Source organism: Coregonus clupeaformis, chromosome 4 (genome assembly GCF_020615455.1).
Source record: "Coregonus clupeaformis isolate EN_2021a chromosome 4, ASM2061545v1, whole genome shotgun sequence".
Taxonomy (NCBI): domain Eukaryota; kingdom Metazoa; phylum Chordata; class Actinopteri; order Salmoniformes; family Salmonidae; genus Coregonus; species Coregonus clupeaformis.
The window spans coordinates 687,225-741,769 of record NC_059195.1 but is presented as its reverse complement, the minus strand read 5'-3'; the positions used below and the strand labels follow the sequence as shown (position 1 = coordinate 741,769).

At 42.0% G+C, this 54,545-nt stretch overlaps 1 protein-coding gene across 2 annotated transcripts; it reads right to left on the bottom strand.

The window, feature by feature from the left end:
• Nucleotides 1-3,551: 3,551 nt before the first annotated feature.
• Nucleotides 3,552-53,982, bottom strand: LOC121549112 (pleiotrophin-A-like). 2 transcript variants are annotated; one of them, XM_041860968.2, is made up of 5 exons: nt 53,696-53,982; nt 12,496-12,590; nt 11,994-12,167; nt 9,707-9,868; nt 3,552-4,342 (listed from the first exon to the last, which is right to left on the bottom strand). In XM_041860968.2, the coding sequence occupies exons 2-5, from the start codon at nt 12,587-12,589 to the stop codon at nt 4,287-4,289; spliced, it is 486 nt and encodes a 161-aa protein (XP_041716902.1). In that variant the 5' UTR covers nt 12,590; nt 53,696-53,982; the 3' UTR covers nt 3,552-4,286. The 2 variants fall into 2 exon arrangements, with proteins under 2 accessions (XP_041716902.1, XP_041716893.1); XM_041860959.2 differs by lacking the exon at nt 53,696-53,982 and adding an exon at nt 45,439-45,740.
• Nucleotides 53,983-54,545: the final 563 nt, after the last annotated feature.

The following is a 54,545-nucleotide window of genomic DNA, read 5'->3' as shown; positions in this document are numbered from 1 at the left end:
CAAAGGTTTCCACAAAATAAATGACCCATCCTTCAGGAATCACACACTACTGTATAGTCTAGAGAATGATGGAAACAAAATGATGGAGAACAGTAACTCTCAGATGGATTTTGGCTAGACTTTTTATTACCATAATGTAACAACAGGACATAGCTCTCTGTCCATGTGGTGGGGTGTATTTTTCATCGAGTGGATTCACTTGTCGACGTACAATGACGCCTCATTCCACTGTTATAATTCCCTCTCATCACATAAACATTGTCTCGATGGCGTCAACAGATCATCATGTGCCGTCTGAGCTAGATGGGCTCCTCTTCACACGGCTTGTTTCAAAGGGCTACACCTTTTTAGGGAGATTTATTTCTCCCTAAATGTATGACTGTGGTTGATGTTTTGGATTTTTTGGTTTAGTAGTTAGTTAGTTAGTTAGTTAGTTAGCTATAATTGTGTTGTTTTGATAGTGTACTTGACAAAAGTGTGAAAGAGTATTTATTTACATTGTTTCTGTGTTGTTTGGTCTGTTCTTGAGCAGAGGGTAGTTGCCCATTGAGATGGGAGCATCCTGAGTCTCTGTTTCCAGTTGAGATAGTTGGGCTACTTCTGCCACTTATAGCCATGTTTCCAAGGCGATGTGGTATGTGAAGTGTATCTGAAACAGACAATATATCGGCACATTGTATACTGAGCAATTTCAAGTGCCTTATTACCCATTCTTATAATTGCTCATTGATATTTAAATTGATGTCTTATATTTTCAGTTGATGAAATCTTTGAAAGATGGTGGTGCAATTTAAGGTGACAGTCATGGATGTAGAAAAGCACAAGATCTTCTAAAGCCTAATAGATTTATCTTCTCCTTCTTCATTGTGGTCGTGGAAGGCACAGGTTCAGTAAAAGGGGGAAAACATGTATCTATTTCATCCCTGGAGGTTTGGAGGGTTCTTTAGCGTGTGTGTGTGTGTGTGTAGAATCTGAGGGGGCACAAAGTATGTCAGGTTGGCAGGGGGGTGGTCATGAGGGGGGCTATGCCTCCTGTCCGGAAGTTAGAGAATTTGGCATTTTTCAAACACCTGAAACAGCTTTTTTCTGCAATCTAGAGCCATAATCAGTATGCTTAATTCTATGTCAAAATGTTTCTATTTTTCTGCATATCTAAACATACCTCTTGAGCTGTCTGTATCCATATATCCTATATGTGTGTGTGTGTGTGTGTGTGTGTGTGTGTGTGTGTGTGTGTGTGTGTGTGTGTGTGTGTGTGTGGATGTGTTTAACTACTTTTGGGGACCAGAACTCCCCACAAGAATAGTAAACCAAGAAACATTTGACCAACTGGGGACATTTTGTTGGTCCCCACAAGGTCAAATGCTATTTCTAGGGGGTTTAGGGTTAAGGTTAGAATTAGTGTTAGGGTTAGAATTAGGTTTAGGGTTAGGGTTAGGAGCTAGGGTTAGGTTTAGGGTTAGGGTTAGTTTTTTGGGTTAAGGTTAGGGTTAGGGTTATGTTTGGGGTTAGGGGTTAGGGAAAATAGGATTTTGAATGGGACTGAATTGTATGTCCCACAAGGTTAGCTGTGCAAGACTGTGTGTGTGTGTGTGTGTGTGTGTGTGTGTGTGTGTGTGTGTGTGTGTGTGTGTGTGTGTGTGTGTGTGTGTGTGTGTGTGTGTGTGTGTGTGTGTGTGTGTGTGTGTGTGTGTGTGTGTGTGTGTGTGTGTGCGTCTGTCTGTCTGTCTGCATGTGTCAGTGTACAATAGAATGTGTGGGTGGGTACATGCTTTGATTTATAAGAGAACCTTAGCATGTCAAAGCACCAAGTGGCATCTGTAAATAAAGACAACCCCATAGAAACACAAGCCACACATTGCATTCAGGGGGGCAGGAAACACTAAAGGATTCAACAAACGATGTTGTTTCTGTCCTCACATTCCCCGTATGAAAAGTGTCTCAAAAGCAAGTGGCTTCTGAAGACACTCTGAAAGATAAAGATACAAGACAAACATTTATTTTTGCCTAAACACATATGATCATCATACTGTACATTTTGTATCACATTTTATAAAGCTATATCTATTATATTGTTGTACAAAATATAGAATTGAACAGTGTAACAGTATGTGTTAGGTGAGTACTGCATCCAGACTGAACATGTGTTTATTGGAGTGACAATAATATGGTGGGAAAGAAGTGGATGAGAAAAACAAACGCAATTCTGAGAAAATGATTTCTAGAGAACGGACCACTGCCTTTTGACATTTGAAACTGAACTAAAGTAGACTCAACTGTCCCGCTTGTTTTTTTCTAACTCTGTCCCATGTTTGGGCTTTGTGAGACTGCCGATCAGTCGAAGAGGAGAATCAATTGGTAACCTGCTGTATCTGTAGAGAAAAAAATCTATTACTGACAAACAATGAAGTGCTGATGATCAGCCAAGAGGGATTTGTGTTCGGCATCCATTTTGTCTCAACTTGTAAATGAGTGATGAGCGAAAAGGGACACAGACTGACCGTAGGGAGAAACTGTGAGACCAGCTGCTACAACTTGCAGTGTAGTATTGGAAACGTCTGGACGTCTTCCAGATATCTGGGGGAATTGTTATTGAAACATATTCAAAGTCTTGTCTCGAGGGAATTAACCATTTTGAACCATTGTAGGTGTGACTTCACTGGAATGTCTCTTCAAACGGACAAATGGAATACAAATGATAACAACCTGCAGTGTGGGAAATGTATATAAATTGTACTCTCTTCCAAAAGGGTTATTCAGCTGTCCCCATAGGAGAACCCTTTTTAGTTCCAGGGAGAACCTTTTTTGGTTCCACGTAGAACCCTCTGTGGAAAGGGACCTACATGAAACCCAAAAGGGTTCTACCTGGAACCAAAAATAGTTCTTAAAATTGTTATCCTATGGGGACAGCCGAAGAACCCTTTTAGGTTCTAGATAGCTCCTTTATTTTCTTCGAGTTTACTGGGTGTTCATTTTTCAGTTGCGTCAGTATGTAAATCGTATTATTGTGCGCTCATCCACTGTGGCTCATGGCTCCTAATACGGTTGATATATTGTCTGTTAAAATCGTATTGTTTGAATTGTATATATCTCTATAGTATACATTATATGTAATTTGGATGAGGTACAGTTGAAATGTATATAGGTCTACACGTGTTTAATAGCTATCTGAATGTTCCCTTCTCACCCTCCCTCATCCTAATATGATACTCCCTCACCCCTAATGTACAGTAATAATGTTAATGATTTCCTTTGCGCCATTAGTTGATTGTTTAATTGTTCTGGACAATGAACCTGAGTGTTAATATCACTGGCCACTTATGAAGCTGTAAAATATTAACCATATTCAGTGGATTTATTGTGCCATATTGATTTTTTAAATCAATTCAAATAAAATGTATGAAAAGTGTTTCATGGCATTTTGTGTCCAGATTATGGAAATGATAGTGGTGTGGAGAAATGTATCACTTGTTAGGTCGAAATTGTTAAGCTTCCATCATTTCATATAAACATGCAATTATTTCAATCAGGGTGAGTAAACATCACACATATTTGGACATAATTTCAAACTTTATTTTTTTAAATGTAAACGATAATTAGGACAGGTCAACTCCAGTTGGAAACTACAATAACAGTTTTACTCAGAGTTCAACTGGAGAGCAAGGGAACTACAAAGTGAGGTATAATAACAGGAATAACTAATACTGGACACAATATCTTACACACTAACACGTGTACAGTACAGTAGCTAATTTATACAGTCATCTGACAATAGTTTACATCTTTCACTGTAGATAACTTTTGAAAGGAATTTCCTTTACATCAATGAGTACTTATGTTTCATGTTAATAATGTATGCCCTCAAAAATGGTTACAAAGGTTTTTAGCAATTTTGCTGTTGAGGGTACCAACAAAATAACCTTTAAAACCCCAGTAAAGGCATGAGGTTTTAACTTTAAGCCGCTTTAAATCAAGCCATGCAAGAAAGGATTTTTAATTTGAGTGAGAATAATTTTGTTAACTCAAACAAAAATTATGTTATGTAATATGGAAAAAAATCCAATTGATTTTGTTTTTCTAAAATGTTATTAGGTAAGCATTTTAGTAAGAAATGCTTAATTTGCATTATTCACAAAGAGTATTAAATCCCCTACAATATTTTCCTATGAGAAATTAGGAAAGAAATACATTTTATCACTACTATCCTACAGGACAAACAAATAGGACATGTTGAGATAGGGCAGTATAAGCATCACCTTTCACTTCCTGCTTCCCATGATGCACCACTAGTCCATCAGAGTACGCTCCCTCTTCTTCCCCTCCCGCTTCGGCTTCTTGGCGTCTGCAAGAACAAGTGAGCATCAGGTTAGAATCTACATCCATACTGTCAGTTACCCTGCATTCAGAAGATTTTTGAAGATCATAATCTGCCTTTCAGACAGTCTTCCATGAAAAGTGAATTTGCCAGTTTTTCAGGTATCATCAACCATTTGGGTTTTAGTGAAACTTGTTATTGGTCTTCAAACAGGGAATATATTTTGATAATTGTTTAAGTATGGGCCTTAACTGGCACTCCACTTCAAGCTCCTGTCTCTCTCACTCATTCCCTGGGTGTGTTGTTAATGGCCTGAGGAGTGCAGGTTTACTGTGCATGTGGACAAATATGAAAAGTGGTTTATCATCGTCCCACAAGAGCGGCTTTGGTACCTTGCAGCCGTGACAGGAACCACAGTCCAGACCACCCCTCTCTCTGGTCTGATGAGGAGGAGCAACATATAACTTCCCCCTCTACATATTCTGCTGTCTGTCTATCTATCTACATTATCTATCTATCTGTCTGTCTGCTTGTCTGCCTGTCTGCTTGTCTGCTTGTCTGCTTGTCTGCCTGTCTGCTTGTCTGCCTGTCTGCCTGTCTGCCTGTCTGCTTGTCTGCCTGTCTGTCTGCCTGTCTGCCTGTCTGCCTGTCTGCCTGCCTGCCTGCCTGCCTGCCTGCCTGCCTGCCTGCCTGCCTGTCTGTCTGTCTGTCTGTCTGTCTGTCTGCCTGCCTGCCTGCCTGCCTGCCTGCCTGCCTGCCTGCCTGCCTGCCTGCCTGCCTGTCTGCCTGCCTGCCTGCCTGCCTGCCTGCCTGCCTGCCTGCCTGCCTGTCTGTCTGTCTGTCTGTGTCTGTCTGCCTGTCTGTCTATCTGTGTCTGTCTGCCTGTCTGTGTTTAGAAGAGAGTGAGGGGGGAAGTAAACAACCAGGAAAAGTCACGACTCATCTCCTAAAGTCTCTTTCCCCCCGGAGCTCCTATCATTATAGATTACAGGGTGGGATGTTGTTGGTGGGCGGGAACAGATGAGGATGTCAACTGGCTAATCAACACCTGTTTGTTTCGTCTCTGTACCTGATCTAAAGCAAGTTCCCACTTGCCACTAGTTTAAGATCCTCCCACATCACTTTGTTGATGAAAGCCTTTCCAGCTAATCAGAAAAAACTTCCTCAACATAAAACATTTAAAAAATACTACTATTAGAATGATTCAAACTGGATTTGAATTTACAGCACATTAATTGATCTATTCACCGCCAATGCAGCGTTAGCCAATATACAGTACCAACACAACCCATATACAATAAGCCATTTATGACAGCATTAAACATTAACAAAGTCATGTAAACATTGAGTAATCATTTGCTTATCCTTTACATGCCCTTTAATAATCTATGTGAAACATCCGATCAGCAATGGAGCATTAATGTGAAGGATGTGATGATAATCATCATCTAAAGTATTGTAAATCATCCAGATGCTAATCTTTTGTCCCTGATAAAACATAAACATGCAATCCATCGGTAAATACATAATTAAGGATTACTTGCTTGTATAGAATTGACAAATCATTAATAAGTGGGCATAAATGAACCTGTTGTAAGGGCCGATATGCATCAGGCCAATGCACAGACCTAGAGATGACTCATGAATTGCAAGTGTCTAACTGATTGATGATGGCCTACCAGATGTTGCATGTGCCATTAACATGCATAATGAGTGTGCAATCACTAGAATCCTCCTCAAATATAATGCTGACGTCAATGCCCCAGGGACCTGGTATCTAATCTATACATTTCTCATAAGCACACGTATTGCAATCATATTGTGGAAAAGCCAAGAGAGTTCTGTAAATTTGGAGATTGGGATGTGGGTGTTCATTCAAATACACAGGAAACTGCTCCTCTCTCCATTTGTTTAACTGTGTTTTTGCCTGTGTCTTTGTCAGCAGATTTGGTTCCCTAGGGAGACAGAGAGAAACACATTCTCTCTGAGAGCCCCGTCTGTGAGATTGGAGCTCTCACCATGCCGGAGTGCTTTCTGCTGCATAGGCACATTACTGTGTACTCTCGCCATTCTCATTTCTGCCACTGCACTTTTGACACAGACTCATAATAATCAGAGCGGCTCGGAGAGAATGTGTTTTGAACCGGGATGCCGTGAAACAGGCCCAGTGCAATAAGACTGAATTCAGTGTCTGAATGGGCTGTCTCGTACACAGAGACACAACAACACAGCCCTTCTCAGGGCAATGATAAACCATCGCCGGCCCCAAAACAACTATAAAGCCCCCCAAATCATCTCTGACTTTCTCCGCTCCCCACTGTGGCTCTCCTGTTCATTCTTTTGAGTAAGGAGGGAGGAGAATAGGAGAATTCTACAGGTATTCATAATGTTTCATTTCTGCTTCATTTCTGTCACTCTCTGTTCTCCGGCCTTTCCGTTTCATTCCGTTGGGCCCGTCTCTACCTGATGTCAGACAAGGGAGAAGCTGACACTGAATCTCAGATCACTCCCTCGCTGCCTCGCTGCATTGTCTCCTCAAGACTATGGGCCTGACAGATGTTTTCTCCATTGCTCCTGGCAGCAGCAGACAAGGTGGCTGTTTAGAATTGCAAATATGACTGGGCGGATATGGTGGCCCCAGCCGGAAGTGAGATAGTCCCTCACTCTGTAGCCGGGGTTCATTACAAGTCCTCTGATCCCTCCTCTGCGACTCTGCCTGGCCTGTAATCCCCTTCCAACACACACACAGAGGCAAGCACATACACGCACTCACTGACACACTCACACACACACACACACATCGTCAGCCTCTCTGTTTCCCAGTAACCCCTTAGCTTACCAGGGCTTATCTGTCAACTGGCAGACATGGGAAATCATACACTCAGATAGCAGGTCTCTCTTTTCAACGCTCGCCATTCTTCTCCTCCACTGTCATCCCTCCCTCCTCCTTTCAAACTGTGGTTCTCACCCTCCCCAGGGCAGCAGGCCTGACGTAAAACAGGACTGGCCTTCATCACACAGGATTCATTTGGGAGTATATGATAATTCTACAGTGCTATAGAGTCCTGCTCATGTGCTTGTGCACGCACGCACGCGCGCACACACACACACACACACACATATACACACACTGTATAGAGATTATGATGAAATGTTAGTCACTGTAGAAATAATGTTATTTCTGTGTGTCACCTCGCTATTTCTGTCACTGAAATACATGTGCGCCAAAGAAATACCCCAGCACAAATATTATTTTAATTTGGATCAGATTCCTTACGTGACATCCTAAATAGGCTTTGCTCGGCTTATGTGTAAAGATATTGTCGTTTTTTCGAGAACCATTACCCAAACCAGGGGTTCCACTCCACTGTCAATCTGACATGTTTTTTTCCCCTCACAGTGAGATTTGTCTTACCAGCTTTTTACCCTTTTGATTTCCCTAACTCCCAGGTTATTAGGATGCGAAGGAAACTTGAATTGAACCCAAAATCCCAATCAGATTGGCAGGAGTGCATGTTTTTCTCTGTGCTCGAGCAGGAAAACTGTCTTAACTGTTAGCCGCCTGCCTAAAACACAATGAGGTGCTTGTCCCGTCACTCCTGGAGATTCTGTCCTGTTCTGGCACACCCTCTCATATAACAGATTACTGTCAGGGCTGCTGCCAAACCCAGTTCCAGGTTCACACTCTCCACATATCACCACAGTAGCCTACTTCTCACAACGCAGTCAGATTGGACATAATGTACACACTAGCCTCATGAGTCCTTTATTGGCAACATCATGGAGCATTCATTCGATTTTTAAACAACTTCTGCTCTCACTTGATTGGTTTTAACAGTTGGAGTCATCAGCTAAATAACGGACAAGTGGGAGCTGTTTATAAAGCCTTTATGTGGGGAAAATAGATCATCTGTGTGTTGGCCTCCACATTTTGGTACCATTCTGCCATTGTATTAATGATGGAGTATTGAACTAAAGTATCAATCTGATTTACTTTTGGAACATTTTATCAAGTTTGGACATGAGGTATACATCTTATAACAAACTGAATAGCAAAAAATGCATTTCTTATGTTAAACACTGTTTGAAGAATAATGAATGCCAGTGTTCATCAGCGCATTGAATGAAGTAGTTAGACAAACAGGACTAACTGTGACTCACCTAAATATTGAAAATGCAATTTAATTTATATCAAAATGTCATTATTCTATTAAGAAACTCATCTAGTTCATTGTATCATAAAGGTGAAATGAACCGAGACTAAATACATTAGAAATCTATAATGACAGTTGGGCGAATTGCCAACTAAAACCACAATCTGCAATCTTCCATGTCATGTTCTGTGATAAGTAGATCTATTTGGACTATCTCATATGACCATCTCAGTCTCACTGCTTTACATAATTGAAAGAGACTCAAATTGTCTTCTTTAAATGGACGAGTACAGATGTCTTTCTGAGAGAATGCAGAATTACATTTTGATACTTGTACTGCTCAATACTTAGTTCGCCCTAGTTGGAGACTTATAGAAATCACTCCCACTGAACTTTTTAGGCTCAGTGAAGGGGCTAATTCCACCATAGTGAAGATGGATTAAATATGAATATCTGACAAGTCTAGCACTATCGCAGCATGAATCATTCAGAGGATTTAGAATCTTCAGCAGGATGTAATCGGTGTGAGCTGTGAAAGTACTGCCAAATAATATGCTAATTACTATACGTTAGCAAGGTTATAGGGTGAAAAAAGTTTACTGAAAGTGGCAACGTGCTTTAAATATAAAGCACAAAGGGAGCAGGTGAAAATGGTCTTTTTCTGATGGTTTAATTAACCGGGAGTAATATCCGTTTCCAACGCTTCCACACATTTATGGAGATTCATTTACATTTACGTCATTTAGCGCATACATAATTTATAATTTACTGAGCTACATCCCTGCCGGCCATTCCCTCCCCTACCCTGGACAACTGTGCGCCACCCCATGGGTCTCCCGGTCGCGGCCGGCTACGACAGAGCCTGGATTTGAACCAGGATCTCTAGTGGCACAGCTAGCACTGCGATGCAGTGCCTTAGACCACTGCGCCACTCAGGAGACTGATTCACTCTCCAATGTATTGACTATTGTGCTTAAAATGGATCCTTCGACTACGTTTTGTGTCCTCTCCAACCATGTACTGTATATAGATTTTTTGCCCAGTGATATATTGACTGGTATCTACACCATTTCCGGGTATTGTAAGTTAAACATTCACTAAACATGTGTTCCCGTTGCAGTGGTTTAGATTACCATTCAAATCCTTCAGGATATACAGTACTGGTAGAGACATGTGTACTATATATGTAAATCTATGGCTCTGCTGGTATAATGTCCCACACTCCCACTCAGCCTACCTTGCAGCTTAGTCTTGGGGATCTTGCCGCAGGGCTTGGTGGCGCTCACTGTGTTAGGACAGGTGGCATCCATGAGAGCGCGTTTCAGCACCCCTGTCCGGTTCTTCTTCCCCGTCGCCATGTCACACTCTCCCCAGGCCTGGAAGTCATACTTGCATTCACCTACAGAGGGATGGTTACAACGGACACACATGTACAATACAAAACATTTGACAGGATTGTTACAGCCACAGACATACATGTATAGGTTAAGATACAAAAACTCACATTTACTGGCACTCTGCTTCTGTCACCCATTAGTGCTAACGCAAGCTCCCCTTTAGCAGGCTGGTCTCATAGACTAGGCGTAACATAATATACATTTGGTATTGTTACATAAGACAGAAGGTTACTTAAGGCAAAAAACGAATGGAGGGTGGTTGGTCGGAATGATGGGTAGGCGTATAACGCAAACATCTAAGATCCCAAAGGTTGCATGTTCAAATCTCATCATAGACTATTTCAGCTAATTAGCAGCTTTGCAACTACTTACTACTTTGTAACTACTTTACAACTACTTCACATGTTAGAAAACCCTTCCTCTAACCCTAACCTTAACCCTTTCACCTAACCCCTAACCCTAACCCCTAGCCTCGCTAATGTTAGCCACATAGCTAATGTTAGCATTAGCCACCTAGCTAACATTACTCACAATAAATTGGAATTCGTAACATATCATGAGTATTGCCAATTCGTAATATATTGTATAAATTGCAGTACATAACATATCATACTAATTTGAGCGTCCCAGATTTTTATTTACTATGTTATGTCTACTCCTGAGTCCAGGTTGCCTGTATTATGGTGATTGTAGCACCCAGAAGACATGCGATAGGTTGACTACAACTGATCAAGCAGCAAATTAAATTAAATTACATATTTTGGCCTAGAATAAGCAATTAAGATCTGGATCCACAAGCTCAGAGAGCTGCTGTTGTGGAACATCCTTTCTTTTAGTAGGAAAGGCATTTTTTTCATAAAATGTCTGCTTTATTATAGCTTTATCCATTAAATAATCTGATCTTCTCCTCGAAAACACCAGGACCAACTATTCTCACCCCCAGGACTTTCTTTATCAACCACCAACTGGTGCATCGTGTTATTAGCCAGTGTATGGATTGTCTCCTTTATTCTCCACTCTGAAGATTCCATCTGTCTTTCCCATACACAGACTGTCTGGCATTCTCTGCCTTTCAAAGAGGGCCTCCATTCTATCTCTTTATCTTTGCTTCTCTTTATGTAAGGAAAACTTTTAAGTAGTCTACAGATTGGATTTCATTAAGGATCTTATTTTACATTATATTCAGAGTCCTCCTTAAACTCCTCCCCCGAGGATGCAGGGCTGTTCCAGGAAAGGACAGCCATGCCCCGTTCTTGTGTATAAGAATGTGTGTGTCCGCATTCGTGCGGGTGTGTGTGTGTGTGTGTGTGTGTATGTGTGTTTGTCTTCCCTCAATCCCTCTCTCTCTCCCTTCCTTTTGTTGGGCTCTGGCGTAGCTCCCTCTTGGCTGTGACACTTGTTTCCCCAGTCCTCTCAGATAAAAGCTCGGCCCGCTGTCACCTGGCTCTGAAATCCCAGGGCACTCGGCTGAGGGGAGCGGAGGGGGGAAGAGTGGGATGAGGAGGGGTTGACAGGACCATTGTTCTGGGAATCCTACAGGGATCTTCAAAACAGTGGGCTCTAAAAGCGTGTGCCTCTGTACCTATAATGTGGCTGTGAACACGTGTAGCACATAGGGATGTGTGAAACATACTCCTCAGCTTGAAGTGTCCCCACTTGCGCCAGCAAATAGCTAGCTTTTCACGTGGCACTGACTGGTAAGACAATTCAGAGGGGCGGTCACGTGTGCTAGCAAAGCAGAGATCCTGGGTTCAGGAGGAAGTGATACTCACTAAGCAAGCAGCGTGATGTCCTTTACACATGGGAAAGTGGCAGGTAGCTCATGCTCTGTTTAGAGATGACACACATACTGTATCTCTACTGTATATACCCAGGCTGTTCCTGAACCAGGCCATCATTCTCTGGGGATGTCCATACATTAACACTGAATTGGAAGCAAAACTGAAAAATCCTACTCCATTGAATGGCAGAATGTTTTCCCCTTTAATGGACATGGATACACAACAAAAAATATGACAAAATTTGCATTGTGTGTGATGACATAAAATCACTAGACCAGTCATATTCGTGCTGTATTGTAAATGTGTTTTGAGTCCGCTCCCCAAGACCACACACACACACACACACCTCCAAACTGCTTCTTCCAATTACAAGGGATCTTGCAGCGCTGGGTCTTGATGGTCTGCTTGCAGTCGGTGCCAGTGCGTGTGCCCTCCCTGGTGCCCAGGCCGCAGTCGCCCTCGTTGGCCACGCACACACTCCACTGCCACTCCCCACAGTCCGACTTACGCTCCTTCTTCCCTGCAGGATCACACACACACACACCAACCTTATACTACAGTCATGTCTGGGACATAATTATGTGGGCTGCATTTAGGCCAAGCGACAGCTAAACTACCACAGTGAAAGGTCAAAGTATTCAAATATATAAGCACTGAGATATGCATCTGTCATTGTGAGTCTACAGTGAGCCCCCATGCTTAAAGTGTATTTATGCACAAATCTGACCTGATTTGAGATTTACATCAAATTACCATTCACACCTTGTAGCAGGTACTGTAATAGGAGATCCCCCTCCATCCATATATCAGCTGTCTGTCTGACTGCTACCAATCTGTCAGTTTCTCACCTTGTTTCTCAGCTTTCCCCCCCTCGCCTGCTGTCACTGTGAGGACCAGGAGGGCCATGACGGCCAGAAGCGTCCACTGCTGTTGTCCTGACATGCTAGGAGAGAGGGAGAACAGACACCGGTGAGCATTGGAGGAATAACAAGTACAGCAACATATGTAACTCTGTGGGAGACATTCCATCGAAGACCTCCCCTTCACCACCTTCTCATTTCTTCAGATGAAGGGGAAGACCTGACAAAGAACCACAGCATTCCCCTACTTATGGTTCACAGTTACAGGTGAAGGCTAGTTCAGGCTATTTGTGGAATAAACGGCTGTTATTTGCTACAATGGCCTGCTGTGTGCTGCACTGTGCTCGTGTCTACAGACGTGTATGATGACATGGGTAAATGATAGGCTGTCAGACAATGATACAGATGATTTGAAAATAGAAATAAACCTTGTTTTGCATGTACTGTATAAATAGACTAATTGTTTCCCCTCCAGTCGCTCTCCGACCTCCCAGCAGCCCAATAAGGAGAAGCACCTTTCTAATGGCAGGTGCTGCTGTGCTAGGGAACTCTGGGTGGTGGAATTAGCACGCCATCCCCGTTTCTCCTTCATTCCCTCTTTTCACTTTCCCCCTGTTTATTTTGGAGATATCCTAAAACCCACAGAAGGGGAATCAGCGTGAGGTTTAAGCAATTACAGAGCGTCTCGATGCCAAAACGCTCCACTGTGCCCAAATTACTGTAAAAGGTACAGCCTGGCGGGGTAATCATTTACATTCGTCAATTTTAATTAATAATGAGCTGACTTGGCTCTTACCCCCGCCCTGACGCACTGGGCCCCGTATTTTTAGTCCTCTCCAGTTTGAGACTTTGCATAAGTTGATGACATCACCTCCATTAGCGATGTAGGCAATGTGGTAATACATTTAAAGAGGTCATTCAAACTCTCTCCTTTATTTTGTTATTAGCCATTATTAATATAGCGTTCACTGGTTGAAATCACTTCTGCTCTCATTAATGCATGTATATATAATGAGTCTATTCAGAGTTTTAACTCATCTGAACCCTTACAATACAGGGCTTCATGCCCACTTTAAATGGGAGGCAGAACCCCTTTAGACAGGCTATTTTCTTGCCAGAAGCAGTTTTGTGTCAGTCCAGCTGAGCAGGCAGTGTTCCATTCCTCTCTCTATTCCAAGAAAAATCTTGTTAGTCCAACAGCTTTGATCGTTTCTAAAAATAGACAACCTGCAAAGTCTAAAGTGTTTTCTGAGAAATTCCCCAAATAGTACAACCAACCCATTTTGGAAGCTACGGCATTGTGACTTCTCAAAGGAGAAGTCTTTCCCCTCAATTATTCATAAGCAGTCGACAGATTAGTTACAGTCCAGAACCAGGTGTAGTTGAGGAGGACTACAGGTTAAAGGGGGATGTCAACCTCCTGCAGGGTATGTTCAGACAGCATAGTATGCTGAGGGGTAGACTACGGGGTTTCCCTCATTGCAAAGGAATCAAGTGTTCCTCCTTTCACTCACTGGTGCTGTGCATCAAATATTTAAACCAAATCCCTTTCTGTCTCTCAGAGCATGACAACACTTTCCATAATGGATGAATGGATGGATTCAGTGCACTTGACTTTTAGATGTGGGTTTCCATTTTAACCTTTTACAAATAAAATATGTTTTATTGTCACATACACCAGATAGGTGCAGTGAAATGTGTTGTTTTACAGGCTCAGCCATAGTAGTACAGCACCCCTGGACCAAATTAGGCTTAAGAGCCTTGCTCAAGGGCACATTGATTTTCCACCTTGTCGGCTCGGGTATTCAAACCAGCGACCTTTCGGTTACTGGCCCAATGGTCTAACTGCTACGCTACCTGCCGTCCCACTACTATAGAGTCAATCTATAATACTGAGTCCTCATACCCAGGTTATCGTATGATATTTAATCTGTATTTGGGAGTAAAGTTACGATTTTCTTAGGCCCAGTACCCCGTGAAAAGTAATGTTGGTTTGACTTCCCAAGGTGCTACTTCACCCGCATCGGCCCATAGTGAGATCCAAACTGATGTAAATAACCTGACTGAGTAACGGTCAGGAAACATTGAGCCAGAAGAAAACAAATATCAATGCACCGTTGATTCCTGAATCAATCCCGGTTCTGTCCACTGCTCAGGGACAATTTTTTCTCACTATCCCTCCCACCGCCCATATCCCTCCCACCGCCCATATCCCTCCCACCGCCCATATCCCTCCCACCGCCCATATCCCTCCCACCGCTCATATCCCTCCCACCGCCCATATCCCTCCCACCGCCCATATCCCTCCCACCGCCCATATCCCTCCCACCGCTCATATCCCTCCCACCGCCCATATCCCTCCCACCGCCCATATCCCTCCCACCGCCCATATCCCTCCCACCGCTCATATCCTCCCACCGCCCATATCCCTCCCACCGCCCATATCCCTCCCTCCGCCCATATCCCTCCCACCGCTCATATCCCTCCCACCGCCCATATCCCTCCCACCGCCCATATCCCTCCCACCGCCCATATCCCTCCCACCGCTCATAGATAATTTAAAGTAGTGGGATTTATATCTTCTCATATCACAACCAGAGACAACAAGTCAACCTATAACAGTGGGATTCAAAGTTGGGGTCGTGAACCTGCAGTTGGGTCGCCAAAATTGTAAATTTTTATAGATTATACAGATTATTGTATGGGACAATATACAAACGTTTTTGAGAAAGATAATTTGAAAAATACAATTTTATTGAGTAAATGTATTCATGACTATTGTCCAATGTCCTCTGTCACATAAGCTAAAGTATTGCCTGATTATGTATGTCCATAACATTTGTACAGTGAGGGAAAAAAGTATATGATCCCCTGCTGATTTTGTACGTTTTCCCACTGACAAAGAAATGATCAGTCTATAATTTTAATGGTAGGTTTATTTGAACAGTGAGAGACAGAATAACAACAACAAAAATCCAGAAAAACACATGTCAAAAATGTTATAAATTGATTTGCATTTTAATGAGGGAAATAAGTATTTGACCCCCTCTCAATCAGAAAGATTTCTGGCTCCCAGGTGTCTTTTATACAGGTAACGAGCTGAGATTAAGAGCACACTCTTAAAGGGAGTGCTCCTAATCTCAGCTTGTTACCTGTATAAAAGACACCTGTCCACAGAATAAATCAATCAATCAGATTCCAAACTCTCCACCATGGCCAAGACCAAAGAGCTCTCCAAGGATGTCAGGGACAAGATTGTAGACCTACACAAGGCTGGAATGGGCTACAAGACCATCGCCAAGCAGCTTGGTGAGAAGGTGACAACAGTTGGTGCAATTATTCGCAAATGGAAGAAACACAAAAGAACTGTCAATCTCCCTCGACCTGGGGCTCCATGCAAGATCTCACCTCGTGGAGTTGCAATGATCATGAGAACGGTGAGGAATAAGCCCAGAACTACACGGGAGGACCTTGTCAATGATCTCAAGGCAGCTGGGACCATAGTCACCAAGAAAACAATTGGTAACACACTACGCCGTGAAGGACTGAAATCCTGCAGCGCCCGCAAGTTCCCCCTGCTCAAGAAAGCACATATACAGGCCCGTCTGAAGTTTGCCAATGAACATCTGAATGATTCAGAGGAGAACTGGGTGAAAGTGTTGTGGTCAGATGAGACCAAAATCGAGCTCTTTGGCATCAACTCAACTCGCCGTGTTTGGAGGAGGAGGAATGCTGCCTATGACCCCAAGAACACCACCCCCACCGTCAAACATGGAGGTGGAAACATAATGCTTTGGGGGTGTTTTTCTGCTAAGGGGACAGGACAACTTCACCGCATCAAAGGGACGATGGACGGGGCCATGTACCGTCAAATCTTGGGTGAGAACCTCCTTCCATCAGCCAGGGCATTGAAAATGGGTCGTGGATGGATATTCCAGCATGACAATGACCCAAAACACACAGCCAAGGCAACAAAGGAGTGGCTCAAGAAGAGGCACATTAAGGTCCTGGAGTGGCCTAGCCAGTCTCCAGACCTTAATCCCATATAAAATCTGTGGAGGGAGCTGAAGGTTCGAGTTACCAAACGTCAGCCTCGAAACCTTAATGACTTGGAGAAGATCTGCAAAGAGGAGTGGGACAAAATCCCTCCTGAGATGTGTGCAAACCTGGTGGCCAACTAGTGGCGCAGTGGTCTAAGGCACTGCATCGCAGTGCTAGCTGTGCCACTAGAGATCCTGGTTTGAGTCCAGGCTCTGTCGCAGCCAGCCGCAACCGGGAGACCCATGGGCGGTGCACAATTGGTCCAGCGTCGTCCAAGGTAGGGGAGGGTTTGGCCGGCAGGGATGTGGGTTCGTTTCCCACAGGGGGCCAGTATGATTTTTTTTTAAATAAAATATATGCATTCACTAACTGTAAGTCGCTCTGGATAAGAGCGTCTGCTAAATGACGTAAATGTAACTACAAGAAACGTCTGACCTCTGTGACTGCCAACAAGGGTTTTGCCACCAAGTACTAAGTCATGTTTTGCAGAGGGGTCAAATACTTATTTCCCTCATTAAAATGCAAATCAATTTATAACATTTTTGACATGCGTTTTTCTGGATTTTTTTGTTGTTATTCTGTCTCTCACTGTTCAAATAAACCTACCATTAAAATTATAGACTGATCATGTCTTTGTCAGTGGGCAAACGTACAAAATCAGCAGGGGATCAAATACTTTTTTCCCTCACTGTATGTTATGAGCAGCATATTTATTGACTGTTATTGATGGGGGGATATTTATCATGTGGAATATATTACCTGAATGTGTTTGTACCTTTTTTATACCTTTATTGAAGTTGATTGTCAATTAAGTAATTGCTAGGGTTTGTGATACATTCTGGGTAATAGGTATTGCTACAAGAAGCGTATAATTTATTTGCTTGTTAGACAAGACATACAGGTAACAGGTCGGCTTGCTGCCGGTTAGTGCTGAGCGATTAACCAAGATTTCTGTTATTTTCAATTTTTTAAACAACTAATTGACCAACATCAGTTCAATTATTTAAATTCCATTTCATTCTGTTTTTTTCTGTGCGCTCAATAGGCAAATTGCACAGTATCTCCATAGATTAATCAGATCCAGCCTGAACCGTACGATATAGTAGGGAGTTGTAGTTTCCAGCAGGCCAATATTCTACATAGTTTAGCGCATAAAACATGGTAATTAACTACAATGACCATAATCTAATTGTCCAGTCTGTGTTTCCAAAGACTGTACAGTATGAAACGATGTATGTTTCTTTACGCCTGCTACGGAAGAGACAAGAATGCGTGATCGTGAGGTCATATGGAGATCAGCTGTTGCTTCGCGAGGTATCTCTACCTGAAAATACATGATGGATTGTTGGTATTCAGCAGTCATAAAAGTATGCCTTATTTACTTTGAAGAACTACAAAATAGTGATTTTGTTAGACAGCATAGGCAGCAGCTCTACAGAGATTAGATTATGACTTGGAATGAAATAATAAAGTCATCAAATAAAACAAATATAGTATATTACATACACAACAATTGAAATATTTTATTAAAGTAAAGTCATGTGAATAAATGATGGTTGATAAGTGATAAGCAGTAATGGGCAGTCACTACCATCATGGGACTTGTATTAATTGTTTTATTCTGTGTTTTTACAGCATTCAACACAAATAATCAAAACCGAAATCAAAAACCTTGATTATTTTTTAATAATCTAACCGAAACCGAATCGACCTCAAAAAGCACTGATGGTTCAGCACTACTGCCAGGTTTACAGGCATGATTGAAGCCTGGGTTTATTTGGTTAGAGATTTATTTGATTCCAGTCTGTAGATCTGCATTGTCGCAAACATAAAATCCAAACGCATGGTCAACTTCACAGTATTTATTATTTTATTTTTATTTTGATAAGAATTGAAGGTTATTTGTTGATGTACCGCTTTTAAGGTTGTCATTAGATTTGGGGTGGGGTGGGGTCACAAAGAATTGTGTAAATAAAAATAGGGTCCACTCTGAAAAAGTTTGAATACATTTACATTTTAGTCATTTAGCAGACGCTCTTATCCAGAGCGACTTATAGTTAGTGAGTGCATACATTATTTTTTTTATTTTTCATACCCCCCATGGGAATCGAACCCACAACCCTGGCGTTGCAAACGCCATGCTCTACCAACTGAGCTACATCCCTGCTGGCCATTCCCTCCCCTACCCTGGATGACGCTGGGACAATTGTGCGCCGCCCCATGGGTCTCCCGGTCGCGGCCGGCTACGACAGAGCCTGGATTCGAACCTGGATCTCTAGTGGCACAGACCACTGCGCCACTCGGGAGGCCGAATACCACTGGAGTGAGTCAAGTGAGTAGGCCTAATACGATGAGTCATCTTTCCTATCTGTCACAATGAGGTGGGATTCTTTCCTGCGGAGCAGCAGGGAAGATCACAGTGTGGAGTGCTGTGTAGGAGTGTGAGGACCAACCCCAACTGCTCCAATAGAGGAGGATGAAATGGCTTAGGGACCACAGGAGAACCTGCATTCACCGGCTGCCAAGCAGGCGGGTGCACCTCAGTCCTTCTCAGTCCTCGACAGAAACACTGTGGCAGACACAGTCCATGAGCCAGGCAGAATTAGTCCTATCAAAACACTCCATTTCCCCATTGATCTGTGAACAGCGGTGGCGGCGCTCAGTGAGGGAAGCAATGGAGGATAGCTAGCTAGACGCTGGGCCTGAAATCGATGTGCCCTCAATGACTCTCCAAGCGCTCCAGGGCTATCCACAAAAGGCTGTGCCACTCAGAGGCCAAGACGGCCCTGGAGCTCACCACAAACTCCTTCCCCTCCATTCCCGCTCGACTCCCTCTCTCATTGATACTGCTTCAACAGCTAAAACATCTATTCATTACATTTTACATTTTTAGTCATTTACCTGCCATATTATACCTGCCGCCGCATTCATATTATCTATTCATATTATCTGATCCTTTCAGTAGCATTTGAACCAAAGGAAGAGAGGCAATAAAGCTTTTCGCCATGGAAGAAAAGAGAGCCGTTAAAATTAATAATTTAAAAGACAGTAGAAAAGAGAACCGACTGGGGGGTATTAGCTTTCTAAAGTTAAATACAAAAGATTGGAGAACAATCATCCTCCAAAGAACAGAAATGTACACTTGATATTTTTTCTTTTAGATTTTGTTTTAATATTTTGAACGGAATAGATGATATGGTAATTCAATCATTACAACTCTCTACTGGTATGATAAAGGGAAATATTTAAATATTTAAATAAATGGTGGGGGTTTATGCGCTAGCAAGCTGTGGTAAGTAGCCATACATAAATAAAACATGCATTGAATTCTATCCCCCTGAAGGCTTAGAGGCAATTCCCAATTTTCTAAAACCAACAAGAATTAAATTATACATAGATCGCATTTAGAGATAAGTGTAGCCTTTCAACGCATTGTTTTAGGTTTAAATATACATTTCGCTGTTCATACAACCTCAGCCGCTCACAGATTACGAAAACAAATAGGCCTAAAAAAACTTGTGAACAGGCAGTAGTACCTCCCTCCCTTCCTTGTCCTATGCCTCGTATTGTTGGAGCAAAATGTCATTCGTACATTACAATATTCTGTTATCTTAGTGAGAAGGTGACCTACAATAAAGGTGTAACAGTGTTTTTATAGGCTAGAGAGATGGCTATCAATGCCACTAAACCAGGGTAGTTCTGGAAACCACAGATTACTCAGATTACAGAGTCCTATAACTGCCTGGTCTCTGGCGGGTTTATATACTCCTTAAGACTTCATTGTGATATTTTATTACTTAGCAATATAAAAGCTACCGTAGGTGCAACCACTAATTCCTGGTGCAGGGCTATGAGAGGGCCAGGAGTCTTTCCTGACTTTGTGAGAAACTCAGGTCATCACATCACCCTCGATGAGGTGACCCCTAGTTTAAAACGTGATGCCAAACTATCTCAAAAGAACATGATTCACTTGTTGGTTTAGCTATTACTTTCTGTTAACTCTTATTGAAAGGGAAAATTAAGTTTGAGTATTTTTCTATTTGTCCTTGTGGAAAGTAGCATAGATATACAACTTTCAGATGTTTTACTTTAGTTATATTTTAGAGAAGCAGAAAAATGCTTCACCCAGACAAACACTGCCTTAAAATGATGTATTTCTTGTTGAGAGTCTGCCTGTTTGTGTTTCATCATCACAGTTTAAGAGAGATTTCTAAACAGATTAAAAAACATCTATTGACTACGAAGTGCAGTGAAAGACTGGTTGCAAACAGCCACCAGGTTTTTTAATACAGTATGACCTGAACAACAGTATGACCTAAACATCATAAAAGTTCACAAAATCCCAGGAAAACAGATATTGCTGTATTGCTGGATATTGCTGCACTGTTGGAGCTGGAAACACAAGCATTTCGCTGCACCTGCAATAACATCTGCAAAACTGTGTACGTGACCAATAAACTTTAATTTTATAGAAAAAACCTCCAGCCCCAAAGCTCCACCAGCCAGAGGAAGATAGTCAAAGTCATGGTTAACAATGGAAGTGGGTAAATGTTGTCTCCATACATCAAGCCAGTAAGCTATCAAGCTGAGGGGGAGCAAGTCGTTAATCATGAGCCTCCATCCTTCATTGAGGCTTGTCACCATTTTTCAGTGCTTAGGTGTGTATGGTGTGTGTATTCAGATTTCTCAGTTGGAAAGGTCAGGCAGTGACTGAATGACTGTGAGACTGTGTGACTGAGTGACTGTGTGACTGTGTGACTGTATTATTTTGTGACTGTGTGACTGTATGACTGTATTATTTTGTAATTGTGTGACTGAGTGACTGTATGACTGTATTATTTTGTGACTGTGTGACTGTATTATTTTGTGACTGTGTGACTGTGTGACTGTGTGATTGTATTATTGTGTGACTGTGTGACTGTATTATTGTGTGACTGTATTATTGTGTGACTGTATTATTGTGTGACTGTGTGACTGTATGACTGTATTATTTTGTAATTGTGTGACTGAGTGACTGTATGACTGTATTATTTTGTGACTGTGTGACTGTATTATTTTGTGACTGTGTGACTGTGTGACTGTTTGACTGTATTATTTTGTGACTGTTTGACTGTATTATTTTTTAATTGTGTGACTGAGTGACTGTATGATTGTATTATTGTGTGACTGTGTGACTATTTAACTGTATTATTTTGTGACTGTTTGACTGTATTATTTTGTGAATGTGTGACTGTGACTGAGTGATTGTGTGATTGTTTGACTGTGTGACTGTATTATTGTGTGACTGTGTGACTATTATTTTGTGACTGTGTGACAGTATTATTTTGTGAATGTGTGACTGTGTGACTGTGTGATTGTATTATTGTGACTGTGTGACTATTTAACTGTATTATTTTGTGACTGTTTGACTGTATTATTTTGTGAATGTGTGACTGTGACTGAGTGATTGTGTGATTGTTTGATTGTGTGACTGTATTATTGTGTGACTGTGTGACTGTATTATTGTGTGACTGTGTGACTGTATTATTGTGTGGCTGTATTATTGTGTGACTGTGTGACTGTATTATTGTGTGACTGTATTATTGTGTGACTGTAATATTATGTGACTGTGTGACTGTATTCTTGTGTGACTGTGTGCAGACGGTCCTCACTATCTGTACTAACAGCCACGGACTACCAACCTCCAGAGATATCCTCTTATGAACACAAACAGTGTGTGTGTGTGTGTGTGTGTGTGTGTCCGTGTGTGCGTGTTGCAAGGTGCCGAATAGAGCAGGACTCAACGTAGCCGAGGCGACAGACTTGTTTAATGATAAAACACATTAATAATGATGACAAGCAGTGGCTCAGTGAGTGCATCAGAGCTGAAACGACTAAAATGGAAGACATCAAATTATGCGTGAATGCCTCCATTACTTTCAACAAATTACATTTAGCATCTAGACACCCACTCTCTGTATCCCACACCCTAAACCCCTCTTACACTGTTAAACACACACACTATCCAAAGATCCTAGGATCCCTCCCATGCAAAAAGTATATTCTATTAACCACCACTAGAGTATAAACTTTCCAAACAAACAGCCCCTCTGGATAATAAACAGTGTCTCAATGCAAAAATCTCTTGTTTTCCACTTGACTGCCAGTATATCTGTTGAGCTGTGAGCTGTTTGAAGTAAGACAGATGGGAATCCCATGTCTGTTTTAGAAAAGTCTGCTCTACCTAACTGTCTCTCTCAAAAAACGAGGAGTTTTGTGCTCATGTAGATCGTCTCACAACTCTCCAGATAAAATCAAAGTAAAAATATTTACTTTAAGCGTCTCCGTGCACCCCTGCAGGTTAGCGTGGAGCTCGAGCTGTGTTCCCTCATTAGTTCAGCATGTTAAACACTGTAATGGTGTATTACCATTAGTCCTCCTGTCTTCTGCATTCAAAGGCTTTACTCAACAACGATGCCCATGTTTGTTTGTCTTTTGTTTCTGGCACGTACAAATTAGCATATTGTATGAATATTCATTTTCAACAGGGACTTGGGGACTTGAAATGGCAGCACTAGGGCGGAGCTGAAATATGACCATTTTCCAGAAGCGCTTTTACCCCTCTTCATTTTGATCAGAATTCATCATAGTGAGACGGGTGGAAGTCACGCGTGAATTACCTGTGGGAAGCCTCTGGCTATTGGAGAGATGTGTTCTCTCTCTCTCTCTCTCTCTCTCTCTCTCTCTAGAGGGATTGGGGTAAATGCGGAGGACAGATTTCGGTTGAATGCATTCAGTTGTGCAACTGACTAGGTATCCCCCTTTCCTTTCCTTTCCTCTTGTTTTGGTTCCTTCTTGTTTGCTGGAAATAGCAGCTTTTTTTGCTCTCTTTAGATCCTGTGTCTCTTGCCAGTTGTGTTCCTCTGATCCCCTCTCACATGCAGGCCTGACTGGCAGCCAAGTGACAGCGGCCTGACCCTCTAGCCTCACACTGTTAGCACCTCAGTCATCTCCTCCATATCTCTCTCTCTCCTTATCTCCCTCCCTCTCTATCTCTCTCTGTACCTTTATCAACTTTCTCTCAAAAGCCTCCAATTTAGATCAGTCATCCTAATTGAAGAGACAATTGAAGAGACGTTGGTGAAAGCACCTTGAGACACTAGTTCATTAAATCAGGTCTGAAAGACAGTGTTTGCATACGCCGTGGGGAGTTTGGTCTGGCTTTTGATTAAAGCGCTGTCGCTCCACTCTGGTTTTCTCTCTCTACCACTCATTCACTATAAATAGGCAGTGTGTTCATATGTTTATGCACTTTTTCTCACAGTCTTAGTTCCAATATAGCTACTTTCTTTCAGCTATGGAGCATTGTTTTGATGTCAGTCATAGAAAACTGAGTGGATGATATAGGTTATCGAAAAGGACTTATTGTTTTCAATGTGAATGTCAGTGTCAAGGACAGTGAAGCTAAATAATGAATAATACTTTAACAATATAAACTATTTGCATTAACTTTATAGATGCATGAATAGTGTTGAAGTGTCAAGGGCAGATGTAAAAAAAAAGGGGTCCAAGGTTTGAATTAACTGCAGTGAGATGTCAATATGTTAAACCCACAATGTTACGCAAAAGCCAGCTCCAATGTGCTCTTTAGCTCTGACGGTGGAAGCTTGACTGTCTCTTGACTTCACTAGGTGCAGAACATTCTACTGCAGAACTTTAAAGGCCACAGGCTTACTTTTAATATCACTCAATAAGTTTTGGAATCAAACTTTGACTCTATAGTTCTGATTTACCGACCATGAATCTGCAACGAATCAGTAATTGAAAATGTTTCACTTCACCTGAAAGTAGAAAAGGTATTGAAGTGAAAGTGGAACCAACCCTAAGAGGACTGATTTAAAATCATAGTACTGTTAGGTTCAACACTCAATCCATTTTAGAAGCTTTGCTTTGAGCAGTGAAGCCTCATCTACAATACAATCTGTTCATTCAAACCGACACATTCACAGAGCAGTGGAGGCTGCTGAGGGGAGGACAGCTTATAATAATGTCTGGAACGGAGTTAATGGAATGGCATCAAACACATAGAAACCATGTGTTTGATACCATTCCACCCATTCCGCTCCAGTCATTACCACAAGTCCATCCTCCCCAATTAAGGTGCCACCAACCTCCTGTGTCACAGAGACACCACTTCCACAACCATGACCCTCAACGACTATTTGGCGTTATAATGTGGAGGGTTTCACAGCGCGAGACAAGATGTAACCAGCCTGGCTAAAGCTGCTAGAGGAGATATAAAGCTGTCAGTCAGCTGTAATCCTATACTACTTTCACACCCATTTAAACCACCATCCCATGCCTACCACTCAGGACACAACAAAGAACAGCTCCCACAAATGGGAAAACCCATGGATCGCAGAAGGGAATAGAAAATGGAAACCAGTGTCCCAAATGGACTTTTGACATTCCAAGCATAACCATGTCTAAGGCAGTGTCTCTACTTTTTCCTTATTAGAGTCAGGGGTACCTAGGAGTCTTTACCTAATGCACCAAGGTCGTCTAGAAAACTGGCCTGTAAAAGACAGAGACAAGACAGTAAGCTGGGCGAGGGAACAGGGCTTAGGTGAAGATTACAACACACACAAAAGCCAACAGTAGTAAATTCCATTCGCTTAGTGTCTCACCTCAGCTTACCCTGACAAGAGATTGCTACTGTGTGTGGGATATGAGACCAATGCAGTGGAGGCTGGTGGGAGGAGTTATAGGAGGACGGGCTCATTGTAATGGCTGGGATGGAATTAATGGATGGAGTCAAACATGTGGTTTCCATATGTTTGATACAGTTCCATAAATTCCATTCCAGTCATTACAATGAGCCCGTCCTCCTATAGCTCCTCCTGAGGTGGTCCAAAACCATATTGGTTTGTGTTCCCTTAAACAAAGTAAACGCCTGTCCTGTGTCGCATTGATTTCAGTCCTCCACACAACCTATATTTTTCGCTTCCTTTTCAGAGAATTAAAACTTTGCAATTTAGTTTGTAATCACTAACCTGTTTGCTTTTGTACAAAGTGAATTGTGGCTGGTCATTTTCGGTTGTTTTCTCTTGAGACCCTTGTCACTGACGTCCTAATTGACTCCAGATGTACCCACATGCTAGTAGCAGGTGTGTGGAGTAAACTAATTAGTGCTTGTGCCCAACATTCAAACACCTTTTCCAAGTTTTTTGATTAATATTTTCCACAAGCACCTGTCTCAGGTTAGATATTCATAGAGGGACGATTTCAATTCAATATGAAAGCATTCCTCTATTGTACTTGTGTGTGGATTTGCAATAGGTTCTGTTCAGTTGTTTCTGTTTGTTAGATGGAAATGTCCATATTGGAGTTAATATTGAAGAGTAGATAAACAGCCGGGGATGATGTCATGTCTGTGATGATCTGTCTGGGTGGATAGTAGTCTAGACTAAACAGGATTGAAAATGTTCTTTGAACTCTCGATCAATAGTAGAATATTAATAGCCATTAAAGGTTCATCAAGATGATGTGATTTGATCGTAAGCAAGTTGTTGGAGCAGATCCTTAGCTTGGAGTATGAAGCTGGGGAAAGGAAGGCAACATTAATATCGGCATCAGGAATAAATGACTACATTTTCACCACATGTCTACATGCTGATGGTATGCTGATGGTATATAGTGGGTGTGCTGAATTATAGCTCTTACCATCCTTCCTATAATTAAAACCTCATCTTCCTCTCCCACCAAGTGTTAGAGTGCTCATGTATTGTAAACCTTACTATTATAACGTGACATTCTCATTTATAAAGGCATTTATCATATAGGCCTACAGACACTTTTGTGCTTTTGTGTTAAATACACCTTAATACTCCACTAATACTCACATATACAAAATGCTCTTACGGTTCCAGAACAGATTTAGTTCATTATGATGGGTCTGGGATCTTCCAACTGTATGATGTAGAGATCCAATTGCTTTTAAATCATTTGGGCACCAATTGGAGTCAACTGACAGACAGCAGAAGGCTCTCATGATCTGTAGTAGTTGCAGACAGACAGCAACCCCTCTCCCCCTCCATTCTGTTGTGTAATCCTAAACGAGAACCAGGGCTTTGTTCAATAGGCAACCCTTATGGAATGTTGCAGGTAGAAAGTCAAGAATAGAGCGGGCGTTATTCCTTCTTCTACATGTCAGAGAGGCGTGTTTGTTCTACAGTTTATATTTATATCAGTTTATATTTCTTCCAAAACGTGCCTTGCTGAATGCAGCCAACATCCCTTCTGTCCTCTACTGAAAAACAGAACAGGCTCCACTGTCTTCCTCTGCTAATACAGGCAGCAATGGCCTTGTACTTCATCATGCTTACAGCTCTCTGCCTTGCTTAGCTTCCACACATCCAGAGTAATTTTTGTTTTAGTATAGCGGGTGTTTCCATTGATTTCTCTTCATAATATTTCCCATTCTAGCGGCTTAAATTATATCTATGGTCACAACTTCACTGAGACCTCCATGTGTAGGTGTTTTTGTCTCTTGAGTGAACGGCTTTTGTTGCATTCACAGTCATGGAAACACTCGAGTTCTAGTCCCGCTCATTAACTACACTCTGCCCTCTTCTGGGCTGTCCTAGGTACTGCCTGGAGAAATGAGGACCAGTGTTGTAACATTTATGAGAGTTACTGCAAAATGTTTAATCCTCCTAAGGATAGAGGGCTACTGTATGGTTTCACATATAAGACGTCTCCAGTCATTCATAAATAGGCAGGCTCAGTACTATGGCTGAACAACATGTTTGAGACATTCAGATTATGTATTCCCTTATGCATGGACCATGAAGGAGTTTTTATATCTGGCATGTTACGGGTGTTCTGTGCCCTGAGGTGAAAACTGTTATTCATCTTTGATATCAAATCATTTTGACAGGCTTTGATTTTACACCAAGTCTCCACTGAGCCTGAATCATTCAAATATCAGTCCTTTGAGACGCTGATCCAATGCAAGTAGTGGCGGAACAGGAATTTGACACTGGTGCTTCTCCTGAGTGCCCGCCATTTTGGATTAGACACTAAACAACAAAGACAGACAACACAGTCTGAATGGAGAAATACATTTGACCATAGTGCCCAATCAATCAAAATCCAGCAAGTACGCAACAGTAGTCAAAGTAGAATGATCACCCTCCGTGGTACAAGCACCAGATTGTCATGAGAGAGAAAGAGAGGCTCACATCTGCCATGTACATATAATACATGTACATTTACTACATGTCTATTTAATACATGTCCATTCAATGCATGTCTATTTAATACATGTCCATTTAATACATGTACATTTAATACATGTACATTTAATTATAGTGTCTGTTGGCAAACAAACACTGCATTACCACTGAGCACAGACGTTAGTTCAACGTCTAGTTTTGATTTGCATTTAGTTGAGATGTCAACTAACGTAAATTCAATGTGAAACCAACAAAATATTTCACCATGTCATTGGATTTAAGTTAAAAGTTGACGAAATTCCTTAACATTGATTAGTTTTTTCAAATCCAATCAGTTTTCCACATTGATTCAAAGTCATGACATTGAAGTTTTGGGTTGAAATGACAAGGAAACATCGTTGATTCAACCAATTTTTGCCCAGTGGGTGTGTGTGTTCTGAATATGGAACCAGAAAGCCATTTCAGTCCAAGGTATTTACAGGCATGTGGACTGAACCCAGTCACATATTTAGCTACTTGCACTTCTATTTCTGACTTTCTGCTAATTTAAATTAAGTACACCATCTGTCATTATGGGCCAGATGCACTATATCCCAGGTTTCAGCGACAGTCTTATTTTCAGCTCCCTGGGATGTAGAGAGGGAGGTTATTTATTGAAAATGGTGGGTGTGAACAGATTGGACAACCCTGTTAAGTCAAGGACATGACTCCAGTCCAAAACAAGTCAATGTTATTGCATTGTCTTCAGGGCCATTTGGATGGAGGGCCATGGGATGGGTAACGGTGGTTGATAGCCTACTCACTCCACCAGACAAGCCTCCAGTATGTTCCTCAAATCCTGTGTTTCTCAAACGTTTTCTGTAATCTATGGTACTTTCTCCTCAAGGGACTGATTACAATATACTGTGACTAACTTTAAAACATCCATGTCAGCGAACCATCAGATGTACCGGTCAGCATCATCCCAGGGACCGATGCTGGTCCCAGAACCGGAGGTTGAGAAACACTGCTCAAATGTTTTTTGCCCAGGGACCCCCTCCCAGGCAAACCGATGACCCACAGACCCCCATCATGTTAACAAAAAAATTATGTGCATCTTGTCTTATAATCAGATGAATGATAATGGCAGGTAGAAGTAGTCAACATTTTACAATTAATAGATTTGGTTGACAGATTCATTATTTTGACCTCCCCACAGTTCACTGGAAGAGGAAGTGTAAACTCTAACATAGCCTATTAGCTAGAAAGGTATCTTGGCGGTGGATAACATGTTGCTGTTGTAAAGCAATTATTTAGCAATTCTACATATTTTTCCATTGAGAGCTGAGATTTTGTTTTGCAGTTTCTAAGCTAATTTCCAGCAGTTCTACACAGATTGGCATGGTGCTGAAAGACAATTGTGTAGTTTTAAAGCAAATTTCCTGCAATTCTATGCATTTTGCCATGGCTAATGCTGTGTTCTTCTGCTCAAACATTATAACAAAGTCAATTGGCAGGTGCTCTGAATGGCCTTTTACTTTTTTTATTCTCCCTGACTGTCTAGCTTATATTTGATTGTTAGTTCTCAATTCTCAAAGATTATTAAAAAATATATATGGTTCAACATCTTTTCTGAATGCTTTGTATCTGGTTTTGGTCAGTTAAGTTGACACTGAAACTGTTTTTCCATCCCGAAAATTACCACTTACAGAAAAAAATCTGGAATTATCTCCAATGACTAATTTCCTCCATATTAAAGGGATAGTTCAAGATTTTGGCAATGAATACACAGTCTTCCTGTAGACTTCCAATCATTGCGCTAACGCTAGTTAGCATTGGCTCGTGAAACTACCTCTAACTTCCTTCATACTGGAAGCAAAAACATACAAATGGTATTTATGATGGTATTCTGCTGTAGATAGCGATATTCATAAAAGTATATTTTTTCACATAAAACTTTTTTATATACATATATTTCCACCCCCCAAAAGAACACCAAAATAAATCACAGACCCCCTGCAGTTCCTCCACGGACCCCAGTTTGAAAACCCCTGTTGTAGCCTACTCAAGCCCCCAAAACTACTACCACCTGCTCTGTCTGTTCACAGACCATCTCATTAAGATTGAGGGAAGCACCAGGATCGAAGGCCAATATTGGGTAGTAAAGGCCAGCCGGCATACTTGACACAAAGCCTGGGTTTCTATAACAACTTTTCAGCTTTAAATGTCTAGCTAACATCCGGACTTACACATCCTTCAAACTGGTTAGCTTTAATTTGATCTGAAAGTGATTTGCACATATTGATTGAAAGTGCACATTAATAGGTACACTAATACATCTGTAAAGTTGTTTTGATAGTGGATATCTTCAATATTACAACCTGTCATTTAATTTACAAGTTTTCACTGTGATTTGATTTCCCCCTTAGTGTCTAAGCTGTGTGGTGTTCAGTAGTGAAACAGGGAGGAACTACCTGCACTTGTCCAATAAAAACACAGATTTATTTTGACGTTTCAAAGCGTTGCGCTACGGAGTGCCCTACTGAACACAACACAAATTTGCTAATGTAGAGATATAGGGCTAATAGAGCTGTTGGATGATCTGCTAGTGTAGAGATATAGGGCTGATAGAGCTGTTGGATGATCTGCTAGTGTAGAGATATAGGGCTAATAGAGCTGTTGGATGATCTGCTAGTGTAGAGATATAGGGCTAATAGAGCTGTTGGATGATCTGCTAGTGTAGAGATATAGGGCTAATAGAGCTGTTGGATGATCTGCTAGTGTAGAGATATAGGGCTAATAGAGCTGTTGGATGATCTGCTAGTGTAGAGATATAGGGCTAATAGAGCTGTTGGATGATCTGCTAGTGTAGAGATATAGGGCTAATAGAGCTGTTGGATGATCTGCTAGTGTAGAGATATAGGGCTAATAGAGCTGTTGGATGATCTGCTAGTGTAGAGATATAGGGCTGATAGAGCTGTTGGATGATCTGCTAGTGTAGAGATATAGGGCTAATAGAGCTGTTGGATGATCTGCTAGTGTAGAGATATAGGGCTAATAGAGCTGTTGGATGATCTGCTAGTGTAGAGATATAGGGCTAATAGAGCTGTTGGATGAGCTGCTAGTGTAGAGATATAGGGCTAATAGAGCTGTTGGATGATCTGCTAGTGTAGAGATATAGGGCTAATAGAGCTGTTGGATGATCTGCTAGTGTAGAGATATAGGGCTAATAGAGCTGTTGGATGATCTGCTAGTGTAGAGATATAGGGCTAATAGAGCTGTTGTGTGATCTGCTAGTGTAGAGATATAGGGATACTAGAGCTGTTGGATGATCTTCTAGTGTAAAGATATAGGAATACTAGAGCTGTTGGATGATCTGCTAGTGTAGAGATATAGGGCTAATAGAGCTGTTGGATGATCTGCTAGTGTAGAGATATAGGGCTGATAGAGCTGTTGGATGATCTGCTAGTGTAGAGATATAGGGCTAATAGAGCTGTTGGATGATCTGCTAGTGTAGAGATATAGGGCTAATAGAGCTGTTGGATGATCTGCTAGTGTAGAGATATAGGGCTAATAGAGCTGTTGGATGATCTGCTAGTGTAGAGATATAGGGCTAATAGAGCTGTTGGATGATCTGCTAGTGTAGAGATATAGGGCTAATAGAGCTGTTGGATGATCTGCTAGTGTAGAGATATAGGGCTAATAGAGCTGTTGGATGAGCTGCTAGTGTAGAGATATAGGGCTAATAGAGCTGTTGGATGATCTGCTAGTGTAGAGATATAGGGCTAATAGAGCTGTTGGGTGATCTGCTAGTGTAGAGATATAGGGCTAATAGAGCTGTTGGATGAGCTGCTAGTGTAGAGATATAGGGCTAATAGAGCTGTTGGATGATCTGCTAGTGTAGAGATATAGGGCTAATAGAGCTGTTGGATGAGCTGCTAGTATAGAGATATAGGGCTAATAGAGCTGTTGGATGATCTGCTAGTGTAGAGATATAGGGATACTAGAGCTGTTGGATGAGCTGCTAGTGTAGAGATATAGGGCTAATAGAGCTGTTGGATGAGCTGCTAGTGTAGAGATATAGGGCTAATAGAGCTGTTGGATGAGCTGCTAGTGTAGAGATATAGGAATACTAGAGCTGTTGGATGATCTGCTAGTGTAGAGATATAGGGATACTAGAGCTGTTGGATGATCTGCTAGTGTAGAGATATAGGGCTAATAGAGCTGTTGGATGAAGAGCATGCAGCCAGCCAGCCACTATCAAAAACATGTGCAGCAGAGCCATGAGAGATTCAATGCCTGGGGCCCTGTGACGTCAGTCAGCAGAGAGGGCTGATGGGAATTCGATACACAGCAACGCTGCCTAATTTATTCCACAATAAAACCGACAGTGGCTTGTTTGTTTGTTTCTGTGTGCACTGGCTGTGGAATGTGCTACAGTATATGCACACATCATTTGCTGATCCTGAAAGATTAATCTGAGGAATATTTTTGCATTGATTTGTCGTTAAAGAGATTCATATTTGTATGCACTGTATGAAGTCAAGTCCAAGCCTTTATTATGAAAATGTTCCAGCAGCCTAAAAGTGTTATTAGTTAGCAAGCAGTGGAGGACGGCTCATAATAATGTCTGGAATGGAGTCAATGCAATGGTATCAACCACAAACCACGTGTTTGATACCATTCCATTGACTCCATTCCAGACATTATTATGAGCCATCCTCCCCTCAACAGCCCCCACTGTTAGCTAGGTATTTTGAATGTTATTGTCTCAAGTCATACTAACCAGAACTATTCTGTCATGACACAATTAGTGTTACCTTGGCATATTTGAATCCGTTGAATCCGTTAAAATACAACATCAACTCCACAATGTCTTAGTCAGCTTTATCTACTCCCATTGCCTAAACCAAAGGTCCCAAACACGCGCGCACACACACACACAGTCGCACACACATACACAAAAATGGGTAAAAGCATTTGCATTTAAAATTCTTGCCTCAGTTTCTTTTCAGAGGCTATTTCATTTATTCTCATTACTGAGGAACATTCTGACAACCCTGTCTACCAACTTAATCTGTTCACGTCACTGGCCTCATCCTCTTCAACACATGCTAAGCCCATCCATCATACATGTATTGTTATTCTGATTCCCAAATGGCACCCTATTCCCTATATAGTGCACTACTTTTGACCAGGGCCCATAGGGATAGGGTGCCATTTGGAATGCACACCCTGTTTACCCACCAATATGATGTCGTGAAGTGACTTTCATTAATCTGATGACTGTTATTTATCGAATCAACTAACTATGTTTAATTGTCACTCTATTAAATTAATCATGTAACAATTAACTAATTAGGAATTTAGGGCACCACGGAAGAAGTTGTTTAACGAGTTACCATCTCCCGAATTAAACTCTTAGAATTATATATATGTTATATATCGATAACAGTCACTTATTAATCATAACCTCATCAGTCTCATTCTGAACGTCGCATGCTCCTTGATATCTGCAAGAACCCTAACCTTATTGATGAATCAGCAATACACAAATTGGCTTAATTATTTATTTACTAACTAACTAAATAATAACACAGAATACATAAACACACGGTATAAGTTATTGATTACTAACGTAATATAATGAAAACAGGTCCCTAGTGGACTGGACTAACAACATGACTGCTTGGTTAGGGGAAGGAGGGGTCAATAGAAAGAGAGTGAAAGGGAGAGACAAAGAGATTCAACTAATCGTTGTACATTTGGAAACCACCGCTCATTCGGACAAGAAATGCAATGCATATTTACTCGTAGCTGTCCTTGATCGTCGTCTCTCTGTTGAACCACTTTCTAAAAAAGGGTTTGACTGTCCTATCCCACTTCGGTGAGACTCGGCTTGTCTTCGAATGGAGTGTTCGTTAGAATAGATACTTCAGATGTACCAATGGTTGTCTGAGATGGGATTGTCCTTCTTTAGTGAAAGATTACTTTACATGCCAGCTGCAGACTGGTAATGCTACGGTCTTGTGAGTTTCTTCTTCTTGTGTAGAGATTGAGAGTTTCAGAGTTTCTCACCATTTCAAACGTGTGGACTAACATCTCACGTTTCCTGGTCTTAGAGTGTCAACCATTTGTAACGTTCAGCTCCCGCTGCATGTCGGCTGGTCTTTCTGGTCTAACCATTTTAAGCCGTGTAGCCACAGCTCCACGCTTTCTGGTCTTTCTCAAGTTCTAACCATTCTAAACGTGCAGTTGCCACTCTCACGTTTTCTGGTCTAATGTTTGTAACCCTCTCACCAGGCTCGAATTTGACTCTCACAATATTACCTTATTTAGAATATCTGAACAGCATGGGATATTAGGTGAGAAGGACATCTCCAATAAGAATCCCTATTGTAAACTTGCTAGGGTGAATGACAAATAGGGTATTAACTTCAGATAGAATGATTATAGACTTGGTTATTATTATAAGGATATGCTTTCCCATGCATTAAATGAAACTGAAACAGTAAATGACTCCACCAATACAACAGACATAAGGTTCAAGATCTATATTAATCAAATTTTCAATGTATCACATCAAAATAAATAAAAATAATAAACCCCAATGATTTTTCCACAACCCATGTCCAAATTATTTGCAAGCTTGCTTAAACCCTGGGCTCGCGTTGGAGCTCATTAAAAAATGACGACATACATAAAGTCCTGAAGTCCACCCCACATTTGTAGTTACTCACTACTTGTAGATAATGCCTCAGCAAAATATAGTAGTTCCGTGCAGGTGTCCTCACAAGATCCACAGCGAACACAGCTATCAATGCAGCCAGTACTCGGTAGCAGCAACAGACATCCGTTGGCAACCCGAACTCGTTGATCGTCACAAGCAATTCTCTCCAAGTCTTGCACGATGCTAGGCTAACCTCTAGGATGTCGAATGTCTCCACAATACGACGGCAGCTTCAGTCTCCACTAGGTCTTTCTTAACGAAATAATAAACACTCTCTTATAGAAATAAAATCAGGATTTCCCTTTAAAAAAAAACTCTGTAGGTATGGTTTTGTTCTCTCTTTATCGTTTCCTTTGGTCGTTTTTCCTTCACCAACCCCACTAACGTCTCTCCTCTCCCTTCTTTCAACCTTTCCCTCTCTTTTCTTTCCCAGCAACCAGTCCACTCTCCCATTGGCCACAACTTAACAAGTTACCTCATTGGTCAAAACTTTAACGAGATACGTGGGAAACTTAAACTTAAAAGTAAACCAACCTATTCACTTGTACATTTTTTATAAACATTGCTTCAAAAGAAATGCATTAATGACATTACAAATCAGGAGCTATTCGATCACCTTTTAAATCTAATACCAATTAATTATAACAAATAAACTCTATACTTGGTTTTAGCAAGGTATTACATGTTAATTTGTCTTTCAAGCCTTTATGCTCGGGTAAAAAAGGGGTGTTCCATCACAACGACACAATGTCTGTTCTCACTTGACTGGGCAAAAGTTCTAATGAGAAAACAATTATCTCATTAGAAGGCTAAAATCACATTGCTATCTTAACCAAAATACTCTCATACTTAATCATACATTTTATAAAACATTTAGATGTAAACTTGACAAGTAGAATATGTACACTTTCTGAGTTACAGATATTTCTTGATACTATCCTTAATGACATCACAAAATAATAAACAATATGACATGATTATTCTTTAGATCTCCACTGACCATTCCAAACATTTGGATGTCAGAAATAATGTTCCAATGTCCAATCTTTTGACGTTAGAGTTTTTAGGCGGGCCACACTCTCTCTAGACAGGCATTCCTTTGGTGCATACTGAAAGGCAGAGAGAGAACGTTTCTCTCCTGCTTAAATTTACGACCCAGTGTTAAGGTGTCAAGACCGGCACAGCCTCCCTTCCCCTCTTCTGTGGGAGAGAGGGGGTCTGGCTATCTTCAAACATTTGCCTAGCTGATGGGTCCTTTGATCCACTGTCAGGAGAGTCATGACAATGAGTATGTGTAACGTATATGCAGGGAGTCAGGAAGCAGGTGCAGAAGGTGAATTTAATAATAATAAACATGCCGCTAATACAAAACAGGAGCTGCGTACTGAACGTAACCAAAACCAATGCTGCCTGATGACAGAGGCAACTGAGGGCTATGTGAAGGGAGAGTAATCAGGGTGGTGATGAAGTCCAGGTGTGCTTAACGATGGGGAGCAGGTGTGTGCAATGATGGTTGCCAGGGGTGCGCAATGTGGGTTGCCAGGACCTGTGGTTAGTAGACCAGCGATGTCGAACACCGGAGGGAGGGAGGGAGCAGGAGTAGGCATGACAGTTTCCATGTTTTCATCTGTTTATTCAACACAGGTCTGATTCATCTCCTGCTTTAGTCCACTTTTCCCAGTGTTTTTCTTAACCCTAAATACATGCTACTTTCCAAAGGACAACTTGCAAGTAAATTGAGGAACAATTTTTTGCTGTAGAGTGCTTATAGCTTTCCACTGTCATTCTCCTCAAAGGGAATAGCAACACTCCTGGGAGCCAGCATACATGACAACCTCCACTCAAGCCCTACATTTCTTCTCAGAAAAGCTAAATGTTTCTGGCAGTGTTCCCATCACTGTCGCTGGTCATGATGGGATTCAAGATAGTTTCCGGCCACCTGCTCACAGACACAGCACAGAACAGCCCAGAGCACTGACTGGGCCCTTTCAACATGCCACAGAACATTATGCCAGACTGCGCAGAAACACCCTCATTTGAAGTGTGGTTGGTTGTGCAACTTTCCATGCCCTCTCTGACCACCTCTGACACAATGAACTGGGTCACACAGACAAACAGGTTATGGCACATGTGGTTTCCCCCGCAGAGAATACAACACAACGTCTCGGCACGCGAAAACAGAAGAACTAATTTCAAATCACACGTTTTTTTATGATCCTGTCTGTCTGGGTGTGTGTTTGTCTAGTTATCTAATACCATTTTCACATTACTGAGTCAAACCAAGCTGTACTGGGCTGGCCTGGCCTGGTTACACATCCACCATAGTTGCATAAGTTGGTTGTTGACAGGGTTGGGGAGTAGCTGATTACATGTAATCTGACTACCAAAAAAAATGTGTAATTGCAATTGTTACGTTACCAGCAAAAATATTGTAATCAGAATACAGATACTTTCGAAAAACGAGATGATTACTTATTGGATTACATTTAAATTCAGAAAGGATGTTTGTGAAAAAAATACATATAAAACTTTCTGTTTTCTCAATGACATTCAATTCAGCATTGAAAACAGCCGCAATTTTAAGTTTGTTCCACCTGAGCGAATCTGACCACAAGTCAGAGGCCACTATGATGACAGAGACCACTATGATGACAGAGACCACTATGATGACACACCAAATTCATTTGATGGATCCTTTTTGTCTTCTTCTAATGCCTCTTAAGGGGAAAGTCATCAGATTACGTTACTGTGTTTGGGTAATGCAAAAGTTACGTTACTGATCATTTTGTACAGGCACTGTAACTAGTAACTGTAAAGGCTTACATTTAGAAAGTAACCTACCCAACCCTTGTTGTTGATACCACTTTAGCTGTTGGCCCCTTCTTACAACAGTCTGACAGCATCGGTGTGCAGCTCACGATCCACTGGCCCAATTAGCCCCCAGGGGCTCTCTCTGAGCAGCTCCAGGGGGTGTCTGGCCTGGATGACCAGCACAGGGGGAGGACAACAAAGCCCCCTCAACCAGCAGACTCGAATCACCAGGGTCATTACCCAGTTACATGTACGGGACAAACCGTTAGTGTTCATCAGAGGGGTACGAGAAACAAGCTTACTTCAACAATTCCCTCTACCTGCCTGACAACCTTTCTCTCTGGACCTTGGTTTCTCCACCCTTTCCTGGAGATATAGAATTCCTGACGAGATGTATGTTTGTTCGCTAACACAAGTAGTACACCCCTGGAATCGATGTTTCTCTGCTTTTTGAAACATGGATGTGTTTCTCTGACTTTTGAAACGTGGATGTGTTTCTCTGCCTTTTGAAACATGTATGTGTTTCTCTGCCTTTTACATCCGGTCAGGAGAATTTGAGCTATGGGTAAAAAATAGTAGAAAGTTCTAATGAGCCATCCCCTTCTCTGGTGTTAGACTGGCTGTCTCTCACTATGAGCTGTGGACAGAATACTAATGTATGACTAATGGGGTCTCTCTCTCTCTCTCTCTCTCTCTCTCTCTCTCTCTCTCTCTCTCTCTCTCTCTCTCTCTCTCTCTCTCTCTCTCTCTCTCTCTCTCCTTCCCTCTCCATCTTTCTCCCTCTCTCTTTTCCTCTCTCTCTCCCTCTCCATCCCCCTTCCTCTCTCTCCATCTTTCTTCCTCCCTCTCCATCATTCTCCTCTCTCTCCCTTCCTCTCTCTCTCCTTCTTTCTCTCTCTCCCTCTCCACAACAAACACAGTATGTGTGAGAGCCATAATCTACCATATTGAAGATGCAACTTCAAGAACATTGAAGATTGTTTCCTTAGTGAGGGATTTGCAAAGGGATTTCTGAGCCACACAAGTCAGTCTGGGAGAATTTGGTAGGAGGTTTAATGAGGACAGGGATAAAAAGTGTTCTTGAACGTCCCCCTGAGGCGCTGCTGAACGCAACCCTCCTCAGAATGTTGTGATCCTGAAGCTCTGATCACCTATTGGTGGGTACAAGCACCGCTTTGGTCTTAGCTCCATAGAGTGGGCTTACTTAATCCCCCCCCCCCAAGCCATTCTATGTGGTTAAGTTATCAAATCACTCTCTCACTCCTGAACGCAGCCCTCAAAGAAATAAAAACATCACAGAACGCTATCAGCTTGTGAACGTCTCCACAGAGTCAGATTAAAACCTGGTGAGATTTAAGCTCCCTCTTTAGCGCATAGAGTCTGATTACATTTTATTTTAACAAGTGCTTAAGACGTTGAAATATAGCTTTTTGCAATATCTCCTCCAATTCAAGCAACCTTAAAAACAGCCATCACCATAATTGATGCAGATTCTTTTTTTTACGTACAAAACTAAGCAAAGATCAAAGTGGATATCTGGCATTGATTGCGGGATTGACCATGGACATGCAAAGTATGCTCTTGTTTTGAACAAAAATGTATCAAGTCAGAGACCACTCCGCAAGCATCCAAACAGGTTATTGACAAAATGATTGGCTCTAATGTAATTTGTGATGATTGTCTGTTGTTAACATCCTTACGTTCATCATAAACATTCATCAATCAGCTAACTACACAGAAGTGTAGAGCTTCAATATAATCTACGCATTACACTATATCGAATGTAGGCTGTCTAACTTAATTCCATCAGAACTTTCCATTTGAGCCGTGCAATGCCTTGTCATTAGGCTATTATCCCCATTCCATTGCATCTCTCATTTGCATTAGCCATCCTATTAGCAGTGAGAATGGAATAAGAACACAAAGTGGTAGAATGCTGCAGATTACTGCTCGCACTCAGTTAATCTTTCCATTCACCATGAGTAGACTGGCCACATCAGTGGAAATGGCTCTAAGTTTTGTACAGTCTATCTGTCAAGGGCAGACAAACCCCTAAAGACGGACTATGGTTCTCCATCAAATCAATATGGGGAGTATTCTTGGTGGGTGTCTTGATTATTTTCTGTATTTCCTTTTTAGCCTTACACTGTTTATGCCTGACAGTCTCCTTAACAGTGGCCATAATATTGAATAAATCCTCTACGGTGGATCGAAGTCACTCTCAGCCACAGTGCAACTAAAATGTCAGGTAAATAAAATGAGATTAGCATTGATTGCCTCTATAGATTTTAACATTTAGATTGTTGCATTGGAGGTGGCACATACACTGTATGTCATGTTATGGTGCCCCCAAGGAGCGTTACATGTTATACAGGCACCTCTATTGCTAGGATAGATTGCTGAAAGGGATATGGATAGTTTTATTTTCTCAATACGCATAAAAGGACACATTTAATGTTGTATGTAATTGATTGTTGCATTTATATAGTGTATTTCAATGCATCAGAAAGCATGTTTAGTACTTTGAGAGCTTCCCTAATACCAAATGGAGAAACGTTTACTACTGGCCCTCCAGCACCACCTCCAACAACAGCAACCACACTTTCCTATGTGGTCTCCCATCCAGGGATTAACCCGGCCCTACCCTGCTTAGATTATGTAAACCAGTCAATGTTAACAATGCAATGTACTGTAAGGATGGATTTCATCATACCATCCTTTTATAAAATGTCACAATGTAGAATTTGCTTTATGATCGATTAATGGCTCTGCCTCACACTTCTACACACCCACATACAAGAATCCATACTGCCACATGACACAGAAATGAAAGCATAGATGCATACATTTCTCCTTCTCTGTAAATTATTCCACCCTTTCACTCTCTCTCATTCTTCCATCTCTCTCTCCCCCTCCCTCTCTCTCTCTCCCCCTCCCCCTCTCTCTCATTCTTCCATCTCTCTCTCTCTCTCTCTCTCTCTCTCTCTCTCTCTCTCTCTCTCTCTCTCTCTCTCTCTCTCTCTCTCTCTCTCTCTCTCTCTCGACTTGGTGTGTGAGGGACAAGATCATCTCTCAGTTCATTAGAGAAACAGAACCATAATGGTCCCACATGGTGTGGTAACTGTAGCCTATACACACAAACACAGAAAGTGTACTGACCCCGGGGAGCTATACTCATCCTATATACACTCAGACACTGGACTCCAAACTTCTATCAAACAGACACTGGACTCCAAACTTCTATCAAACAGACACTGGACTCAAGTTCTCTCAGGGAACCAGTCAGCCCTTGGGGTAAAGGACACTTGGACAGTAGTGCTGAAATTCAACAGGAATGTAGGGAGGCTTTATGGAGGTTTTATTTGATTGATTACATATGCACGCATGTGAATGCACACACACACACACAAACCAAACAATCCCTGTCAGGTCACATACAGTGGTTTGCGAAAGCATTCACCCCCATTGGCATTTTTCCTATTTTGTTGCCTTACAACCTGGAATTAAAATGGATTTTTTGGGGGGTTGTATCATTTGATTTACACAACATGCCTACCACTTTGAAGATGCAACATATTTTTTATTGTAAAACAAACAAGAAATAAGACAAAAAAACTATTCACCCCCCCCCCCCCACCCAAAGTCAATACTTAGTAGAGCCAATTTTGCAGCAATTACAGCTGCAAGTCTCTTGGGGTATGTCTTTATAAGCTTGGCACATCTAGCCATTGGGATTTCTGCCCATTCTTCGCTGGTGTACAGCAAACTTTAAGTCATACCACAGATTCTCAATTGGATTGCTGTCTTGGCTTTGACTAGGTCATTCTAAGACATTAGAATGTTTCCCCTTAAACCACTCGAGTGTTGCTTTAGCAGTATGTTTAGGGTCATTGTCCTGCTGGAAGGTGAACCTCGGTCCCAGTTTCAAATTTCTGGAAGACTGAAACAGGTTTCCCTCAAGAAGTTCCCTGTATTTCCCAGTCCCTGCCGATGAAAAACATTCCCACAGCATGATGCTGCCACCACCATGCTTCACTGTGGGGATGGTGTTCTCTGGGTGATGAGAGGTGTTGGGTTTGCACCAGACATAGCATTTTCCTTGATGGCCAAAAAGCCTATTTTAGTCTCATCTGACCAGAGTACCTTCTTCCATATGTTTGGGGAGTCTCCCACATGCCTTTTGGCGAACACTAAACGTGTTTGCTTATTTTTTTCTTTAAGCAATGGTTTTTTTCTTCCGTAAAGCCCAGCTCTGTGGAGTGTACGGCTTAAAGTGGTCCTATGGACAGATACTCCAATCTCCGCTGTGGAGCTTTGCAGCTCCTTCAGGGCTATCGTTGGTCTCTTTGTTGCCTCTCTGATTAATGCCCTCCTTGCCTGGTCCGTGAGTTTTGGTGGGCGGCCCTCTCTTGGCAGGTTTGTTGTGGTGCCATATCCTTTACATTTTTTAATAATGGATTTAATGGTGCTCCGTGGGATGTTCAAAGTTTCTGATATTTTTTTTATAACCCAACCCTGATCTGTACTTCTCCACAACTTTGTCCCTGACCTGTTTGGAGAGCTCTTTGGTCTTCATGGTGCCGCTTGCTTGGTGGTGCCCCTTGCTTACAGGTTGTAATGCAACAAAATAGTAAAAACGCCAAAAGGGATGAATCCTTTTGCAAGGCACTGTATTGAGTTTTCCTTTCTTGTGTAATTATGATGTACAGTAGACAGACATCGACCCTCTGACCTCACCAGCAGTGTGGGCCAATCAGAGGCCAAGGGACGGTGCCAGGCGTATGCAGGCCAAGCTGTGACTGTGGGAGACTAATGAACTAATTGATCATGGTGGAAGGCCTCTGACCATCACTGTTTCTCAGAGGATCACACAGCCAATCAGACCAATACAAGTGCCAAACCATAGGCGCTCCACAGTAAGTCACAGTCAGAGTCAGATCTTTATATTTTACGTTTACATTTTAGTCATTTAGCAGACACTCATATCCAGAGCGACTTACAGTTAGTGAGTGCATACTTTTTTTTTTCATATGACCACAGGCAAGCTAGCTCTCCACAATACAGGTGCTCTCCAGACAGTTTATATCAAATAAATTCCTAAGAATATATTATTTGGCCATTAGTGGAAAGGTGGTCTGAATCTGAAGTTCGATTTGTGTGATTTCCAGTATAGATGTTATGAGTGGTTATGTCATTCAATGTCTGTCCCACATGTACACTTACTGTCCATGAACGTAGCTAGACACAAACACACACACACACACACAGTAAGATAGGCAAAAACACAGACAGACACACGGACAGACGCACGAACAGATGGACACACACATGATTCACACAAAAATGCACCCATCAGATTCCCCACAACAAAAGTAATTGCCAGCGCCATCAATGGTGTTCCTCCCTCCAAAGACACTCTGTCAAGCAATGGGCCAATGGCACAAGAGGAACGTTCTGTCATCGCTGGCTTTAAGGATTTTCAGTAAGCCAGAGATTGTTACGGTTTTGTTGTAATGAAATAGCTGTCTGATTGATGTCTCAATTAGAATGCGTGCATTTCCTCAATTGACCATTTAAACAATACAGGCCCTCAGCTCAGACTAAATCCCAAGCCATGATTACCTATGGGCTTTCTGAGAAGATTTGATGAAATAGAAAGCCAGTCATCTCTTAGTGTCATACTGCTGCCTCTTCTAGCTCTGTGATAGTTGATACTGTTGAACCCTCCCTCTCTTATTGCAGGGTCACAGCTGACAGCTCTAGTTTAGCTACACTACCAACCAGCATACAGCCCATGCACTCTGACCTCAGCCTGGTGCCAGAACTGTTTGCGCTTTACTGCCAACTTCCGAGGTCATCGTTGGCATGACGATGGCCAGAGAGGGCTATTCGGCGCAAACAGGGGTTTGGGTCTGGCAGCCCTCTCCGTCCCTCCCTCTCCCGACCCAATCAACAGCCACTCCGTTCAGCCTACAAGTGATGTGAGAGGTCAATGTGTACACCACAAGAATGAACCAGACACTCAATGTGGGGATCTTTGTGCATTTTCCTTATTCCTCCCACCCTCTCACTCTCACCCACTTGCTCCCTATAGACCTGACCTGTCTCCTTTAAGTGCTTCTCTTCCCCACTGTGAAGCAGCCTTCTTAGGGATCTCACAGACCATTCTATACCTTATTGCTTCGGGTCTTCCATGGAGAGCGGTCACGTGACACAGCATTTGTATAGATGGGTGAAATGCATTGGCTTTGTGTTCCATGCTGAACAGCATCTCTCAGTGTCGCACATAGAAAGATCAGGTGTTTGAAATGTAAGGAGAAACTTAACATTGAGGGAAAGCAGGGTCCTTAACATGTGCCTCGCCTTATCTTCCTCAAATGGCAGCCGTTACATAAATGCCAGTGCACATTTACAAATGGGACTGGTTATGTGAGAGTTAGCTCACCCTCCTTCCAGGCAGCTCAGCTCGGCCTCGGTTCTCTCAATGAGCTTGACTTCCCACTGACCAAAGCTGGTTTCTCAAGCTCATCTCTCCTCCTATTACCTCATGTTTAATCTCCCGGCTCTTTCATTAGGAACACACCATGTGTTGAGTCTAAAGCGATGAACTGGCTAAGCTCATTTAAAGCTAGAACGAGACCAGGGCTCTTTTGTACACAGTAGGAATGTCAGAGATGTTGGTCGAAGTTGGGGTTCCTATACCAGGGGTGAACATAACTATGGCAACACAGGCGCAAGGTCTGCTCAACCAGAGGAGTGCTATAATACCAGTGCCCTCGGTTTCTCATTCCAGTCAGGCCTGACCCAAATTACAATATCCTGGGAAAAACACTGTCCCCAACAACACGCATGCACACGCACATGCACGGCCACGCACAAATACTCTCTGTCAAACACACTCACGTACACTGCAAGCATAGGTCTTTATAAGCAGATACCAAACACAGCCAAGAAGATGGCTACTCTGATGATATGCTTGGAGAATGAAGGGCTATGTTCTGGTGGGCATGCAACTCTGTAGAATTGTGAAACTTGACTGATGGAGTGATTCAAGCAGTTGTGGTACAACATGAAAAAAAACTAAATACAGTTTTGGACTAGAGGAAACATTGATGTCCTAAGAAGCCTTGAAGTTTGCAACGAAGCATGGTCCTACAGCATACTAGGTATTTGGATAAATGCTACTTTTGGAGTTAATCACTTACTGTAATGCAAACACTAAATATTACAGGGAGACGGTAAATACATAAAGTCCTGCAGCTATCTTTACTATAGTTCCCATTTCCTCATGAGCTTGTTTTGAGCTTATTGTTATTTTATGTTCACTGTTTTTTTTTACTCACATACGAAGCCTGAAGAGTAAATATATCCAGTTTAAATTATAAATCCTTTGTTAATGAAAAAACAAGAGCTTTTATGTTCATATACCTGAGCCTCTGAGCCTTCCACCTTCAGAACTGAATAAACCATATAAAACACACATGGACAATTGTTTTTTTTTTATTGTTTTTTTTACCTTTATTTAACTAGGCAAGTCAGTTAAGAACAAATTCTTATTTACAATGATGGCCTACACCGGCCAAACACGGACGACGCTGGGCCAATTGTGCACCGCACTATGGCAGTCGTTTACAAGATCGTTTACAGCAACAGTGGATACAAAAACAACACCCATAACTTAGTATCTGCAACCATAAATTAGATTTGAGATATACAGGAAAAACATCTTCACAGAAAGACTCTTGAGCTATACTTCGTTTGTCTCAGTGCTTAGTGTATTATTAGCCTCGGACGTGGCATGACATCCAAAACAAAGCGAGCCAGAGAACACTTACCGCACAGAGAATGATAATGATGCTGCCAACTCAAAGACACCAGTTCCACTATCTCACAACACAAACATTCCCCCTACGCTCCTTCTGCTATCACTAATTGTCTGTAACTGTTGAGGCTACAGTTGGAATCATCTGATTGAGTCTTGGCCCATTCATACGCCACAGACTCCCAGCATTGCTAGTCCCTGTCTGCCTCTCACGATTCCGAAATCTCCCTCCTCATCTCAGCCCCAATAGCTTCACACGCCACATCTCTCCTGGTCACTCAACTACTACCACACATCCAAGTGTCCACTGTGCCCCGGTTATAAGTACTTACTTTGAACTGGAGGTCTGGTGGTTGTTCCAACGCTTTGCAATAGTTTGTGAACTCTCCTCTCATCTGCTCCTCACCCCTGCTGTCAGTCACTCTGTCTCTCTAATTCGCTCTCTCTCTCTACCTCCCTCTCTTTCTTTCACTTACTCTCTCACTCTTGTCTCTCCACAAGGCTGGGCAAACGATAGCTGTTTCCCCCCCTCTCTCTCTCTCTCTTTCTCTCACCCTCTCATTTCTGTTGTTGAGAGAGGAGGGCGTGCTGAAAAGCTTGGTTTCCTGACTCGTGATCAGGAGCTCATTGCCACAAGGTCACTCCAGGGACGGCCCGCTTGGCAGGGGAGCAAGCACTCAGAGAGAGAGAGAGGAGAGAGAAAGAGGGGGTAGAGAGAGAGAGACAAGAGGGAGGAGAGGGAGCACTTAGAGCCAGAACTGGAGCTAGGCTAGGGAGTCACACTGGAGAGAGAGAGAGAGAGAGAGAGAGAGAGAGAGAGAGAGAGAGAGAGAGAGAGAGAGAGAGAGAGAGAGAGAGAGAGAGAGAGAGAGAGAGAGAGAGAGGCTGGGAGATGGGTTGTGTTGAGTTGAGTTGGGGTAGGGTGGGGTGAGATACAGATGGGCTCAGACAGGATAGCCCCAGTCATCTAATATACAGTAGAACAACATGGACAACAGCATAGAGAACAGTACCCAAAAATAAATATCAATATATTTAACGTCACATAAAATGTATTTCAAATCAAAATCTACATACGTTTGCATCTTTGCTCAAATGCATGTAATACCTGACAATATTCCAGAAATGATTGGCTATTACATCTAGTCCACAGGGGAGTCAAAGTGGTTCCACTAACTGTAAGTCGCTCTGGATAAGAGCGTCTGCTAAATGACTAAAATGTAAATGTAAATGTATGTTCCTAAGTCGGCTTCTTAAATGACTAATTACATATTGATCGATGGAGATACATTCTTTGGGCCACCAAGGCCAAAATTATCTCCATTGATCAATACGTAATTAGTCATTGAAATTGTGATGGTGAGTAAAATAATTACTTTTGATTTCACCTAATTTTAACATTCTGTCATAAAGAGCATGTTCATCTTCATAAAGCATATTTTCTCATCTCAAAAGGTACTAAGCTGTTTTTATCATTTTTCTATTTGAGATATCGGTTTATATAACAACTATACTTCGTACAACGCTCCACAATATGTCAAAGTGTAGGTCTAGGTCTTGTGCTTCCAATGAGTGGTATTTTATGGCTCTACAGTGGATGGTTAGCTGTGTTATGGTGTGTTCGTATCCAAGTGGGGAGTGGGAATTTACCACATCTGGGAAAAATCAACTTGATCCGCACTCAAACTGGAAATTACTAGTTAAATCAGCCCTGAATCCCCTTGTGACAGGAGGAAAGGAAGCTTGTTGACTGCAGCATGGAGTGGCAATTGAATGCAAAAAAATAAAAAATAAAAAATAAAAAAACTCTAGTCTGTCTATCTATGGGTAACAGGGTTGACGTGTTGTGCTCAACCCGCTCAGTTTTTCACCACAAAAAGGCCAAAAAGAGTAGAACCAGCTCACAGGCTTTTACTATTAATGTTCAATGTTTCTTTTGAAATAAATGTTTAAAAAGGAATAGTTTCTCAGAGTTCAGTTCACGTCACAGGGTTGACCTTAAAATGAGGTACAGATGTAAATAGGGTTTTACAATGATGGTGAAAACTTGGAATACTTTGTCGGGGTTCATTGGTTAAAATCTTCCTAGAGGTCACAGAGGGTCCATGGAGAGACATGTCAAGATGCCGAATTTTGTCACTTTAGCAAGTCTTTATTGAAAATCAGATTTATTGAATTCTCCATGTGGCCTATATTAACTTTTTCCACATTGTGTTGTGTTACAGCCTGAATTTAAAATGTTTTAAATATACCCCATACTGTCAAAGTGGAATTATGTTTTTCATAATCTATTTTTTATTTATTTTTATGAAAAGCTGAAATGTCTTGTGTCAACAAGTATGCAACCCCTTTTTTATGGCAAGCCTAAATAAGTTCAGGAGTACAAATTTGCAGTCACATAATAAGTTGCATGAACTGCATGAAAAGAAGGAAGCCTGTACAGAATAAACATATTCCAAAACATGCATCCTGTTTGCAACATGGCACTAACATAATACTGCAAAAGAAATTGGCAAAGCAATTAACGTTTTGTTCTGAACACAAACTGCTATGTTTGGGGCAAATCCAATGCAGCACATTACTGAGTACCACTATCCATATTTTCAAAGTGGTGGCTGCATTATGTTATGGGTATGCTTGTAATCATTAAGGACTGGGGAGTTTTTTGGGATAAAAAATTAACCGGAATAGAGCTAAGTACAGGCAAAATCCTAAAGGAAAACTTGGTTCAGTCTGCTTTCCACCAGACACTGGGAGATGAATTCACCTTTCAGCAGAAAAATAACCTAAAACACAAGTCCAAATCTACACTGGAGTTGCTTACCAAGAAGACCAAGAAGACAGTGAATGTTCCTGAGTGGCCGAGTTACAGTTTTGACTTAAATCTACTTGAAAATCTATGGCAAGACCTGAAAATCATTGTCTAGCAATGATCAACAACCTATTTGACAGAGTTTGAACAATTTTGAAAATAATAATGGGCAAATGTTTCACAATCCAGGTGTGGAAAGCTCTTAGAGACTTACCCAAAAAGACTCAAAGCTGTAATCATTTCCAGATAAGTGTTTCCAATTGTCTACTAATTGGTTGATGTAATTCGAAACACATATTCCTCTATCTTTACTACAAAACATAGAAACGCGCCATCTTTACATATGTTGCTGTTGTTAGGCCTACTGCTGCTAGGTAGCTCTCTCTCTGCTCTCCCCCTCCCCTCTGTCTGTCCTTGATTGCAGGAGTGAAGTCTGGTGTGCGGGAGTCAGGGTTCCAGCTGCAGCTCATTCACCATAATCACCTCAGCCTTAAAGACCCGGTCAAACTTGCCACTCATCGTCAGATCATAGTCAAGACGACCATGTTAGTTTCGCTGTTGACGCAACCTGCTTGTTTTCGCCCCTTTGTGTTTTTGGCCTGTTCTAGTTACTTTTCTCCTGTGCCACAGATTATTGGAACCTGACTCCTGCCTCCGCTTCACTCCTGCCACCACCATCCTGCTTTCCACTACCGGACCTCCCTTTTGGACTCACCACGGACACTAGGACGTTACGGTACCACTCCTGCTCTGAACCTGGATCTGTTACCCTCCCTGTAAACCTGGACTTGCTCTTCCCCTATTATTGGAAACCTGGACAAATTGAACTTTGTAAATAAACCGGTTAAACCTTCTCTGGCTCGGTGTAGTTGTCTGCATTTGGGTTCAAATCCAGTTAAATCATGACAGCTGTTGGGGTGGTGCTGGAGATGATTAATAATTTTTACATTTCCCTTTAAAGGTTAAGCATGAATCTTAATGAGATTGATATACCGTAAGTGCATGTGATACCAAAGAGCCTACTATGACAGTTTTATTGTTAAAACAGTCACAATTTTGTTACAATATGATTTGGCCAATTTTGTGTGCAAAGATGTCATCAAGGCAAAGGGTGGCTGTTTGAAGAATCTCAAATATATTTTGATTTGTTTAACACTTTTTTGGTTACTACCTGATTCCATATGTGTTATTTCATAGTTTTGATGTCTTCACTATTATTCTACAATGTAGAAAATAGTCAAAATAAAGAAAATGAGTAGGTGTGTCCAAACTTTTGACTGGTAGTGCCTTAGAACGAGTGGCGCAGTGGTCTAAGGCACTGCATCTCAGTGCTTGAGGCGTCACTACAGACTCCCTGGTTTGATTCCAGGCTGTATCACAACCGGCCGTGATTGGGAGTCCCATGGGCCGCGCACATTTTGCCCAGCGTTGGCCGTTGTAGGCCGTCATTGTAAATAAGAATTTGTTCTTAACAGACTTGCCTAGTTAAATTAAGGTAAAATAATAAATATACATTTTCAATACATTCCGTAATATATTTTCTCCCTCTTCTCCTTTCATATCAGTTCTAATTTGCTGTGGGAACCTCTTAATGGTGGCACTTTAACAAGTGGTAGGAGGATAATCACGTCCGTTGCGGAGCAGATTGCTGCAGATGACCTTATAGGAAGCGTCGCCCCCTGCTGCAGCTGGCTACGACCGGTTTCGACAGATTACAGCACACTGAATCAATAACCTGTGCCATTAACGCTGGATGTCCACAGCCCATGGACAATACTGATGTCAGACTAACACTGCCTATACAGACAGGCATGCGGGCAGAAACACACACAAACATTGATAAAAGAGCCTTGTGTTTCATAACAGGAGCTTCAGCCTAGACGTATTATTGGACATGCCTTTGATGCTGGTTTCAAAGTATTTCTCAGAATGTTTGTTGAACGTCTGTTTTATCAATCCAGGTTCACATTTAGATCAAATATCTGTTTGAAAAGATCAAATCTCTTTATGAAATATTTCTGGAAATGCCTTTCTCTACTGCATTAGACAAAGTGAAAGGACTGAGTCTTGTCCAATCTTAAGAGGAGGACCAACCCTGTGTTGTTGGTAGAGGAAGAAGCAGGTGTGCACAGCATTATATGCTTAAAATGCCAATTTGAACCGCCAGCTCACATGCAGCCAGTATCACACATTAGTTAAAGTAACTCTTTCTTTGAGCCGTTCATCAGGAAAACGTCATCAATGGTCATTCGTCAGTATGAGATATGGTCCCAGGTGGTGATATGCCACTCCACCATCCCCTTCCTTCCTTCCTTCTCATATTCCTCTCATCAATAATGAACTCACTCCATTTGCTCCCCTCCCCTAAGTGTGTAATATGCCCCAGTATGTCCCTCTTGAGCTCTTCCAATGATGCCATTTTCATCAACTTATTGAATGAGAAATGAGACACGATGAATTCGAGATGCAATGAAAAAGGGCTCGGTCAACACCAGCCGCTTTATTTTATTCCTTTAATCCAGAGCGGCTGTGGATTTACCATTATCTCAGGGCACCGCTCTCAAAAAAACTATTCACAAGCAGAGGACGTTGAAAATTGCTTTCTCCGGCAGGTCCAGTTCCTACCTCATTATTTTTCAGCAGTTTAAACTGGTTGTTGGCCCTATGAACCTGGCAGAGTATACAGGCTGTTTCTACCATTAGGTTTAACCCATCCCACCCAGTCCCTGTTTCTACCATTAGGTTAGCCCCATCCCACCCCATCCCTGTTTCTACCATTAGGTTAACCCCATCCCACCCCATCCCTGTTTCTACCATTAGGTTAACCCCCCCCCCCCATCCCTGTTTCTACCATTAGGTTAAACCCCTCCCACCCAGTCCCTGTTTCTACCATTAGGTTAACTCCCCCCCCCATCCCTGTTTCTACCATTAGGTTAACCCCATCCCACCCCATCCCTGTTTCTACCATTAGGTTAACCCCCCCATCCCTGTTTCTACCATTAGGTTAAACCCCTCCCACCCAGTCCCTGTTTCTACCATTAGGTTAACTCCCCCCCCCATCCCTGTTTCTACCATTAGGTTAGCCTCATCCCACCCCATCCCTCATATGGCCTAGGGTGTGTGTGTGTGTGTGTGTGTGTGTGTGTGTGTGTGTGTGTGTGTGTGTGTGTGTGTGTGTGTGTGTGTGTGTGTGTGTGTGTGTGTGTGTGTGTGTGTGTGTGGAGCGTCTGTCTGATGAAACCAAATGAAATCCCCCGTTAACGCCGTCGTGCCACTGCCTCTATGACATATGGACACCTACCTACCCAAGGCCCAGAGACCCGGCTGCCGTTCACTCTGTCATCTCCCAGACACAAATATGGTGGCTGGGAGAAAATTGCTGAGCAGATATTGTTGGGGAAACGTCGCTAAAAGGGAGCATTCGGCGGAAAGGGAGAGTGACAGTTTTTTTCATTCTTGCAAATGTTCAATTTCTTTTATGTATCTGAGTGGAAATTGAGATTGAACTTATTATTGGGTGGAAAGGAGTCTAAACTCCTCTACCTTGATGGAAGCGCGAGTCCATTCCGAGTGGAGGAGAGGAAATGACATAAATCAGCCACGCAGACATAGCCAGGCTGACAGCTAACACTCTGGCCATTGAGGACAGGTAACTCCATGCATCTCAATCAGACTAGCACAGAGACAGGCTGGGCTACCACTGTCTGGCAAGCTAGTCCTCTCCAGTGTCACACAGCACAGAAGAACAGCAACACACTGGGTTTAGATAGGACTAGAACACATGCAAGAGGCCATACGACACAGTGGTCCTTATCGAATTCATCTTATCAACTTTGGGTCCAACAGAGACAGCAACATTTACATTTACATTTACATTATTTAGCAGACGCTCTTATCCAGAGCGACTTACAGGAGCAATTAGGGTTAAGTGCCTTGCTCAAGGGCACATCGACAGATTTTTCACCTAGTTGGCTCGGGGATTAGAACCAGCAACCTTTCGGTTACCTAAGCTACCTGCCGCCCCGCAAGAGAACAAATGGAGACAATGTCTAGACCCATGTCTAGACCGTTTGTGTGATTGAAAGCCCCCCCACACACACACACACAAACAGACACACTTCATACAAACACATTTGGAGCACCTCTGAGGCACTGCAAGAGACTGAGATCGAACAAAGCAAGAGGGGGAGGGGCCTAGGGAATGGAACCCATCAATACAGGTGAAAGTGATGGCAATCCGTTGAGCCAATCATTGAGGACTTCTCAGGGAGTAACTCTGTTCTTCACTGCATGTCACCGTGGAGCGTCTAAAATCTATCAGCCTGGTGATTAAATGTCAGTGTCCTTCGGTGCTCTTTGGTCATTCATTTATTATCTATTAAGACACTCAGAATCAGATGACATCTGCTCTTCACTTCATAATTACCTCCAAGACTCTCCAGGCTGAGACGATGGCCAAATGAGTATCTGGCTGACTACGTTAATCGCAAGCTACAGTGAGCTCCAAAAGTATTGGGACAGTGACACACATTTTTTTGTTTTGGCTCTGTACTCCAGCACTTTGGATTTGAAATGATACAATGACTATGATGTTAAAGTGCAAACTGTCAGCTTTAATGTGAGGGTATTTTCATCAGGTAAACAGTTTAGAAAGTACAGCTATTTTTGTCCATAGTTCCCCTATTTTAGGGGACCAAAAGTATTGGGACAAATTCACTTATATGTAAGAAGTTAAGCATTTGGTCCCATATTCATAGCAATCAATAACTACATCAAGCTTGTGACTCTACACATTTGCTGGTTGTGTTTCAGATTATTTTGTGCCCAATAGAAATGAATGGTAAATAATGTATGTGTAATTTTGGAGTCATTTATATATGTTTGTAAACACTTCTACATTAATATGGATGCTACCATGATTACGGATAATCATGAATTAATCGTGAATGATGAGTGAGAAAGGTAGAGGCATAAATATCATACCCCCCCCCCGAAAAAACCATGCTAACCTCCCCTGTTATTGTAATGGTGAGAGGTTAGCATGTCTTGGGGTATGATATTTGTGCATCTGTAACTTTCTCACTCATCACTATTTTGGAGCACACTGTATGTGATTTGAGGGTCTGATGGCTAGCAACCAGGCTGGATATGTCACAGGACACACTCCAGTCCTGAAAATCCTCACACAAGTTGGCAAACATGTCAAAGACAAGGCCACTCAGTTCCATGTTGTGGATGTATCACTGGCTGCAAAAGAAATAGGTGTACAATGCAGTCTTTTCTTATCGGGATCAAGTCCTCTCCAACGCAGTTTAAACTCCCCCATTTTTTTATGGCCCTCATTAATTCAAAATGAAGTAATGAAAGAAATTCTATTATGCTGATTTAATTTCACAAGACGCTCAGTTGCATAAACAAATCATGAGCTCTTGGTTGAATATTAATATTTATGTGGTCTGTGCCACTGCTTATAAAAGTAAAGAGGTTTTTTTCTAACCCACCCAAGATCATCCTTATCAGCTATTTCCCTATAATGAAAGCATTCACAATGCATTTTCTGAGGAACATTTAAATTGTTCTATATTATGCAAAAGTCTTTCAGGTAGGTGTATACTCTTTCTTGAATATACTACAACTACTATCACAACTACTACTGCTGCTGCCTCATTGTATCATATGAATAGGATGCACAGTTCAAAGTGAATTTCTCCCTGTGTCAAGGGATTTTACTACACAATGCATTACAGTTTGAACTAAATATTTCTAACTGAATGTACCTCTGATACTGATCCAACTGAAGCCTTCTTTCTTGTAGCCACTCAGACAGCAGACACCATGAATCCTGGTCTGGTGCTCCCAGTGAACTGATTCCTGATGCTTCTGTGGACTGGGGAGGATCTGACAGCTCCTGATGTCCTGCACTTCTCCCCTGTCTCGAGAACCCAGAGCCTCGAAAGCCCTGGCTGTTTCAGGTTGCAATTGGATGGAAGGAAAGTTAATTTAGCCTTGACAATTAATCTGCAGGAGCCAAACACCCTGTCTGGCTGTTGAAGCGTGACAGCGCTGGCGAAGCAGCAGCAGCAACAGCCAGCCTGGACGGGTGCGATCTGTCTCTCAGCTTGACACTCTCACCCAGTCACCATGCGCTTATACACCTACAGACACTTCACCTCAAAAACTCATGAATTTTTAATGGTTTACTTCAACGTGCAAGCATGCCACGTGTTTGTTCTTATTAATGGGTTTTCAATCATATGCGGCAGAACTATAATTCTAAATGTTATATTTGAGGGTCAATTTTATAAACAAAAATGGATTTTGCAGTCAAACAAAGCTAATTTGTGATTCCTCCAGTGCTTATTTGTTTTTTGGCATTCAGATACAAGTTCTACTTCAGTCCTCTGGGATCGGGAGGATGATGTACCTACAGTAGAATAATGACTAGAGCTGCACCGCAGGACTGTGTGTGAGAGGGGGGAGGGGGAGGGGGGAGGGGGAGGGGAGGGGGAGGGGGAGGGGGAGAGAGGCAGAGAGAGAGGCAGAGAAAGAGTGTGTGAGAGACAGATGAATAGAGAGAGGGGCAGAAAGTGAGAGAGAAGGAGAGAGAGAAAGAGAGAGAGAGTGTGA

Excerpts from the sequence above, each read along its gene's own strand:
- LOC121549112 (XM_041860968.2), bottom strand. The coding sequence starts at position 12,589 with ATGTCAGGACAACAGCAGTGGACGCTTCTGGCCGTCATGGCCCTCCTG. Across the intron at positions 12,168-12,495 it reads GGGGAAAGCTGAGAAACAAG|GGAAGAAGGAGCGTAAGTCG; the intron begins GTGAGAAACTGA and ends GTGATCCTGCAG. Across the intron at positions 4,343-9,706 it reads CCCCAAGACTAAGCTGCAAG|ACGCCAAGAAGCCGAAGCGG; the intron begins GTAGGCTGAGTG and ends TTGTTCTTGCAG.